This window comes from Abramis brama (genome assembly GCF_963993115.1).
Source record: "Abramis brama genome assembly, chromosome: 2".
NCBI classification, from domain to species: Eukaryota; Metazoa; Chordata; class Actinopteri; order Cypriniformes; family Leuciscidae; genus Abramis; species Abramis brama.
The window spans coordinates 66,382,038-66,454,126 of record NC_139964.1 but is presented as its reverse complement, the minus strand read 5'-3'; the positions used below and the strand labels follow the sequence as shown (position 1 = coordinate 66,454,126).

The following is a 72,089-nucleotide window of genomic DNA, read 5'->3' as shown; positions in this document are numbered from 1 at the left end:
TGTAATTATTTGTTTGCTAACAGCCTAACAAGTAGTTTAACATTATCCATTAATATTATCCATTAACATTAATATATATATATATATATATATATATATATATATATATAATATCAAATATTATAAATATACGATCTTGAAAAAAAAGATCATTCTAGAAGAACATCTCTGAGAGGCTTTTGCATCTGAATTCTTCATACCACGAATGAGAGCATATAACTGTCAATTTACTTGTAAACATTTAAGAAGTAAAGTAAAGTAAGAAGTGAAGCAAAAATTTAGATAAAACATGATAAGAACCGATTTAACAACACTTTAACCTCTTTAAAAAATGTTACATCTTCTTTTACCTTTTTAATATTAACGACAACGGACACGTAAGGGTTAACTCACTATTAATTCAGTTGGTTGTTGAATACTAAGCCATTAAAAGGTTATTAGAAGATGAATCACATGTGTGATCAAATAATCAAACATCAAATGAAACTTTACCTTCGTGAATGTGTCTGTTGTCACCATAGACTGTAAAAAATAGGTTGTCACGAACCTGAGGCGATGTATTCTCTATCACTCTGGGCACTGTGTTATGGCGGGCCGGAAGGTCCAAAAATAAGACTAATGATTTGTCGTGGGAAGTCACTATACTATAGCCCCTAGCTACTCACTTTCCCACTGATATGCCAGCGGTGGATCTGTATACGTACTCTCCTCACACAGCGAGCGACTCACCTTCCTCACACAGCGAGCGACTCACCCTCCTCACACAGCGAGCGACTCACTTAGCGACTCACTTTCCTCAGCGACCGACTCACCCTCCTCACACAGCGATCGACTCACTTTCCACAGCGAGCGACTCACTTTCCTCAGCTGGCGACTCACTCTTCACACACAGCGAGCGACTCACTTTCCTCAGCTGGCGACACACTCTCCTCCTCACACAGCGAGCGACTCACTCTCCTCACACAGCGAGCGACTCACTCTCCTCACACAGCGAGCGAATCACTCTCCTCACACAGCGAGCGACTCACTCTCCTCAGCGAGCGACTCACTTTCCTCACACAGCGAGCGACTCACTTTCCTCAGCTGGCGACTCACTCTCCTCCTCACACAGCGAGCGACTCACTCCCCAGATAGCCACTGGACGCTGTAACGGAACCCGGGCCGCAATCGCAAAACGATAGAGCCGAGCCTGGCCCGCATCCGCCTCACGGACTCGTTCCTGAGTCCAAACGCACATCGGGCCGAAGCCGTTTCTGGTCTGTTTTTAGGGGTTGTTGCGGATATGTGCCAGCGCCGATCCAGCACCGCCTGATCATCCCGTTACAGATCTGTAAAATGATATAAATACTGAACTGATGGCAGTTAGAATGTTTAAGCTGAAACCTCTATCTGGCACGGATCTGGTTCACAATCAGAAAACGTCTCTAAGATAGAAACGGAGGCAAGGGGCTTAAAACGATCCGGGCCAAATGTAATTGCTATCTGGGTCTCCTCACACAGCGAGCGAATCACTTTCCTCAGCTGGCGACTCACTCTCCTCACACAGCGAGCGACTCACTCTCCTCACACTGCGAGCGAATCACTCTCCTCACACAGCGAGCGACTCACTTTCCTCAGCGAGCGACTCACTCTCCTCAGTGAGCGACTCACTTTCCTCACACAGCGAGCAACCCACTTTCCTCAGCTGGCGACTCACTTTCCTCACGCAGCGAGCTACTCAGTCATGTACATTGGCCTAATATTATAATAAAATCTCTACCCTTTCAAGTACTGTATTGGTGCAATAACTAACTACTTCAGTAAAGTGGTCAATTTTTGTGTTGTAAAAGTCATTTATTCTAAACCAATAATCTTAAATTGATTCTCATTGCATTTTTTTTTACATTTATAAAGGCAATTTTCCCCTAACTGTCATCTTTCAACTTAGTCAAATTCTATACATTTTAAGTCACTATATTGTTTTTACCAATCAAATTGACTAGTATCAACAAAAACATTTTTATTCCACTGCAGAGAAAACAGAATCTGCATTAGAGGTGGCATTTATAAAGTTTAATATGCAAAACAAGCATAAAAAACACTGTTTAACCACTTTAAAATAAACACCTGTAAAGCTTTTGTCGATTTTATAAATTATCTTTAAAATGGAATATTCTGAAAAAGTGACAATTTCCAGTTTTGCTGATTCACATTGGTATCAAAATAGGTAAAACATATTTCAAAGTTACATACACCATTATGTTTTTGTAAAGATCACATTAGTTAACTGTAGGCCTATAAATTACTTGCATGTTGTTTTTCTCAGATTATAACAGATTATTATTTGATAACACCATTCAAAAGAATATTCAACATGAATGCCCTATTATGTTTTATGATTATTTTTTGTTTTTTTAACTCCAATTGTATTCATAAGTTTTATTGGCTTTTTTATTGGCCAGCAGCAGTCCTTAAACAAACATAAAATACACATAATATACACAAACTATTTTTTTAATTTTTGCCCATGCATTCATGTTGAATAATGTTGTTTTTTTATGCTTGTTTTGCATATTAAACTTTTTATAAATGCCACCTCTGATGCAGATTCTGTTTTCTCTGCAGTGGGAAAAAATGTTTTTGTTGATTTGATTGGTAAAAGCAATATAGTGACTTAAAATGTATAGAATTTGACTTGAAAGATGACAGTTAGGGGAAAATTGCCTTTATAAATGTAAAAAAAAAAAAAATGCAATGAGAATAAATTTAAGATTATTGGTTCAGAATAAATGACTTTTACAACACAAAAATTGAACACTTTACTGAAGTAGTTAGTTATTGCACCAATACAGTACTTGAAAGGGTAGAGATTTTATTATAATATTAGGCCAATGTACATGACTGAGTAGCTCGCTGCGTGAGGAAAGTGAGTCGCCAGCTGAGGAAAGTTAGTCGCTCGCTGTGTGAGGAGAGTGAGTCGCCAGCTGAGGAAAGTGAGTCGCTCGCTGAGGAAAGTGAGTCGCTCGCTGTGTGAGGAGAGCGAGTCGCCAGCTGAGGAAAGTGAGTCGCTAAGTGAGTCGTTCGCTGTGTGAGGAGAGTGAGTCGCTCGCTGAGGAAAGTGAGTTGCTAAGTGAGTCGTCGTTCGCTGTGTGAGGAGAGTGAGTCGCTCGCTGAGGAAAGTGGGTCGTTCGCTGTGTGAGGAGGGTGAGTCGCTCGCTGAGGAAAGTGAGTCGCCAGCTGAGGAAAGTGAGTCGCTAAGTGAGTCGTTCGCTGTGTGAGGAGAGTGAGTCGCTCGCTGAGGAAAGTGAGTCGCTCGCTGTGTGAGGAGTGTAATTTGCTCGCTGAGGAAAGTGAGTCGCTCGCTGTGTGAGGAGAGTGAGTCGCTCGCTGAGGACAGTGAGTCGCTCGCTGTGTCGCCAGCTGAGGAAAGTGAGTCGCTAAGTGAGTCGCTCGCTGTGTGAGGAGGGTGAGTCGCTCGCTGAGGAAAGTGAATCGCCAGCTGAGGAAAGTGAGTCGCTCGCTGTGTGAGGAGAGTGAGTCGCCAGCTGAGGAAAGTGAGTCGCTCGCTGAGGAAAATGAGTCGCTCGCTGTGTGAGGAGAGCGAGTCGCCAGCTGAGGAAAGTGAGTCGCTAAGTGAGTCGTTCGCTGTGTGAGGAGAGTAAGTCGCTCGCTGAGGAAAGTGAGTCGCTAAGTGAGTTGTTCGCTGTGTGAGGAGAGTGAGTCGCTCGCTGAGGAAAGTGGGTCGTTCACTGTGTGAGGAGGGTAAGTCGCTCGCTGAGGAAAGTGAGTCGCCAGCTGAGGAAAGTGAGTTGCTAAGTGAGTCGTTCGCTGTGTGAGGAGAGTGAGTCGCTCGCTGAGGAAAGTGAGTCGCTCGCTGTGTGAGGAGAGTGAGTCGCTCGCTGAGGAAAGTGAGTCGCTCGCTGTGTGAGGAGAGTGAGTCGCTCGCTGAGGACAGTGAGTCGCTCGCTGTGTCGCCAGCTTAGGGAAAGTGAGTCGCTAAGTGAGTCGCTCGCTGTGTGAGGAGGGTGAGTCGCTCGCTGAGGAAAGTGAGTCGCTCGCTGTGTGAGGAGAGAACGTATACAGATCCACTGCTGGCATATCAGTGGGAAAGTGAGTAGCTAGGGGCTATAGTATAGTGACTATATGACAAATCATTAGTCTTATTTTGGACCTTCCGGCCTGCCATACTGTGTCACGGCGAGCCAATCAGGGATGATTTCCATATGAATATTAATGAGTCTTCCGCTACCACCCTGCAAAAAAAAAATTCGCTTCCGGCCTCCCTTATATATACCACTGCCGATGGTCCCTACTAGAGTTCTCAACGGGTCGGCCCTACATACCCTGCGGGACCCGCGGGTTCGGGCCGGGTTCGGGTCGAAAATATAATCAAATGACTTGGGTCGGACCTCGGGCTTAATCTTTTCTGCTCAGTGAAAAAAACAAAACAAACATTTATTAATCATCGCTGCTGTCCACTATAAAGAAAGCCTGGCTGCTGCGTGCAACGTGCATCACGGAGAGGGGCGGGGGCAGACCTGACGCCGCTGCGTGCACGCCTTTAGCCTGGAGAGAAGATGGAGTTGGTGAAAAGTAAACTTGCCGCAGGTGAATTCACCATCGCTACTACAGCCTATTTATATATTTAAAGTTTATTGTTTCAGTTGTTTGTATTGTTTTGTATTGTTAAAAGGCGTGAACATTAAAGGTTGATTTGAATTCCCGTCTGCTGGTCATGATAATACGTGTATGAGAAAAAAATAAATAAATCTGACGCGGCGTTGGGCCGCAGGCTGGGTTCAGGCAGATAATTCATGTTGATTTGTCGGGCCCCCTGCGTCATGCAGCTGGGGCGAGTTTATGGACGAAGTCTCCCCCCAACTTCCTCCCCTCTCTGGATCCTTTACGGTGGTAAGAGAGGAGGACGATGATGACAACGAGGTCTCGTCTGTTGGAGGACGATGGTGAGCAGGATGGCGACGACGCGATCCACCCGCCGAAATCCCTCCCGGCCAGGCAGCGCGTTAAGCAAAGGTTCACCCTCCCCAGCTCAGGCGGAGCTCGACCTGCTGGAAATGTGCCAGAAGGTGGCGGCTAAACTCTCCATAGACTGGCCGTTGCAGCAAATGGGCCAGGGGGCAGAGAGAGATCTCTATGATGGCAAGAGACTGCCGTCACGTGCCCCACCAGTGAAACAACTCATTCCAGCGATCCCTGCGTGCGTTTCAGAGATGAAACGCTTCTGGGATAAGCCTTTTTCACACAGGGTTCCTGTAAAAGGATTTTCTTGGCTGGATGTGGATAACATGGAGGAGTTAGGGATGCAAAATTCCCCTCCTGTTGAGCTGTCAGTTGCACATCATCTCCACCCTAACCGCAGGGCAGCCTTTTCCTCAGACTGAGCCACAGTCTAAGCCAGCTCAGCCAAGGGGAAAACCATCCTTCGCAGCGGCTGCAGCCAGACACCGACCAGCAAACCCTCAGGGAGGGAAGAAACGGCGAGCAACCTAATGCGAATTCGCGGCTGTCTATCCATTTTTCAGAAAGGAAACAGAGTTTCATTCAGATTGTGTTTACGTTTTCTGGGGCTGATGGCCTCGACAGTTTCTGTCATTCAACTGGGTCTGTTGCGAATGAGGGAGTTTCAGAACTGGAGGGCGGCGCAGGGCTTGTGTCCAAAACGCCACCTCAACCGCAAAGTGATAGTGACGTCACTCTGCATGCTCGCTCTCCGTCAGTGGAGAGATCGTTCTTTTCTCGAGTCAGGGACTCGTCTTGCTACTAAACGCACACATAAACTTCCTGGAACTGTTAACGATGTTTCTGGCACTGAAACATTTTGTGCTGTTTCTAAGGAACCACCACATTTTGATCAGATCAGACAACACAACGGCGGTGGCATACATAAACCGCCAGGGAGGCACACGTTCCCATCTGCTTCACAGTCTGGCACGGAAACTAATCGTGTGGGGCGTGAAGCATTTTCATTCACTACGGGCAACCCATGTCCCGGGAATAATGAATGTGGAGGCGGATCTCCTGTCCAGAGGAAATCCTCTGTATGGAGAATGGACTCTCCACCCGCAGGTAGTGAGCCAGTTGTGGGAGAGGTTCGGCCGAGCTGCCGTAGATCTCTTCGCCTCGCACGAAAACACTCAGTGCCCTCTATTCTTTTCTCTGGCGAGAGACGGTGCGCCTATGGGTGTGGATGCTCTGGCACACCTGTGGCCAAACGCACTACTGTACACATTTCCTCCACTGAGTCTGATCGTTCCAGTTTTAAGAAGGGTAAGGGAGTACAGTCACTCAGTAATAATGATTGACCCGAACTGGCCAGGGAAGTTGTGGTTGACGGAGATAATTCAACTCCTTTACGACCAGCCATGGCCTCTCCCGTTGCGCAGAGACCTTCTCTCACATGCGCGCGGGGAGATTTTTCACCCAGCCCCAGACAAAGTGGCTCTTTGGGCCTGGCCCGTGACAGGTTAAACTTGAGTGTGAAGGGCTTGCCTCCGAGGCACTGCGCTGTATTACTACGTGAACTCACTCGAGGCCCAGAGAGAAGGAAATGAATAGTGGAATAAAGTTGTTATTTTGGGGGTTTTTTTGCACACAAAAAGTATTCTCGTCTGTGGCGAGCAGGACGAGGCCGAGGGCCGTGAGAGAGCGGCATGAGGCCGGTGGCGTGATTACTATGATGAGTGACACCTGCGAGACGCACCGGTCTCGAATCTCTCATGGAGGAGCGGAAGCATAAAGGAGGAGCGACGACAGTGAAGAGAGAGAGAGGACAGGCCTGAATTTATGTTGTGTTTTGTTTCTGTTTTATTATGACAGCAGTCGTCCGTGAGGGGCTGCTGTCTTTTACTTTCGTTTTGTATTTGTTTTATTTTGTTATTAAAATCTTTGAATGTTCGCCGGTTCCCGCCTCCTTCTTCCCATAAACAACATACCTCGTTACACTGGTGCCGAAACCTGGGAAGAAGGAGGAACGTGCTGTCAAAGAGCCCTCGTCGCTGTGGGGAATCCGCGGACGCTCGAGGCGGTGCGCTGGAGTGAGTTGCCGGGGGGACGGTCGAGCTCGCTGCTGGCCGCTTGGGTGCTGGAGGGACGGCTGCCGTCCGTGAGGGAGCGGAGGAGTCGCCGCCGTTTGCCGTGGGCCGGAGCCTGCTGTCGTCCACCATGATGGGGAGGAGCAGGGAGCGGGGGATTCCTGCCGTCTGCCCGTATCCGGAGGAGCCATCGGCGTCCAACAGGCGGCGGAGGAGCCTCGTGCCATCCACCGAGGGATATCCAGCGCCACCGCCAGGCACCGCGGAGAAGATCGCCCAGCTGGTGCAGGGCCAGATGGCAGCGCGTTGTGGGAACCGGACCAATTTTTCTTTTTTTTCTTCTCTCCCCTCTCTCGTCTCTGTCGCTCCTCATGCTTCCGTCTCCTTTTCTCTCGCCTCGTCTGTCCATACCCTATGGTCCACACCCCAGGTACCGCAGCTGCCGTATCCGGTCTCCCTAGAGGAGGGGGAGGGGGGGAGTAGAGCGCAGTCTCGTGAGTACCCCCCGGCCTGCGAGGGGCGATGGGGGTATGTGGCGAGCAGGACGAGGCCGAGGGCCGTGAGAGAGCGGCATGAGGCCGGTGGCGTGATTACTCTGATGAGTGACACCTGCGAGACGCACCGGTCTCAAATCTCTCACGGAGGAGCAGAAGCATAAAGGAGGAGCGACCACAGTGAAGAGAGAGAGAGGACAGGCCTGAATTTATGTTGTGTTTTGTTTCTGTTTTATTATGACAGCAGTCGTCCGTGAGGGGCTGCTGTCTTTTACTTTCGTTTTGTATTTGTTTTATTTTGTTATTAAAATCTTTGAATGTTCGCCGGTTCCCGCCTCCTTCTTCCCATAAACAACATACCTCGTTACATCGTCGCTTTATAAACTTAAGATTGAGCCACTGTAGTTCCTTGGAATATATTAACGATTTCTTTAATACATTTTCTGGGCCAGCAAGTTATAATGCCTTAGAAGCCTATGGAGAAGTGATCCAGCTCTCAGATTTAATCAAAAATATCTTAATTTGTGTTCCAAAGATGAACAAAGTTCTTACGGGGTTGGAACAGCATGAGGGAGAGTAATTACTGACAGAATTTTCATTTTTGGGTGAACTAACCCTTTAAGTTCTTACATGTTGGCTGAACCAAAAAGAAAAAAAAAACATTCTATATGAAATATCCTTTATTAGTCCAAAACCAGGAGAAAAATGTCACAAAACTGCTATCCACCTCATTATATAAAGAAAGATAATTGCTTAGAGACTATAATATCTTAAAATCAAACTTTGCCACATAGAAAATCAAAACTGTCACACATTAAAACTCAATCCACAAACAGATCTAAAGGCAGGAGACATTCTCTCCAGACGGACACTGATTTCAGTCATTTTCTCCTCTTCTCAGTGACCGTTGAAGCTTTATTTCTCTCCCGTCACCAGCCAATAATAACAGGTAAAAAATCCACAAAGTGAATAAGATGGCAGTCATGAGAACCTGTTAGTGGAAAGCATGTCCTCATGATGGAAAAATGGACCATTAAAACAGGAGAAACACATACAAACACCCGGTCTCGAATCTCTCATGAAGGAGCGGAAGCATAAAGGAGGAGCGACAACAGTGAAGAGAGAGAGAGGACAGGCCTGAATTTATGTTGTGTTTTGTTTCTGTTTTATTATGACAGCAGTCGTCCGTGAGGGGCTGCTGTCTTTTACTTTCGTTTTGTATTTGTTTTATTTTGTTATTAAAATCTTTGAATGTTCGCCGGTTCCCGCCTCCTTCTTCCCATAAACAACATACCTCGTTACACTGGTGCCGAAACCTGGGAAGAAGGAGGAACGTGCTGTCAAAGAGCCCTCGCCGCTGTGGGGAATCCGCGGACGCTCGAGGCGGTGCGCTGGAGTGAGTTGCCGGGGGGACGGTCGAGCTCGCTGCTGGCCGCTTGGGTGCTGGAGGGACGGCTGCCGTCCGTGAGGGAGCGGAGGAGTCGCCGCCGTTTGCTGTGGGCCGGAGCCTGCTGTCGTCCGCCATGATGGGGAGGAGCAGGGAGCGGGGGATTCCTGCCGTCTGCCCGTATTCGGAGGAGCCGTCGGCGTCCAACAGGCGGCGGAGGAGCCTCGTGCCATCCACCGAGGGATATCCAGCGCCACCGCCAGGCACCGCGGAGAAGATCGCCCAGCTGGTGCAGGGCCAGATGGCAGCGCGTTGTGGGAACCGGACCAATTTTTCTTTTTTTTCTTCTCTCCCCTCTCTCGTCTCTGTCGCTCCTCATGCTTCCGTCTCCTTTTCTCTCGCCTCGTCTGTCCATACCCTATGGTCCATACCCCAGGTACCGCAGCTGCCGTATCCGGTCTCCCCAGAGGAGGGGGGAGTAGAGCGCAGTCTTGTGGGTACCCCCCGGCCTGCGAGGGGCGATGGGGGTATGTGGCGAGCAGGACGAGGCCGAGGGCCGTGAGAGAGCGGCATGAGGCCGGTGGCGTGATTACTCTGATGAGTGACACCTGCGAGACGCACCGGTCTCAAATCTCTCACGGAGGAGCAGAAGCATAATGGAGGAGCGATGACAGTGAAGAGAGAGAGAGGACAGGCCTGAATTTATGTTGTGTTTTGTTTCTGTTTTATTATGACAGCAGTCGTCCGTGAGGGGCTGCTGTCTTTTACTTTCGTTTTGTATTCGTTTTATTTTGTTATTAAAATCTTTGAACGTTCGCCGGTTCCCGCCTCCTTCTTCCCATAAACAACATACCTCGTTACATCGTCGCTTTATAAACTTAAGATTGAGCCACTGTAGTCCCTTGGAATATATTAACGATTTCTTTAATACATTTTCTGGGCCAGCAAGTTATAATGCCTTAGAAGCCTATGGAGAAGTGATCCAGCTCTCAGATTTAATCAAAAATATCTTAATTTGTGTTCCAAAGATGAACAAAGTTCTTACGGGGTTGGAACAACATGAGGGAGAGTAATTACTGACAGAATTTTCATTTTTGGGTGAACTAACCCTTTAAGTTCTTACATGTTGGCTGAACCAAAAAGAAAAAAAAAACATTCTATATGAAATATCCTTTATTAGTCCAAAACCAGGAGAAAAATGTTACAAAACTGCTATCCACCTCATTATATAAAGAAAGATAATTGCTTAGAGACTATAATATCTTAAAATCAAACTTTGCCACATAGAAAATCAAAACTGTCACACATTAAAACTCAATCCACAAACAGATCTAAAGGCAGGAGACTTTCTCTCCAGACGGACACTGATTTCAGTCATTTTCTCCTCTTCTCAGTGACCGTTGAAGCTTTATTTCTCTCCCGTCACCAGCCAATAATAACAGGTAAAAAATCCACAAAGTGAATAAGATGGCAGTCATGAGAACCTGTTAGTGGAAAGCATGTCCTCATGATGGAAAAATGGACCATTAAAACAGGAGAAACACATACAAACACTGCGATTCATGTACATACAGCGCATACATAGATGTAATGTACAAAAACAACAAAAACATTCACTGTTAAGACTCTTTACTTTGGAATCTAAATTTTGCAAAATGCCTCCTCTATTCTCTGATCCAAAAGATAAAAACTAAGCAGAAAGTTTTGTAAAGAGATTCTCATTTTGTCACTTTGAAAACAATGTATTTGCATATATTACAGCAGGTTCATATATTCATAACCTGAGGATGAATGTCCAACAGTGTCAGTGCGGCCTATAGACAGAAAGGTCAAAGAGCAACAGTCAGAGGCTTTAATAAAGCTGGGATTCAGAGCCGATGACCAGGTGAATGTGTCGAGAAGATCCACATGTGGCTGTGCATTTGAAGAGTCTGGAGGTTCATGATGAGCATCAGTCATTCACTCATGCATGTCATTTCTGAGGGGAAAAATGCTCATTTTTAATGTATATTTCAGGTTGATTAGACCCATTTGATTTGTAATATTGCACATATTAATTATTTTCCACAAGGACTCAAGAAGTAAACTTACTCTGGAAGTCTTTTGTCTCCTTCAGCGAGCAGCACAAGAGCCTTAAAGAACAACAGGGACACGATCAGTCAAATACAGTCAATATGAAACCATAATCAAGCCTATTTACTCTATTAATATACACATTCCTAGTGAAAAATTAATGAGGTACACTTAGTATTTTAAAATGTACTTATCCCACCTTATTTTCCATGCAATATTTCATGCATATTTCCACTCATATTTAGATTGCAAATATGTTTTTGAAGATATTGGGCTGTATTCTGTTAGAAGTAACTTCCTAATAAAGTAATTATTCCATCTACTATCAGTGATAATAATAATAATAATAATAATAAAATAATAATAATAAATAATCCTTTAATTGCAACATCAGGTCTAAGACTCACACTCTCCTTGTTCACATTTCCTTTAAACATTAATGAGTGCATGCTGTTCTAAAAATGTTTCTCTACACAATCTTTCATCTTCCTTTTCTTTAATGTTAACCTGTAGCCTAATTTAAGCATTTTATAGTATTTTATTAATTGTTTTTAGCAAAATTAGGCTCCATTCTAGATTTTTTTTGTTAAACAATCCAATAAAATCAATGAATAAAAAAATGCTTTCTTTCTGAATATCTGATTTTGCACAGAACAATGTCATATTATTGAAGTAAAACAGGTTGCAAATGGCAAATTACCCAGTGGTTTGAATGTTTGTTTTGAGTTTAAAGCAAATGATAAGCACATATATATGTTTGAAATGTTTTAAAAGATTAAAACACAATATTCTTACCATAAAAAAGGTGGTATAAACAGGAAAAGGAGGATAAAAACCAAGCAGATCTCAACAATGGAAATCCAAATGCCAAACTCCCTGTTTAAAACTAATGCAAAAAACAAAAACAAAAAAACAAACAAAAAAACAAACATATATTAAGCTTATAAAACAAATTTAACCCTGGGAAAAACATGTAAATGATCAGAAATATTATTATTTTTTAAATAAACTGATGCAGTGTAAGAACAGAGATAACAGAGGAAGTTTGAAACCAGAAACCGCAAACAAACAGCATTAATGTGTTGGTCTTTCATAAGCAAGATTTACTGCCATCTTGTTTACGTTCATTGCAAATGTTTGATATCAATGTCTGGCCCAAGTGTGTGTCTGAGTCCAGCAAGACTATATCAGAAGAGAGCAACTGAGGGTATTAAAAATCAATTTTAAAATTTCAAAATGAATCAGCAGAACTTCTTTCTGTGAAATGTTTGTCTGGTAAAGTGTGTGTGTGCTGTCGTTCTCTCTTCTAATAGATGACACTTGCTGTGATATTTTATTATCCGATTTTAATGCATCAATCACATTCAAATATGCAGAGGTGTAAAGTCCAGGGGTCAGAAAGTAAAAGTCCTGCCATATGTTTATTCCACACATGAACTCGTCCAGCTGATTTCACTAATTAGCTCTAATTATATCCTGGCTGAAAAACTGTGCTAATAAGCAAATCCAGGTGACTGGAACAAAATACTGAGGAGGACTTTTACTTTCTGAGGACTTTACACTCACAAATAAGTATGACGTGGGCAAACACATGTTCAGTGTATATACAATTTCTGAACAGAAGGAACATCTCAGCGCCACATAAGCATTAAAAAATAATCAGACTCAGTGATTAAAGCACTGTCTCACCTTTAAACAGATCTCTCTCATAGACCCGTTCACTGGTCTTACTACTTGCTTTGTTCTCTAGTGTACAGGTGTAGAATTCTTCTGGATTTCCATTTTTTTCAACTGTAATGGTATTCTCGAATACCGAACCCTTCAGTGTTTCTCCAGCAGAATTCTTCCAGATGATTTTATCACTGTACTCACATATAAAATACACAACATCAGGGTTATCACTCGGCTCTATTTTAATCACAGGTTGGGGAACCGGCTCTGTGAAAGAAATAAACAATGAAAACATTTACACTGTTGGTATCAGATGGCATATTTACTACAATTTTAATACGAAACAATGTTAAAAAAAGAACCATTGTACTTCCATGTTTTTGGACATGTATCACGGTATTCTACTTATAAAGCACCATGGTTTCATAATCTGATATCATCAGTGTACCATAGTACTGCCAAAATACAGTGACAGTAAGTATACAGTATACCTGGTACTGAATGATTAGCACATATCATGGTATTTACTGTAGTTCAAGGTATGTCAAAGAACACTGCAGTACTGTTCAAAACACATGATGATAGTGTGGAAGGTTTTGTTTGTGTAATAACAGTTAAATTACATACAGTATATTAACATTTATATAATACATTTTATTTCACAAATAGAGATTTAAAAAATATGAAAGAATTACTAGCTATATAGTTAAGTAAAAATCATAATAACAATATGATGCTTTTACAGTAATAATATTAATATAATAATCAATATTCACTCACCCATAACAGTCAATGTGAATCTTTGTTCCTGCTCTTTACCGCTGATGTCAATGGTATAAACTCCACTATGTTCGACTGTTAGTTTCTTAATTGTGATTTTTCCAGTCTTCGTATCAAGAGCCGTGATGCCTTTGAGAAATTCAAGCCCCGAATCCGAGATTCAGTTTTCCCATTCAATCGCCTTAACAGTTTCACCATCTGTAATGTGTTTCCATGTGATGCTGGAGACAGAAGCAGGAGGAGGATTATCTGGACCAAAGGAAACTTCATCACCCAGTGCACCCACCACCTCTGTACCTAATAATTAAAATATGAGAGATTATGTTAGTCAACATTCAACAAGAACGACTCTGTCATCCACTACAGTCATTTAATATTTGACATTTATACTGTAGGTTACAATACTATAATATAATATAATTTAAAACAAGTATTCATTACTTTGATGAGCTCATTGTTTCTGCCTTAAATTATTGCATTCTTTAAATTAATACATTTTTAGCTAACTGTGATTTTGTATATGTACATTTCTGAAATACATAACTTAGACAGTTTCCTCTGATAACAGATCACTCTAAACTGTAATGTGGACTCATGCATTTTCTGTAAAGCTGCTTTGAAACGATGTGTATTGTGAAAAGCGCCATACAAATAAATGTGAATTGAATTGAAATGTGAAAAAAAACTGCAGCGTTGGGGAAAATTACTTTTAAAAGTAATGTGTTACAACAATGTTGCGTCTGCATTTCACGATTTTTATTAATTTTGAGGAATAGTTAATTTGTTTTGAACATGTGAGATGAGAAAATGCATGCTCACATTTAGTCCAGAACTACAATAAGCACCATGTTCAGTTCACACACACAGCGCACACAAAACCTCAGCACTTACTCCCGATTTCTCTCAACATGAGGACAGGAGAGCTGTCAGTCACTGGAAACATAGTAACTTTTGTTACTTATTTTAAAAAGTATTATTTATATTACAACAAAATACTTTGTTGTAAGTTTAATAGTAATGTGCTACTTTGCTAATTACTTGACAAAAGTAATCTGATTACGTAAGTCAAGTCAAGTCAAGTCATTCTGCTTGTCATGTTTTCCCTAGTAGTGATGGGAAGTTCTTTTACTTATTATTCGTGTCATTTCGTTCATTAAGTGGCTTTAAATGTTAAACTTTTAACAACCAAATTCCCTGAACACATCCACCTATGCAATGTTGATCATATTCTGAATTAAGAAATAATTGACAGGGAGCATAAATAATTACTTCACCTTCCGAGTCTTTCGTTCATTTGTCAGGATCGATATTGTCCCCCACCTCTTTTTGAAACATTATGAGTATATATTGAGTATATATATATATATATATATATATATATATATATATATATATATATATATATATATATATATATATATATATATATATATATATATATATATATATATATATATATATATATATATATATATATATATGAGTATATATTGAATAAGTACTAGTATCTAATTAGGTACTAGTATCTAATGAATAAATACTAGTATTTAGTAATAGGTACTATCTAAAAAATAAGTACTAGTACCTAATGAATAACTACTTGTCACAGTGTCTGGTTTATGTTCTTTGGGTCACCACTAGATGTCCTCCTTCCTCACGGTGTCCAGCACACTCTTGAACTACATTCCCCATGATCCTTGTCTTTTTCTGTCACAAGGCACACACGGGAAACAGGGATAGATCCAAATGCAATTTTTAATGGGTTAATCCATATCCAATATCCAGTCCAGGCAAGGGTCAAAACCATATAAGCAATCCAAAAATACAAATAAACCAAACAAAAGAACAAACAAGAAAACAGACCTTCAGAATGGTGTGATACATAACAACAAGGACTCCGTAACAAACACTAAACAGGCCGGGTATTTATACACAGGGAAATGACAATGATAATGGGAAACAGGCTGAGTGCAATGATCAGTGATAAGGGACAGCTGAGTGCAATGAAAAGACAAGGATCATGGAGAATGTAGTTCAAGAGTGTGCTGGACACCGTGAGGAAGGAGGACATCTAGTGGTGACCCAAAGAACATAAACCAGACACTGTGACACTACTAGTATCTAATAAATACGTACTAGTCACAATAGGGGTTATGCGCAACATACTTCCGGGTTATACAAAACAGATATAACTACTTCCGGTCGTCAGCTACTGAGGTAAACACAGCGTAGGAATGGCAACCTTTTATAGCCGGTGTTTACAGGAGCTACCCATTCTATCCATTTCAGATGTACATCGTATTGCCAAACGGACTTCCAGAGCCCCGAGTACTCCGTTAGATAAAGGATTTAAGTTTTTACACCTCCTCATTTATTCATGATTATGAAGGTATGTAAGTTAGTATATGTAGCTTTTGCTAATGGCACCCGATGTAGAATTAGCTAACTATCAGTAAGTTAGTTTAGACTTGTATGCTATCATAGTAGTTTAACCTTTTATATTTGCTTGCAGATGATTAAAACAATCAAATGAAGACTGCATTTTATTTTTTTATAAAAAAAAAATTCTGATACTTAAGCATTCGTGACATTTTAACTAAAACAGAAATAAGAATTGTTTTCTAAAAAAAGCGCAAAATAAGTTACCTTAGAGATAACCTACTGCTGCAGATGCGTACGGTAATGCAAACCGGAAATGTTTATACCCGTTTTCCGGTTCGAACTTTGGGCGTTCCGCATAACACCTATTGGAATACATACTAGTCAGAACTGAATAGTTGATATGTGAATCCCCATAGAAGTCCCCATAGAAATCCCCATAGAAGATCCCCATAGAAGTCAATGGCAAAAAAATAAAATAAAAAAATTGTTACTAGTAACAAAAGAATAGTTACTAGTCACTATTGAAATAAGAACTAGTATCTAATGAATAAGGACTAACTAATGAATAAGCACTAGTATCTAATAAATAAGTAGGCTACTTGTATCAATTTAATAGGCACTATAATCTAATGAATAACTACTAGTATCTTTTAAAAAAGGTACTGGTATCTAAAGAATAAGCACTAGTAGCTAATGAATAAGTACTAGCAGCATGAAAATCAAGGGCGTAGATTTGGTTTGAACATTGGGGGGGTTGAAGTTTGGGTCTGCATATTTTTCATGTGATCATGTAATCATTACTTCAATGAGCTCTGTCTCTTTGATGCTCTGGCTCTCTTCTTTTCTGGGTCCCTTTCTTGGGGGCTCTCTTCTTATTCTTGGGGCTCTCTCCTTTTGCCTCCTCTTTTCGTTGTTTCTCTCTCTCTCTCTCTCTCTCTCTCTCTCTCTCTCTCTCTCAAGTAACATTTTAAATGCTGGGTAAGATTAATGGTATAAGTTATCATCATCTCATACATCTATTTTGTAACTATTTTAAGTGTAACCATTACCATATTTTGTCATTAAACCTTTTCAATTACAACTAATGTGCTAGCTAGTTTTAAATTGGTATTGACTTTGAAGTGCTACATATTGCAATACAATATCGTCACTCTCTATAGCAACGCTCTCCCACAAATATTAAGCTCTTGTAACTGCGCTTATTTCTGTCATTGGTATAAGTGCCAGTGGGTGGAATAGACAAGAAGTGTGCAGTTTTCTACCATCTTGCTAATAACGTTTCTTTAGTCATTTGGCATTTCTTGCAGACTGAACCACTGCAGGAATCCAACCTTACACCCTGCAATGTCTCTCGTTTGATTGGATATTGTGCCTGACATGGTCTGTAATCAGATTTTGGGGCGATTACAACCGGTTCGCATCCCTTGATCAAACCCACATCGTACTTGTGTTTTGCCCACAATTTTGAAGGTATGTCTGCCAGAGAAATATCAATGTCTGAGGCAGAAATAGCTTTGCTTGGTTTTTGCTTGGTTCCGTTCTTTCCGGATCAGGGGTGTCGGGAACCATTTCAGATGTGTCATAACGTGTCTCGTGGAGATCAAGGGGAGGTGGTAGATAGGCTCAGGACTCAGACATCATCCAAAGAATGGTTTTTATTCAATGCCAGTGGAGAAGTAGGAGTGAATATTTTCACAATGAGGTGTCAAAGGACAAATATTACAAAAAAAAACAAAATAAATACACTTGACTCAGTGCAAACTTTGATGTTTCAAAAAACAAAGAAAAACAAATTGCTACAGGCAGCAAAATCTTCATGAATACACTCAGCAATATGACCCCATCCTTTTCCTCCCAAGGTTCAGTTTAAACTGTCCTATATAGCCTAGAGCAGGCTCATTAAACTCAAGACTGTACCAACTGCAGGGGCATCAATACCAAAACCTTTGCAGCCTAAACATATGACCATTTAACCATTTAACTTAAAAAATAATAATAATTAAAATAAACTCATTAAGTAACTTAAACTAAATGTAAACACCCTAAGACATTTCTCCATGCCTACATTACCAAAGGTTAAGTTCCCTTCCCCATTAATAGAAAATGGTTTAACCCAACACAAGAAAAAGGGAAGCTGTGGTCCCGCCCCTTCCTTTGAAGAGTCACAGCAACAGGAAATGGTGAGTAGACATCATGCGGGGTCACTATTTGCAATACGGAGATAAATACAGATTTGAAATAATAAATAACAAAAATGCATAACTACAACTTGTCTCTGTGTGGTTAATGAGAACAAACAAAGGAAAACTATAGTAGACATAACATGTTGTGATGACCGCTGATATGTGCACCTATCTGCAACCAACTCAAACAGCATGTCTTAAACTTATTATAAATTAATGTTATAGAATAATGAACCTAAGGGACTACACCATAGTCAAAAGAAACACAAAGCCATAAATAACAAATATAAAGAAACATAAGTCCATAAACAGTTTGTAACGACTTCGGCAGTGATGACGTCATCTTAGCACCCGTCATCACACACCCCACCCCTTAAGCCCGTCACTCATCATAGTGACGGGACAAAAAGTCTGCAACAACATTCTGAGCTCCAGCCCTGTATTTCACTTGAAATTTAAAAGGTTGCAGTGATAAGAACCAGCAGGTAATGCGAGCATTGCTGTCTTTCATCCTGTGGAGCCATTGTAATGCCCGATGATCAGTCTCTAAGGTAAAATCTTTACCAATGAGGTAATACTTCAGAGTATCTAATGCCCACTTAATGACCAGTGCCTCTTTCTCCACAGTAGAATATCTGACCTCACGGGGGAACAATTTCCGGCTAATATACTGCACCGGCCTTCGATTTTCACTGTCACCTTGCAACAGGACAGCTCCTAGACCTACTCCCGATGCATCCGTCTGCACTGTAAAAGGGAGGTCAAAGTTAGGGCTCTGCAACACCGGCCCCTGACACAAACAGCCCTTAAGATCTTGAAAGGCTGTTTCACACTCAGGTGTCCACACAACCTTTTGGGGGCTGGCCTTCTGAGTGAGATCAGTGAGCACAACTGCTTGGGTGGAAAAATTAGGAATGAAACGTCTGTACCAGCCCACCAGACCTAAAAAGGACCTCACCCGCTTTTTGGTCGTTGGAGGTGGGCAAGAATGCACTGCCTCCACTTTGTCCACTTGAGGTTTAATTACCCCACCCCCCAGCACATATCCCAAATACGACACTTCAGGCTTTGCCAAATGACATTTAGTGGCGTTAACCACCAGCCCAGCATCATGAATTCTGGAAAATACAGCTGAATGGTGCTCCAGATGGTCTTCCCATGATGAGCTGTAAACAACCACATCATCAATGTAGGCTGCTGCAAAGTCCTCAGTACCTCTCAGTACACAGTCCATAGTCCTCTGGAAAGTTGCTGCGGCCCCATGAAGGCCGAACGGCATGACCCTAAAATGATAGAGCCCACTTGGGACCCTGAAAGCAGTTAGCTCCTTGGAAGTGTCAGTCAAAGGAATCTGCCAATATCCCTTACATAAGTCCAGTGTGCTCAGATATTTGGCTTTACCCAAACGCTCTATGAGTTCATCAACCCTTGGCATGGGGTAAGGGTCAAAGGCAGAAATAGCATTCATCTTGGAAAAATCTACACAAAATCTCAATGTGTGCCATCCTTTTTCGGCACCAAGATGACTGGACTACACCACTCACTCCTGGAAGGCTCGATCACCCCCATCTCCAGCATTACCTTTACTTCATTCTTTAACTCGGGTATGAGTCTTGCAGGAACCCTACAGCAAGTCTGTCGGACTGGACCCTGTGATAGAAGTCATGCGGATGTCATGCTGCGTTATAACAACTCCAACTCTTAATAAAAGGTTGAATAATTATCTCAAAGGGAGTTGACTATTGTTTCCTTTTAATCTTATGATTTCAAAGATACTACACAGAACAGCATGATTGCAAAGACATCAAAGACCCCCAAACAACATTGTTTTGAAAATATAAAGGCAATTTAGACCATTGTAAAGCACAGGCAAACATAACATAAATCTGTTGACTCTTTGTGTAAAACTCAAACAAAATAGTCCAAATAAAGAAAGTTCAAGAGTAGTAAGTCCAAGCAAAATATAAATAACAAAAATAATACTCAACAGTCCCGTCTCAGTCCTTTCCTGCTGAGGTATGTAGGCAATTTAAAGTCCTCAGGAAAAACAGTGTCCCCAAAAAGAGCAAAAAATACAAATCCACTGGTTCAAGGCCCCACAAAAACAGGCTATCCTCCAGCTGAAAAATAATCCCCAGAGTATAGTCCACCAGGTATATCCGAGACCAGGGCGTGCACATATGAAATGGCTCCAGCATCTAAGGGACCGTTCGGTATTTATGGAAGGGGCCACCGGAGGAAAATAGGGGAGGGTCATGTCTTTTTATTCTTTGTTGAGGGGAGGATCATCCAAATTTTTTTAGTCTAGGGGGGAGGGTCACCCAACTTTTATATTCATTAAAACAGCAACATTTCAAAGTTGCTTGTTTGGTGCTATTTTTTTTCCATTTATTCCATCGATCTCGTGTTATCAGCCCCCCTTCGATATCAGATGGGTCTGACCCAACAAAAATCCAGTTTGGCGCTGTTTGACAGTGCGCGCGCACTTCAGTTCGCGCTTAGAAAAAGTGCATCATGTCAGAACAGAATGCCAAAGAAATGTTTACCCGGCAAAGCTTTAAAGCACGAGAAAATAATGAACTTTTGTTAAGTGCACAGTGTCCTTTGAGTGTAACTCTACCGCTGCATTAACATGTGATGTGAACGTACGTCGAATTTAACAGTATTGAGACTGAGGCGCCAGATCTGCAGCTGATAGAATGTGTGCTGTAGCGCGATACTACCATATTTTAGTCTCCATTCTTATTTTGTTTCCACGATGTGTAAGATGTAGGGCTTCCACATCTTTAAATTACTATTAGTATTATTTAAGTTAACATAAAATACATAGACCTACACCACAAAAACTAGTTGAGGATAAATTCGTTAAAATTGTGCAATTCCAGTGTTATGGACGTGACATTTGCAGTCAAAACTTAAAATAAAAATTCTCAGAAAATGCATTTAATACCAATATTTTGAAACGTCTGAAAGGAGTCAAGACATTAGAAAAATATCAGTCTACTACACATGCGTTTTATATTTAATATGAGTGAAATACACATGTGGCAAAATATTTTTTAGTAATTCTATAAATTACACTGTGCAAACCAAAGATATATACCCACCGGATGAATAAAGATCGGCCTCCACAGAACATAAAATATTATATTATTTTTATTTTATTTTTCGTGTTCGCATTTATGTGAAAAAAAAAAAAAAATGTTACGGACGTGACAGTTCTCCATTAAGGGCATGACTGCTCTGAAGCGACTTTAAAAATGTCACAGAGACCTCAAACAGAAAGCACAAAGCCTTTCTTTAAAGTGAATTTCGTTTTTTTTATTAATTTTATCTTACTTTTAATCAATGTTTCATCTGGATTTAATAAATAAGAAGTAGTCTAAATATAGTAGAAAATAGATAATCATGACACGGAGGCGCGGGCGAGTGAACTGGACTCTTGTCTCATAAATGAACCGAAACTCAGCGTAAGGTAGGCTATGCTACTTGCCTCACAGACCGGAGAAATATATAGAAAGCTTGAAATGTCTACTTTTAAACAGAACAATTCAAAACTAAAGAAAACAGACAGCTTTCTGCTTATGAAATGTGCATTTCTCTATGGCGCGTTATGAGAAGATCGCGACGCATCGTCAACTTCATCTTTGCAGTAGACACAGAAAACACTTGTTTATTAATAAACAATTAAAAATGTCTCCTAGCTATATTTGACATATTAATAATCATTACTTTTGCCGGTTCTTTGTGACAGCTTTTAGATGCTTTATTTGCAGCGCCACCCACATGTTGAACGAGTCACACCGCATCAGCACCAAAAACATGATTTTTTTTTTCAAATCTAAAATCAAAAATTGTTATACGAACCGAATCGTAGGTTTGGTCTATCGTTACAGCCCTAGTAAGATGAGAAAGCAAGAGTTTATGGTTTAAAAAACAAACAAACAATGGCTATCTGAACATCTTTGCCACGCGCAAACCAGTAGAATTATAGGCTTTATAATTAAAGGCTTATAGGCTAATCAATACATTATCGGGGAGGGTCATGCCTTTTTTCACAATCATTTTGGAGGGTCGTAGAAAAATTTATTGCTGGCGAAGGGAGGGTCATGTCTTTTTTGACAACAGATCTCAAAACTCCTCCGGTGGCCCCTTAAATAAATAACGAACAGTCCCTAATACAGAAAGTCTCTCTTCTCAGAGAACATTCTAGACAATTTACTCAGAGCTAGGTTAGCCGAAAAAACCATGCCACCTCACCAAACACACTTTTTCAAAATGGCCACCCCCTTTTCTCTTTTATCCCTCAGCTCATCCTAATAAGAGTCCTTAGAGCTGAACAAAAGTCCCCTCAAAAATAAGCATAGGCAAATGTTCAAAATCAACATACATGCCAAGAAATAAATAAACAATAAACATATTGGCATGGCACATACAGATATCTCACACGTTTTGTTTGTTTTGTTTTTTTACTTAAGTGAGCATATTGCAGGGCTTTACTGTGGCAGTGTCACAGCGTCACATCTATTCTGCCTGGTCTATCACTGAATAGACCCTCTGGAACCCGCGATTGGAGGTTTTCCTGCTGCATTGATGTCAGATGACTCACCTCAGGGAAGGCAGGAGAATTCACAGCTGTAGGGAAATATTGCTCTTTGGACTCTTCCTCCTCATCGACCTTCCGTGCAAACAGCTGGTCTGATAGTGGCCCTGGTCTATCCTGCCATGGTTTTAGCAAGTTGATGTGAAAGACTTGCTTCCTTTTCCGCCGGTCAGGCAGGTATAATTCGTAATTGACAGGACCCATCTTTCTCAGTATCTCATAAGGGCCCTGCCACTTGGCAAGCAATCCACTATCTGACGTTGGGAGTAGCAGTAACACTTTTTGGCCAGGGGTCAAAGTTCTTTTCCTGGATGACTGGTCATACCATGACTTCTGATGCTGCTGGGCCTTGGCCATATTGGCATGAACCTGCTCTGCCATAGAGTCCATTTTCTCTCTCATTCTCAAGACATATGAAACCACATTCACCTGTGCCCTTGATTTGTCTCCCTCCCAGGCCTCCTTCAGGATGTCCAGCGGTCCACGTAACTGGCGACCATAGAGCAATTCAAATGGAGAGTAACCTGTTGAGGCTTGGGGAACCTCTCTATAAGCAAAGAGGAGATACGGCAGCCACTGATCCCAGTCTAAGCCTGTCTCAGATACGAACTTGCGGAGCATTTCCTTTAAAGTTTGATTGAACCGTTCAACCATGCCATCAGTCTGGGGGTGATACGGAGTGGTCTTAATGGCCTGTATGCCTAACAATGAATAGACTTCTCTTATCTGTTTGGAAGTGAAATTTGTGCCCTGATCTGTAAGGATTTCTGAAGGTATCCCTACCCGTGAAAACAATTGCATAAGCGCATTCACAATTTGCCTGGTCTTAATCTTTTTAAGAGGAAAGGCTTCAGGGTACCTTGTTGCATAATCGCACACAACCAAAATGTTACGGTTCCCTGACCTACTTCTCTCCAAAGGGCCTACTATGTCCATAGCTACTCTCGTGAAAGGTATGTCAATTATGGGTAGGCTAACCAGAGGTGCTCTGTCACCTTTCTTAACAGGGGCGGATAACTGACACTCTGGGCATGACTTACAAAAGTCAATCACATCCATATACAACCGTGGCCAATAAAATCTGCTTGAAATCCTTGCCAGCGTTTTCTGTTGCCCTAGGTGCCCTGACCAAGGAATGGAATGGCCCAAATGCATAACTTTAGCCCTCATCGACTGTGGGACAACTAACTGATCACCACTATCTGTTTGTCGGTACAACATGTTATCCTTCAACACAAACAATTCTTTGTCTTGAAATCTACTTCCCGAATGAGAACTACCAGCCTTCTGAAATAGACCTGCAAGTGTAACATCCTGTTTCTGCAAATCAACTATATCAAGAGGGATGTCATAAAAGTCGTTCCCGTCAGGATCAGGGAGTTGCTCTACAATAACCGTTCCCCTGACTTTGTCCTGCCTTTTCTCCCTTCTGGACCTTTTTGCTTTGGGCTCCTCCGCAAAAGGTAACAAATTAAGAGTCTGTTTATGCTCTTCTGTCTGTCTTGCCTTTGCTCTGGTAACTGCTCTGACCTCTGCTACACCAGTCTGCCTTTGCAACAAGTCGACAAGTATTGGCACATCCCTACCCAAAATAACTGCATAAGGGGCTTGGTCCACAATGCCTACTGTCAACAGGTAGGGTTGACCCTCAACCTCCATCTTTACATCAACAGTAGCATACTCTCTCTCGTCTCCATGAACACAACGTACCCTCAGCTTACTCTGACTGGACATCTGTAGATCTCCAACACACTCCTCTCTCACCAGCGTCTGACTAGATCCAGTGTCTACCAAAGCCATAAACTGCTTACCTCCTATTTTCACAGGAACAATGGTGTCTATATTCTGACCTGCTTCAACTACTATTTGAGATGGTCTGGGAACATAACAAAGACGTGCATTACTGACTCTTTGTAACGTACATTCTGCCTTCTAGTGCCCTGCCTGGCCACATCCATGACATATAAGCACTGACTTCTCTTTGAATTGACCTTCTGACTGTGGATAACTTTTAGGGTAAGATTTAAATTGGGGAGTCTGTGAACTAAAGCCTTAGTTACGCTATAAGGTTGACCACTACCGAACCCCTTCCCAGACTTACCCGTCGTACAGTAGGCGCCGCCATGACTGTGACCCAGGTGATAAGTTGACCGCCTAGCAGCAATGAAAGTCTCAGCCAGTTCAATGTTTGTCGCTCTTGCCTCTCTCTGCACCTCCATCTGCAACTGCCCGAACTGATGTTGAAGAGTGCGCCACCTGTGTTCTTGCCGCTGTGCTTCCTTTTCCAGATGCGACTCTCTGGCATGCTGTGACTGCATGAAGCTCTCCACAGTCTTTCTGAGCTGATCCATTCTCTCCCCTGTTGAGTCTGCCATCTGTGAAGTAGTGGCCCCCGACACTATACCTTCCTGGTCAGGCCTTGACTCAGTACCATCATCTTCATCTTCCTCCACCACTCTCTGAATAGTCTGTCTCTTGGGTGGCATCTTGACGTTCTACTGAAGCATTCTACTGCACTGGAAAAAACCGCTGCCACCATTTGTCATAACGTGTCAAATTTTCATGTGGAGATCAAGGGGAGGTGGTAGATAGGCTCAGGACTCAGACATCATCCAAAGAATGGTTTTTATTCAATGCCAGTGGAGAAGTAGGAGTGAATATTTTCACAATGAGGTGTCAAAGGACAAAATTTACAAAAAAACCCCAACATAAATACACTTGACTCAGTGCAAACTTTGATGTTTCAAAAAACAAAGAAAAACAAATTGCTACAGGCAGCAAAATCTTCATGAATACACTCAGCTATATAACCCCATCCTTTTCCTCCCAAGGTTCAGTTTAAACTGTCCTATATAGCCTAGAGCAGGCTCATTACACTCAAGACTGTACCAACTGCAGGGGCATCAATACCAAAACCTTTGCAGCCTAAACATATGACCATTTAACCATTTAACTTAAAAAAAAAAAAAAAAATTAAAATAAACTCATTCAGTAACTTAAACTAAATGTAAACACCCTAAGACATTTCTCTATGCCTACATTACCAAAGGTTAAGTTCCCTTCCCCATTAATAGAAAATGGTTTAACCCAACACAAGAAAAAGGGAAGCTGTGGTCCCGCCCCTTCCTTTGAAGAGTCACAGCAACAGGAAATGGTGAGTAGACATCATGCGGGATCGCTATTTGCAATACGGAGATAAATACAGATTTGAAATAATAAATAACAAAAATGCATAACTACAACTTGTCTCTGTGTGGTTAATGAGAACAAATAAAGGAAAACTATAGTAGACATAACATGTTGTGATGACCGCTGATATGTGCACCTATCTGCAACCAACTCAAACAGCATGTCTTAAACTTATTATAAATTAATGTTATAGAATAATGAACCTAAGGGACTGCACCATAGTCAAAAGAAACACAAAGCCATAAATAACAAATATAAAGAAACATAAGTCCATAAACAGTTTGTAACGACTTCGGCAGTGATGACGTCATCTTAGCACCCGTCATCACAAGATGCATCCCCGAAAACTTCCTCTTCTTTCTCTTCCTCTTCTTCGCAGGCTGTGCCAGAGGGCGCTGATGGTTCTGCCCCCCTCCGCTGTTGTGCTTGGTCTTGTGGTTGTCTTTGTGCTTGTGGTTGTCTTGGTCTTCTAATCGGAGAGCAGTCGAGATCGTGGTCCAATTTCAGGGCTTTCAGTTCAGCCACAGGATAGTGATGATTATATGCCGGCGGTGCCGGCACGATCTCGGTTGCATGTGGGAAAACACAAACACACTGTTCATTAGTAGCATTCTGCTCTGGTGGACCCGTTTTCTCACACACATCCTCTTTCACTTCTTTGCTTTTAGCTGCTAATTCATTCTGCATTTTCTTTCGTTCTCTCCTGTCTGCTTCCTCAATCCATCAACCCACAGTCTGCTCACATTCTTTGCACACATGACGAACACAGCCGCAACAACCCTGTCTCTTTTCACTGCTCTTTTCAACTGACCCTTTTACCACATTCAATCTTATTTTGCTCAGTGTTCCCTCTTCGGGATAATCATGATATTTGATCAGCTTTTGTATGTCCAGCATACATTTATGTCCGTAATTTTTTTTCATTTGACAGAAAACTGGTGTATAAAAATGATCGAGCTTACTGTGAGACGACCCCATACTGGCTGATTTTACTTTCCCTGGATTTTTCTTAGATTTTTCTTCTTTCCATTTTTCTTTGACACGCGTCTTACTAATCTGTCAGACGTCTCAGACAGATACAATTTTTTAACCCAAAATCGGCCAGGTCTTCACTTTCCAGTGCCCTGTAATTACGGCTTACTAAAAATCTTTCCGTGAGCACTCAAAATCCAGCGTTCGATTGATTCCGGTTCACCCAATTAATCAGATGTGGCTCTTCTGTCTACATTTACGCGCTAGTTACCGGACCGCCGGTAACTTTATATGCCCGCACCAAAGAAATAGTCTCAGCCACTATGGTTCACTCACAGTCATACCAAAATTACACCACCACAAAAAATAAATTTGACTGTCTCTTACCAAAGATGCTTCTATTGCCACCGAGTTCTTTCTGATTCCAGTGGAGTTCCTCCCGGCCCTGATACCAGTTGGCTCTTCTCTCTCAATTCTGCGAGGTAAGACTAAAGCCTAGTGCTTCAGGATGATCAATCGTCAATCCGCTTTACTCAGGGCCAGAAGAAACATGGAATCCCATCTTCTGACACCAATTTTTGTGGCAAAAACAATCATTAAACAATCATCATCATTGCATAAGAGACACCAAGAATCAAATTGTATTTTAAAAGATATTTATTCTCATGCAAGAGGCTTAGTCACAAAATCACAGCAGCCACCCTGTGACGTGAGCAAGACCTGACACCCAGCCCAGGAAATTCCCTTCTTATACTCCTTCTTCAAGGTATTTTCTCTGTAGTTTTCCACTCACCCAGCATGGCTACATCTAGCTGATTTAGAATAGAATGACCCTTCTAACTCCCCTTGGCTAAATTATCTTCCATACCTACAGAGTTAAAGGTTCATAACCATTTGTCTTACTGTGTGTGTCTTGCTTACGTCATGTGTACAAACATACATACATTCCAGAAGAGAAACAATGCTTAAAACCACACAATGTCTAAGAAAGTTAATGGAAAAATATGGAATACTAGGCACTGAAAATAGCTGTAGGTCAAACTGCAGTTGCCTAACAGGTTGATGTAACTGACCTGTTGAAGGATGAGGTTGAGACTGGACTGGGCCTGCAAAAGTAGGTGGCTGGGCATAGCTGGTCCCTGTGGAATACTGAGACATATATGGTCTAGGTAGAAAGGTTGAGCACCTGACTATGCGGTATGTGGTGAGCAAACTCTACCTTCTGTGAACAGAGTATATCAGTCTCTATCTGCCCTGGGTCAAGTTCACTTCTGGTTTGTGGGAACAGCTGTTGTATTTTCAGTCTCTGATTCTCGAAGAAGTGACGCAATGAGGCACGCTTTCTCCAGCTCCATCTCCTTCTGCTTAATGCAGCGCTGGGACTTAATTCTGTATTGAGAAATAAACTCTGTATGAACGCACACAGCTTTAAAGTTTAGATGCTTATCCTGACCAAGCATGTGCGGTGTATGAAGCACATGGTCTTAAAGGGAAATGGGTATCAGTGAAGTGAAAGATATGTGCCCACTAGTGGTATTGTAAATCATGAAAAAAGAATATAATAGTTTAGTAATAATAGCTAATAGTTTGGAACAACATGAGGGTGAGTATTTGACCGATGTTCATTTTTATAAAACTTTTTCTTTAATGACACTAAACTACCATCAAAATATGGATTTTAGTCAATGAAAACCATTCTAGGAAAGTCCCATATACTATTGTTCAGTCTCATTCCATTGGTCGGTACGGCTCTTGATTCCTCTTGGTTCGGTGCTGTATGTTCCTCGGCCGAGGTAAGCAAGGCGGATCGTCCTCGTCCTGAGGCGGTGGTGGGAGGGTGGGGGGGGGGGGGGTGGTCGAGCACGGATCTGGGCTTTGGGTTGAGTCTGGGTTCAAGGCGGGGTTTGCGGAGACGGGCTGCAGGGCATGGGGTCTTCTTACAGGATGGGGGCTGCCGGTGGCTCTCTAGTGGTCTGTTTGGAGTTGTTTGTACTGGTATGACCTGGGGTAAGTTCTGCTAGCCTGAACTCCTTTTTATCTGGAAAATATCAACAGAGTGTTTAGTAATCTGGTAAGTTTGCGTGCACTGGGAATTATATTTTCTCAAATTAATACCAAGTAATGCTAAATCTACATACGGTAGACAGTGAATATGATATATTTGATGATCAGCTATTCTACTCATTTTTGAAAGTGTGGATTCTTAGAAAATGTCTCGGGTTACTTGTTTGCGCTTTGGGAACACCTTTGTGTGTGACCGGTTGTGAAGCATGTGTGCAAACATGCCAAGGAACTTGGCCTCAGATAACATCTGACAATGACGTCACTGGAATTGGCATATAGCATTAGCTCCTTAGCCTGAGCTAGGCTAGGTGGGCGTGGTTTCAGCAACCAGGCACCTCAGCTCCAACCATGTCCCAGATTTTTTACAGTCTAAGGTTGTAACCTTGCCAACACCTCGAGTAGTTCCTCCTGCGCTTTATCATCATGGGAGGAATGCTCGGAGGTGGCACCAGCAACAAGTTATGCAGAGTCCTCTGCCTGATCCGAAGAAGCCCCGGGCCGCGCTTCGGAATCAGGCAAAAGGAAATCCCGATCTGGAGAGAGAGCAAGCAAACGGAACAGACCCGTCTCTCGCTCCTCAGATCGACTCGCAAACTTTAATGGAGAAAAACACACAGTGCTCGCACTTGTCATGCTCTTTCCCCATACACTCAAAGCAGAACTCATGTATCATTAACAGCGATGGGCCGTGAACAGAGAGGCACACATCTCCTGATTGTTTGCGACATGATGTTCTCTTTTTTTCTCTCTTTCTCACACTGAGAAATTTTCTCCACACTGACAACTGGAATTCCAACTCCCAAAGTGGACAGACAGATAGTGTAGCACACACACACACACACACACACACACACACACACAATGCGGTCTCTGAAGACAAAGAAACCTGGAACATTCAGATAGGTTTAATTTTATTTAAATTACTGTATTTAAGAGTTGGCATTGAAAAACGTTGATGATTGTACCGGGAACTTTTCAAGCTCAACAAAGACAACTACAGCTTCAGTTTGATCTTTTGTTGAAAACGCAAATGCTCATTGATTTTTTTAGAGACGATGGAGACGTTGCTAACCTTGTTGGTGCTTCATACGTTGCCAACAGCTTCGATACGCACAGATGATGAGAACACAGATCAGCAGAAGCAGAGAGCTCCTCCGCCGGCTAGGATGCTTACCATGACCCAGAAATCAAAGCCAAAGAGTTTACCAAAACCTGGACCTGAACCTGTAAGACATGGACCACATGAAATCAATAACAGACAAGTGTATCATTAAACAAGTAATAAAAACTCAGTGAGTGTTTTAGCGCAATTTTCTGACGTCATGGGATCACAACACTAACGCCGCCTTCACACTGGCAGTTGAAATCAGCACCGATACGGCAGCGAAACGACCGGAAGTCATTCATTTCCTATGGAGATTCGCAGACCGCATGCGAATGGGTCCGAACCAGGTGCGAACGAGTGCGGTGCGAAAAAAATCGTGTCATTCTATGTCATTCTATATAGATTAGATCTTCCGACGCTTTTCACCGTTGTGTACGACGTCCGCTGGGGGCGTATTACAGAGCTGATTTCAACTGCCAGTGTGAAGGCGGCGTAAGAGATAGTAAATCTTTTCCTGGATTTTTTTGTGTGCGTTCCCGAGATTAGACCTTCCTTAACATAATGCCGAAAACCCGAAGTCTCTAGGTGGTCTGGTTGAGGAGTAGATAGAAGAACAAGTTTGGTGCGCACAGACAGAACAGAAATCATGAGTTAACAATCGCAATTTTGTCCGGTGGAAAATTGCGCTAAAAACATCTATTTTAAGCTGCTTAAAATCCTACAATCCGCATCATGGGTAATACTGTAAGATCCAACATTATTTCATGAATTAATTAATGATGAAAGCACATTCAAAGGCATTGTCTGGAGTCTGTTTGATTATTGCTCAGGCTAGACACTAGAGATCTCAAGTGATAGTGTTTAGTGATGCACTACCTGTTTGTTTGAACACTATCAATCGGGAATAAGGTCTCTAGTTATTCCCGAGTGATAGTGTTCAAACAAACAGGTCGAGACGTGGGCAGACTCAAACAGGTATTGAAGAAGACTTAGCAGAGTTTAAATTCATTAAGTTAAAATGTAATCTACAATATTGAAATTTACAGTACGACCCAATACAGTACCAAGTTAACCTTATCTGGGTTGTATTTTCTCTTACTTTGCATAGTCTTTTTCCTTGTAAAGATGAGGGAATGTCAAGCGTGTTGACAAAATTAAATGCCATTGAGTCTGAATGAACACAAACTTTGACATCAACATAAAGGAAACCTCTTTTTTTTTTTTTTTAATTGTATATGTTAACTTTATTTGGTGACTACATAATTCCCAGACTTGTGTCATTTCATAGTTTCCATGACTTTGATGTTGAATAAAGAACACTATTAAGCGTTTGTGCTGCCTTAATTTTAAGTTATATTCAACTTGAATTGTGAAACTGTATTAAGTGACAGCTTGGATATTTGAGTTATGGATATGGATATTGACTTGGATATTGAGCAAGTTCATTCTAGGGAAGTTATTCTAATGCTAAATTTTAAGTTGTGATAGCTAATTGTGAATAAATAAGTGTGTCCACACATTTGACTTATCTTCAGTTAGTTCACAGTTTACCACCATTTTGCGGTTAAGCACCAAAATACGGTTATTTTACTGTCATAGATTCATGATTGAAAGGTCAGCAGCAAAAACAGGAAATGGCCCAGAAACCAGTTCATATACTTCATGAGACTAAAGTGAAACCGTGAAAAGTCACACACACAGTTTACAGACATGATTATTTTTAACATCAATATTTAATTTCAGATATGTTCAAAACTCTTAAAGGTCATGATTTAGATGTTTTATCTTGTCTTTGAGACAACGCACACATTTTATTATTTTAAAAGATGAAGATTAAGTAATTATAGCATAAAATCAGAACATTAAGAATAAAAAGCATGTGAAATGAGAAATACTTACATGATACTGTAACACTCTCACTTTTGCCTTTGCTGACAGGATTGTGTGCCTCGCATGTGTACGGTTTATTCTCCTGTGCTTGAGTAGGTGACAAGAACACTTGAGGTTTATTTTCATTCTGGATAATTTTGTATTCTTTATACCAGGATAGAGTCAGATCTTCTCTTTCTCCGATGACACAGGTGAGAGTCGCATTCCCATCTTTTGTGCAGCTGATCTTCACAGTAGGTTTTGGGGCCTTTTCTGTAACAGAAAATTCCTTATTATTCCTTTTTATTTCCTAATACTGTAACTACTATAGAAATATACAGTCTGATTTTGTTATTATTATTGTGCTGGAAGGGTAGAAATATTTGTCATCTTACCATATACTTTAATTTCCTCTTCTCCTCTACCAATCTCTGTACCAGCATCATTAAATGCGTTGAATGTATATTTGCCCATGTCCTTCAGACTAACACTTGAAAATCTCAATGATCCATCTTCTTCCACAGATACACCTTCAGCTTGTTCTTTGATAGTCCCACCTTTCCAGCGAAGAACGGTGCCGTGTGTGTCATGGACCCATCTAAACTCAGGAGGTTTCTCATTGTTTTTTATTGTCAGCTTAATGATGCAGGACGTTCCCACTAGTAGATATTTTCCACATGTCTCTGTTGAGACTATAATAAATAAAATCAAAAGCATTTAATAAAACTCAACAGGGTTCAACTGCTCATGTTTGGTTATGAGAAAAAAGCATAAAAACAGAGAATGAATAATTCTCAGGGTGAGTTTCTTTTTAAAAGTCAATTTCGGTTCAGACACTAACTTTAGACAACACAGTTCAATATTATATTCTTTCATCACACTGTACGGGGTAAGTTGTTACAAATGGGGATTTGCGTAAGTGCCTAATAAATCAGAACTTAACCCTTATGCTGCATTTGACCATTTTTGGTCATTTTCAGTTTAATTTTCTTTGACAATTTTGGCTGTTTTAATGCCAATGGTATGTAATTTAGCAAAATTGTGACTTTTTGGATAAATTAAAAACATTTGATCTCATTTTGCAAAATATGTATAACACACACTGTGTAGAACAAATAGCACCATTCAGCACCATAATGACCAAAAATGGCCCATTGAAACCCATTAAAACGCCGTTTAAAGCCGGTGCCGTCATTAATACATGAATCATGATTTATGTTGAAACATCCTTTCATTTTGAAGTCAAAGCATTATATTTGCATTATATAGTGTATTCCACCAGATGACTCACTTCATAGGTATTCCCTATGGGTGGAAATGCACGTTATTTTCCTGGTTTCCACTAGGGGCACTATTGAATGTTATGAAGCATTTTAATGGCTCCAATGATCTAAAATTATGTTTCTGGGTAGCCTATGTGTGGATGTCTAAGAGCAATGTGTGTCTGAGTTGACAAAAGTGTGTGTGTGTGTGTGTAGTGCCTAAATATAAACATGGTGTTTAGGCGAGTGACAAATATCACAATATCACAATATCAAAAAGTCATATTTTACCCTTTCTGTCTATTCTCTCTCTCTCTCTCTCTCTCTCTCTCTCTCTCTCTCTCTCTCTCTCTGTGTGTGTGTGTGTGTGCCCTAACAAAAAAAGAAAAATCACCACAACCTGCTCAAAATGTGGCATTTATATCTGCAAGGAGCATACGTTGCAATTCTGCAGCTCCTGCAAATGAGAGGATAAGCCAATTTTGTTTTGAAGTTTTTGATATATGTTTTATGTTATATAATTTAGAAAAATAAAAGTTCATGTTCATGGTGATCTTGTAGTTTTCCTTTCTTTCTAGAGCAAATTTTGATGTGTAGGGAGACAGGCACAGGTTATAGTCACCTAGTAGAATTCAGGAAAAGGTTTGCAATACTGCAGATGTTTGCAGTATGTCAATTATGTAAAATGAATTACAAATTGATGGTATAGTCACCAAAACTGGAATTTAAAAGGTTAAAATCCTGAAATGAAATACATATTTGGTAGTTATGATGAGAACTGATGCTGGTTAAAATATCTAAGTTAGTAAAAGTTGAAAATAATAATAATCTATAATATTTTAGGCAGTGTTTAATATGTGACCATTTTTGGTCATTAACACGCTGAATGGTGTTTTTTTTTTTTTAATCTGAGATAACACAAAATCTTTAAACGCACCAGAAATAATGTTGCCGCTAATCATTGACATATTCAAGACGGTGATAATCCAAAGTTAAAGTTTTCTCTTTGCATTTAGTGTATGGAAAATAATTACATTTTTGTGTTTTTTCAAATTTATACAAATTGATGGTATCGCCACCAAAACTGGAATTTAAAGGGTGAAATTAAATAAATATTTGGTAGTTATGATGAGGACTGATGCTGGTTAAAAGATTTAAGTTAGTAAAAGTGGAAAATAATAATAATATATAATATTTTAGGCAGTCTTTAAAAGGTAACTTAAAAATACCAAACCATTGTTATGGCCAACAAAACTTAAATTTGTGTAAAATTACAACACACATGCCCTGACCTGACATTTATATATCTATAAAGAAACCGTTGTGATTTAAAATCTGCCTTTGTTATATAGTGACAAAAAATAATATGATACTGAAACTTCACAAATTATTATAATTTAAGACTGTTTTGAACTAGAAATCAGTGCTTGATAAAACAAGACTCAAAATAGTACCTGAAATACAGACTTTGTGCTGAAAACTATGAAAGTAAAAGGAGTTTCAGCAGCGATAGAAAAAACATTTTGGGTCTCGAAAGAACATTTCAGTCAAAAGCTCTAAAAAGAAGCATTTCTTTTCGTATTTCGAAGAACATTTTAATAATCTAAAGAACCTTTTGTCCACTTTTCATCATTTCCAAGATTCCATCGTTGTTTAAATCTTCTTCACAGAAACATAAAGTCAAATTAATAACCTTTATTGTAACTCTATAATTTGGCTACATATCTAAATGTTCGACTTTCTGTGTCTTTTATTAAAGACCGACATGAACAAACACTCATTACAGCAGTTTACATGTAAACGTCATTTAACCCTTTAAGTGTCACCCCCCTTTTTTTAAATATACATGAAAATGCACATTTCGACTTTAAATGGTTGTAATTAAAGAATGCTTTGGAGTATAGACGTAAAATTCTTGTTTTAAAGAAGACATTTGGCAGATTTTTTGTGAAGTGAAATAAATTAAGAAAGTTAAACAAAAAAAAAGTTATAGCAGTTTGAGTTTATGAAAATGTACAATGTAAAAAATTTAATTATTCATATTTTATATAAAATATATATTTTTAAAACCTGGCCGACTCTAAAACTGCTAGAAAATCAAAGCCAAAAATCTGAATAAGTTGTGTTTCAAATTTTAGGTTGATATCTCAAAAAATGAGCTTTCAGTGAGATTTTGTTTGGGCGCAGTACCAAACATTTTCACTAGGTGACAACCAGACTCCATTACTGCCCATATAAGGGCGCATCCATTTCCATATGCGTTATTAAAAACATTTTAATATCTTTTTTTCTAAAATAATTGAATGGATGATATCTTTTCAACTCTTGGCATGAAAACAAACTGAGGTTTCAACCATTCTTTCATGATTTTTCATGTTCATTGCTATTTCAAAATAAAGGTCTGAACACGCCTTAGGAATATGAAAATATTCTTGATGCAAATTGATAAATTACAGCTCCTCTCTAATTTATTTTGAAAATCATTCACCAAATATGAAAACTAGAGTTTGTAAGCTTTCAAATGATATATAGTTTGTCAAGATTAGTTTATGTTTATTATAGGATATTACTGTTTTAAATATGTAATGATTTTGGGCCCACCGGTGGGCCGGTGACACTTAAGGGGTTAAAAGTGTCCAAAAACTACAGTATAAGTGCATTTGTTGCTTCATGGACATATTTTTCTTGATCTGACACTAAAAAATGCCCTTAACAAATTTTTCTAACAATTTAGATGTTAGACGAATTTTAGAGTTATTATAAAGCAGTATGCATTAAACAAATGTTAATATGGATTACTATTCTTAATATCCTTTGATATCCTTTTACAAAATATTATATTTACAAAATATATAAGAAAAACAGCTTATTCACTTAAGTCTATTAACATATCTATACAAAATGATGTCAGAACCTACCAGAGAGTGCAGCGAAGCCACAGAGGAATAAAAACAAGAGATTGTATTGGCAGCTCATTGCTCTTCTGAACACAGCAAATGTTCCAGAACCTTTTTCACAATCAACTGGAGGAAACAGAAAGAATTTCCTGCTTTGCGTTTAGAGAGTTGGCGGTTATAAAAGTTTTTATGAAATCCAATAGTATCAGCAGAACCGCAGTTTCAGAATGAGAAGTGATGGGCGGGGCTTCATTTTCTTCTGTTAAATATAGGCTAAGCTGTTTTCACATGGATTTTGATCAGATGTCTACAATATTTAACAACAATACTTTTAAATAAAGTTCAAGTTCAAGTCCAAAACCTTTATTTGTCCCCAAGGGGCGATTAGTTTTGCTTCAGTAGCAAAGAAGTTAGCATACAATACATGACAACAAAGCAACAACATCATAAAAAATTAAATAGGCCCACAAAAAATAAAATACAAGTTCAGTCACTTTTCTGTTCATATATGTATTATGTTTCACTTGTTCAGGCTTTGTATTAAATGGTTCTTTTTATTTTACATTAAATACATCACATAGGCTAGGCTACTCGCTGTTTAAGGGACTGTTCGTTTTTATTTAAGGGGCTACCGGAGGAGTTTGAGATCTATTGTCAAAATAGACTTGACCCTCCCTTCACCAGCAATACATTTATCTATGACCGTCCAAAATGATTGTGAAAAAAAGGCATGACCCTCCCAGATAATTTATTGATTAGCCTACTTCTGTACTGGTTTGCACTTGGCAAAGATGTCAGATAGCCATTGTTCTCTTTCAAACATTTGCTCGGTATCTCACTATGGGAAACGCCTCTGGGCGTGACAGACCTGGAAGCACCAATCACACCACGTCTGTCAGTTGACAGACCAATCACGACAGTGATGCAGGAGTCCGGCCTCCCTTATATATACCACTGCCGATGGTCCCTACTCCATTCTCGTTCTCTTCCCCGTGAAGATCAAAATTGGAAGCTATTTTCAGCAGGACCTGTTTTTCAAAAGAGTTGTTTAACTGTTCTGAGACGAGCCGTCAAGGTACGTCACCGAACGCAGCTGTTTTTGTTAGCGGGTCTTTTTCACTGTAACAGTGAGTTGATTTGATTCTGGTCTACTAAGAGAATTAACGTGTTACGGTGAATTCTCTTAGATATTCCTTTATGAGTGGCACATTGTGGTGAGCTTGGATAACGTTAGCCTACTATTTTTGCTATGGCTACTAGTTCTGCAAGCGGCGGACCGAAAGCAGAAACTTCACGTCCGTGTGCGTGCGGTTCAATGATATCGGGCAAGGATAATCATCCTTTGTGCATCGCATGCCTGGGGGTGAGACATGCTCAGGCAGCCCTCGCGAACCCCGAGGGCTGTCCTCACTGTTCTCCCTTCTCGTCAAGGGTGCTAGAGAGAAGAGTGCGAGTCGCGGCCACTAACAAGGGAGATCCCTGCTTTTCTCCGCCGCCCGCGGAGGAGACTAAACAGCCCCCTGCGTCATGCAGCTGGGGCGAGTTTATGGACGAAGTCTCCCCCCAACTTCCTCCCCTCTTTGGATCCTTTACGGAGGTAAGAGAGGAGGACGATGATGATGACGAGGTCATCCCTCGTCTGTTGGAGGACGATGGTGAGGAGGATGACGACGACGCGATCCACCCGCCGAATCCCTCCGGGCCAGGCAGTGCGTTAAGCAAAGGTTCACCCTCCCCAGCTCAGGTGGAGCTCGACCTGCTGGAAATGTGCCAGAAGGCGGCGGCTAAACTCTCCATAGACTGGCCGTCGCAGCAGACGGGCCAGGGGGCAGAGAGAGATCTCTATGATGGCAGGAGACTGCCGTCACGTGCCCCACCAGTGAAACAGCTCATTCCAGCGGTCCCCGCGTGCGTTTCAGAGATGAAATGTTTCTAGGATAAGCCTTTTTCACACAGGGTTCCTGTAAAAGGATTTTCTAGGCTGGATGTGGATAACATGAAGGAGTTAGGGATGTCAAATTCCCCTCCTGTTGAGCTGTCAGTTGCACATCATCTCCACCCTAACCGCAGGGCAGCCTTTTCCTCAGCTTCAGCTTCACTGCCAGGACGCACTTAGTTTTTCAGAAGATTTATCGCTCTTCTGCACTGGCAGTGAGAGCTCTTAATGCCACCTCTCTCCTCACTGCTTATCAAGCGAAGCTTATGGAAGAGATGGGGAGGCAAATGGATGCTGGGACACCAAACCCAGCCCTCTGGGAAGAGATTTGTGTCATTGCGGATCTCAACCTGAGAACTTCCAGAGGTGAGGTTCAGAGCTGTGGCCGCAGCATGGGCCTGGCATTGGTCGGCGAGCCATCTCTCTGGCTGGGACTGTCAGGGTTGTCAGACAGAGAAAAAGTGGAATTCTTGGATGCTCCGGTTGAGCCCAAAGCCCTTTTCGGGGCATCTGTCACTGCTATGCGACAGCGATGTGATCTGAAAAAGCAGGAGGGAGAGGCTTTCCAAACTTGCCTCCCTCGCAGATCCGCTGCTAGGGTTCCTCAACTACCACGGTCCAGGTTTGAAGCCCCCCAGAGGAGTGGTCGGTCAGATTTCAGAGGCCCTAGGCCCTAGGGTTTGGTCAGGAGAGGGGGGAGCAGGCAGTGCAGGCGATCAGGGCGGAGCAGGCAGTGCAGGCGACCAGGGCGGAGCAGGCTGTGCAGGCGACCAGGGCGGAGCAGGCTGTGCAGGCGACCAGGGCGGAGCAGGCTGGTGCAGGCTGTGCAGGCAACCAGGGCGGTGCAGGCGGGTCAGGAGGCCAGGGAGGAGACGACCCCTCAGGCGGCCAGGGCGGAGATGACCCTTCAGGCGTCCAAGGAGGAGACGAACTTTCAGGCGGCCAGGGAGGAGACGACCCTTCAGGCGTCCAAGGAGGAGACGAACTTTCAGGCGGCCAGGGCGGAGACGACCCTTCAGGCGTCCAAGGAGGAGACGAACTTTCAGGCGGCCAGGGAGGAGACAACCCTTCAGGCGGCCATGGCACAGGAACAGACACTGGCTCAGGCACAGGAACAGACACCGGCTCAGGGACATGAACAGACACCGGCTCAGGGACAGGAACAGACACCCGGCTCAGGGAAAGGAACAGACACCGTGGCAGCGGCTGTCTCTGCTGAGGGCTCAGGTTCAGGCGTGTCGGCGGCCATCTCTGCTGAGGGCTCAGGCGACGTGGCAGCGGCCATCTCCTCCGGAGACACTGGCGCGGCGGCAGCCATCTTGTCCGGAGACACTGGCTCGGCGGAGACCATCTTGTCCTGAGACACTGGTTCGGCAGCGGCGGCGGCCATCTTATCCGGAGACACTGGCTCGGCGGAGACCATCTTGTCCTGAGACACTGGCTCGGCGGAGACCATCTTGTCCTGAGACACTGGTTCGGCAGCGGCGGCGGCCATCTTATCCGGAGACACTGGCTCGGCGGAGACCATCTTGTCCTGAGACACTGGCTTGGCGGCGACCATCTTGTCCGGAGACACTGGTTCGGTGGAGACCATCTTGTCCTGAGACACTGGCTCGGCGGAGACCATCTTGTCCTGAGACACTGGTTCAGCAGCGGCGGCGGCCATCTTGTCCGGAGACACTGGTTCGGTGGAGACCATCTTGTCCTGAGACACTGGCTTGGCGGCGACCATCTTGTCCGGAGACACTGGTTCGGTGGAGACCATCTTGTCCTGAGACACTGGCTCGGCGGAGACCATCTTGTCCTGAGACACTGGTTCGGCAGCGGCGGCGGCCATCTTATCCGGAGACACTGGCTCGGCGGAGACCATCTTGTCCTGAGACACTGGCTTGGCAGCGACCATCTTGTCCGGAGACACTGGTTCGGTGGAGACCATCTTGTCCTGAGACACTGGCTCGGTGGCGGCCATCTTGTCCTGAGACACTGGCTCGGTGGCTGCCATCTTGTCCTGAGACACTGGTTCGGCAGCGGCGGCGGCCATCTTATCCGGAGACACTGGCTCGGCGGAGACCATCTTGTCCTGAGACACTGGCTTGGCGGCGACCATCTTGTCCTGAGACACTGGCTCGGTGGAGACCATCTTGTCCTGAGACACTGGTTCGGCAGCGGCGGCGGCCATCTTATCCGGAGACACTGGCTCGGCGGAGACCATCTTGTCCTGAGACACTGGCTTGGCGGCGACCATCTTGTCCGGAGACACTGGTTCGGTGGAGACCATCTTGTCCTGAGACACTGGCTCGGTGGCGGCCATCTTGTCCTGAGACACTGGCTCGGTGGCGGTAATCTTGTCCAGAGACACTGGCTCGGCGGGCGTGACGAGAACAGTCTCTGGATCGGCAGACGTGACGTGAACAGTCTCTGGATCGGCAGACGTGACGTGAACAGTCTCTGGATCGGCAGAAGTGATGTGAACAGTCTCTGGATCGGCAGACGTGACGTGAACAGTCTCTGGATCGGCAGACGTGACATGAACGGTCTCTGCAGACGTGACGTGAAGCTCTGGCTCGGCAGGACCGACGTGAAGCTCTGGCTCGGCGGGACCAACGTGAAGAGACTCAAGCTTTGCAGGCATGACGTGAAGAGACTCAGGCTTTGCAGGCATGACGTGAAGAGACTCAGGCTTTGCAGGCATGACGTGAAGAGACTCAAGCTTTGCAGGCATGACGTTGCAGGCATGACGCGAAGAGACTCAGGCTTTGCAGGCATGACGCGAAGAGACTCAGGCTTTGCAGGCATGATGCGAAGAGACTCGGGCTTTGCAGGCATGACGCGAAGAGACTCAGGGCTTTGCAGGCATGACGCGAAGAGACTCAGGCTTTGCAGGCATGATGCGAAGAGACTCAGGCTTTGCAGGCATGACGCGAAGAGACTCAGGCATTGCAGGCATGACGCGAAGAGACTCAGGCTTTGCAGGCATGACGCGAAGAGACTCAGGCTTTGCACGCATGACGCGAAGAGACTCAGGGCTTTGCAGGCATGACGCGAAGAGACTCAGGCTTTGCAGGCATGACGCGAAGAGACTCAGGCTTTGCAGGCATGACGCGAAGAGACTCAGGCTTTGCAGGCATGACGTGACGAAGCTCCGGCTCAGTAACAGGAACAGGAAGAAGCTCAGGCGTGAAGGCGGCCATCCTGGGAATCAGAATTAGGTGTGGCCACCTTCTTGGCTGGAGACTCTCCAAAGCTGCTGGATTAATTTTTTTGGTCGGTCGTTCTGTTACGATGAGGCAAGGATAAAGCAGAGAGAGAGAATCCAAACTCAAGCACTAAATTTAATGAAACAAACAGGAAATCCAGGGCAAACAAGGGAACACAGAGCTCAGGACAGAAACATGGAAACAGCTACAACGACCGACAAACAACAACTGAAGCACAGAGGTTTAAATACACATGCAAACAAGCTAAACAAGCTAACAAGGGGGCGGGGCTAATTAGAAACACCTGGGAGACTAATAAACGAGAAAAACTACAAAGGACTACAAACCATGGCACAGGACAGGAAATAACAAAAATCCACACAAGACAAGGGGAACACAAGACAGGAATCATGACAAAAACAATGTTCAAAAAAACTCTTCGCCAACTGGCTAATGTTAAATAATATTAATAAAAAAATTTTTTTTAAAAATCCAACTTCTCCCTGATCCTCTGCATGGTCAATGACCCGAGTCCGACCCGAGTCCGATCTGTGAAAAAAAAAAGGCCTGATCCCCGCCCAAATGGGCTTAGCGTGTCGCAGACCTCTACCACACCCACACCCACACACAGGAAGAGTCAGTGAATTTATAAACTGTGACAATGATGTTCTAAAAAAATTTCTCTTCACAATCTTTCATCTTCCTTTTTTTAATGTTAAACTGTAGCAAAATTGGCTCCATTCTAGATGTTTTTGTTAAACAATAAACAATAAAATTAATTTGTTTTCTCTCTGAATATCTGATTTTGCACAGAACAATATCATATTATGGAATTAAAACAGGTTGCAAATGGCAAATTACCCAGTGGTTCAAATGTTTGTTTTGAGTTTAAAGCAAATGATAAGCACAGATATGTTTCAAATGTTTTAAAAGATTAAACACAATATTCTTACCATGTAAAGTTGGTATAAACAGGAAAAGGAGGATAACAACCAAGCAGATCAAAACAATGGAAATCCAAATGACAAACTTGTTTTTCAAAACCTAAGGCAAAAAAAAAAAAAAAAAAATCATATATTAAGGTTATAAACAAATTCAACCCTGAGAAACACATTTTAAATAATCATAAAAATAAACTGATGCAGTGTAAGAAAAGAGAATATACACTGTAAAAAAAGGTGTAATTTTACAGGTAATGGTCTGTATTTTTTTTTTACAGAATTTTACCGTTTTGTCATACAGCATTATACAGGCATTTGCTGTCATTTAAAGGTCCACTGTTAAATTTACAGGTAATTGCTTGTATTTTGGTTTTACATCGATTTTACGTTTTTTAAAAGGAACTTGTCTGTATTTTTTACAGAGTTATGTGTAATTTTACAGAAATTATTAAGTAATATTTTACAGATTTTTTCTGTGAAATTAGAAAACAAAGAAAAGAAGGTATAACTGCAGAAATCTGCATCTATTCAATATGTTTTCCTTACAGATTATTAAGCATGTGGGGGTTAAAGTGAGTTTTTTAAGGTTAAATAATAGTATTTGTACAGTACAGTTGAAATATTTTTTATTTCATAGGCTAGTCTTTTAATCTTGTCTTGCAGATAGATGGTCATTTTGATCATTATTTCATTGTCTTATTCTCCCATAATTTCATGTATATTTTATGAATATTTTTCCAAATCTCTGTTGCTGAACATTCAGGGCTTTGTGTGCGTGTGTGTGCGCGCGCGATGACGCAGATTCAAATTACCATTACTTTTCTGCTGTTTAGTCCCGCCCACAACGGTTAGCTGATCAGTCTAGTTTGGATCTGTATCAAGGGCAAGCGGGAGATTTGAATTCAGTCTATTACTCTCGTGAAGTGGATTGTGAGATCAACAGTGGTTCGAAGCAATCGTGTTCGTCGTGAGCAGGAGCTCAGCCAGTGTTGCCAACTATTTTCAAAGGAAAGTAGCTAACACCTCCCCTAAAAGTCGCTAAATGTCGCTAGATGACGTCATACGTCAATTAGCATATTCATGACGTCATCGCGGCGTACTTGCGTTCTGCCTGCCTAATGTTTTTTCTCGTTAAAATCATGCTCACATACTGTGTTTTTATATAACATACTATACTATTATATAATATAACATAATATAATATAGCCGAATGTCCAATAAAGCTGTTCTCATTTACTATATTTTTTTTGTCAGACAATAGAACGAGTAGCTGAATGACTATTTTTTTATATGTGTAAAATTATCTGAAGAGAGAGTTCGGGAACTTGAGTGAACTAAAGCATTGTGATAGTGAGTATTACAAGTGATAAGCACAAGTAATAAAATAAAATGGTCAAACTAAATTATTTAAATATAAAACAAAAGATAAGTGATAAGTCCGTGGAAACAACACTGCTCATTCACGTCTGTTCCGTGCTGCTGCTCCTCTCTCAGCCATTCACTGAACAGGGTAGACGCAGAGAGAGGTGTGTGGCGGCAAGGAGAACGCAAACCTCGCGCTCGCAGGACTGTGCTGGCAACATTTGGAGGTTACTGATGTTTGTCCAAAAAGTAGCTAGATTTGTCGCTAGTCGCTTTTTTGAAAAAATGTCGCTAAAGGGGTCTGTAAAGTCGCTAAAAATACTGACAAAGGCGCTAAGTTGGCAACACTGAGGAGCTCTGTTGTCAGTCAGTCCGTTCGGATTCTTCGGAAATAACGCGCCCTTTTCGTGAGCCTGGTTCGTCACAGCGGACATCATGCCAACCGATCACCGGCTGAGGTAAGAGTCTCATTATACTACATATTTTATATACTACTTTTATATAATATATTTTATATTCAATTTGTGTTAAGTTTACAGTTTTCAAGCTAACGTTAGCATTCTTAAATGATGTTCAGTCATAACTGGCGAGAGCTGGAGGGCAAAACACTGAAAATGTAGCATGCGTCTTTACATTTTCCATCTGTTTTAAGAAAGATCAGCTGAACCCACATCTCAACAGACCTAAAACAAGCTTTCGTAGACTTGTTATACATATCAATCAAAGTCCATTTAATTATGTATAAAATCTTCATTAATACGCGATATAGGCTATCTGTCAGTAACATTAAATCAATCTCTTAAATGGCGGGACATTTTGAAACACTGTCTGGAAGCTGAAAACTCTTTTAAAAAAATATCCTTGGTTTTATTATAGTATAATTATAGTAACCACGTTTTTGGCGGATTTTTATTACCATTTTTAATAACCACAGTTATACTACAAATAGGCCTACCATGGATTTGTTTGTTTGTTTGTTTTTTCTTTGTGCTTAAACCATAGTTAATTTTCATAAGGGTTAACGTGGCTATCAAGACTGTTAAGAAAACGAATTCAGTAATTACTGTACTTGATGATACAGGAAAGCACATGAGACTAGAATATGAACACAACATGATAAATTGCATATTCTGGCTGCATCTGCTTGCCAACACGTAGCTATAGAATGCATACATGTGCATAATAAGGCTTATAAAATAAAAGTTGATAGAATGTTTGTGTTCTGATGAAGAAATTAACTTATCTACATTTTGGATGGCCTGGGGTCATCATAGTAGCCTTTTTCATAGGATACTTTTGATCATTGGTTATGAAAATTGCATTGATCCAGATGAACAGACAGTTACACCCCTAGGTGTCTCAGCTCAACACTTCACTGTTAGCCTTTCCTGCTCAGCTTCCAGATCATAGTCAGTTGAGGTTTTGCATCGTCTCAGTGGAACATATTCTGACATGTAAATGTAATACTGAGTTGGTCAAAATATTACATAAATTTTTTCTGATTTCAGGTCAAGTGGAAAGCAGAATGATCATGGCAAACAAGGTATGTGAAGAAGTGATTTAAAATATTGTAATGGCCGAGTCTTCTGATTCCATATGATTGTACTAAAAGTGGCAGAAAATTTTATTTGTTTTATACTATATTTTAATATTCATTTGATCCTTGTGAGGCCACTGGAGCTGCACAAGGTTTGGTTTTGCTTCAGTAAGACCACGATTGTGTTAGATTCCACCCATCTATTTTTTATTTTTTTATTTTTTTTTGTATTGTAACTGTTCTGTCATTTAGAAACATGGCTTTTCCTACCACTTAATGACATATATCTCTACCTTTCATTCCAGCCAGAGGATCTGACGGTTGCTGCTCGCATCTCAGCCTACCTGATGGAAAATTCTTGCTGGATGAATGACCTTCACCTTCAATTCAACCTTGCCAAGACAGAACTGCTTATGGTTTCAGCCAAACCATGCGATCCTGCTGATTTGCCTTATACAACATCAGAAAGATCCGGCCCTTCCTGTCGGAGCCACACAACTCCTTGTCTAAGCTCTTGTTCTATCCAGACTGGACTATTGTAATGCTCAGCATGCTGTCAGCATGATCGTATGTTCTTGATTCAAAAGATGGCTTGATTGAAATCTGTGTAAAATGTTTCGTATTCTTATAATAGTAATAATGTCTAAACTGTGGCCTCTGTACTTTCTGCTAGAGCTTGGAGAGTAAGGAGATCACAGATAACGCCTGATTTACTATAAGAAGTGAATAGAGCCACCTCCTAAATTAAGCCAGTGTCTAATTGGTCAGATCTCTCCTAGGAGGTTGGACAAACATTTTGAGTTTAAAATCTTAGACCCGAACAAAACTTTGAGTAGAAGAGAAAATGAAAAAGTAGATTCGAAAACCATCATGGAGAAGCCATGACGGAGTGACTAGACAGACTAGTAATCATGTAGACGCGCAGAGACAAAAGAACCCAAATCAAGATCAGAAGAATGGGTTCAACAGCTTCATTCAAGCCATCTAACTACTCTCGTCTCAATTTTCTTTCTTTTCTTAGTTCTTTTATTTTCCGTTGTGAGTCTCGGTTCTAAGTTAAGTTTTGCGGCAAGATTTTGGTCCACGTTTCTTCTGCAAAGCCAGCTTCAACAAAGACTTTCATTCATCCGCCAGCACACCACGTGATTGGCCGCCCCAGACAGCATCTCAGGCAAGAGGACACGCCAACGGACTCAAAGGGAATCCCCAAAAGCAAAGATGCAAGTAGCCTCCAGACTTTTAAGCTGAACTGGTGTATTTGATATAGATTTAATAACCTAAGAAATGATAGAAGGGTTAAAGGTGCCTTATGCAACTTGGAGCCACCTATAGGCAATTAGTTGAATTACACTACTAACGGAGTTTGATTGACAGCTTTGCTTCCAAGAAGGCTGAGACGGCAGGGTAGAGACTGGTGTGCAACCTATCCGAGCAATAATATGCATTCCCCAGAGGTAAACTTTCATACTAGAATCAAAAGTTGAATGCTCTTCTCCAAATTTGGAAAACGTGACATTTTGAAATAGCGTTGTGATAATTGAATAACAAGATCGGAACGAGTTTGAATATCAAGCCAACATGAGCAAAAGCTGCCCATCTTTGACGCACAGTTTTGTGTTAGCTAACAATTTTGATTAGCTAATTAAGCTAACGCTATCACGGACTGCAATTCCTACCAGATCTGGACTAATAATTGATGCTGTCCAAGTTACAGACAGCCTTTTACTATATTTATCAGGAGAATAAAATATCAAAGTCCTACACTGACCTTGTAGAATTTATATATTTATATGCATATATATATATATATATATATATATATATATATATATATATATATATATATCTTTTATGCATATGTATATATCTATCTCTATATCTGTACTGTATATATCTATATGCATACATACACACATACATACATATATATATATATATATATATATATATATATATATATATATATATATGCATGCAAGTGTGCATATATATATGGTATTGATTGAAACATTCATTGTTTATTGTGCTAGCTCTAAGCATCTTACAAAAACAGCAGTATGAGTTTCTGAAATTAATTATTAATTACCTTTTCTTTGAATCTAATATACAGGACAGTGAGGTGGAATACAGTGAGGTGGAATACAGTGAGGTGGAAGACAGTGAGGTGGAAGACAGTGAAGTGGAAGACAGTGAAGTGGAAGACAGTGAGCCAGAGAACCTAATCCCCTCAGGCAGGGGCAGATCCTCTATGGGTAGGAGTAGAGGCAGGCAGGTTGGCCAGCAGAGAGGACGGGGAAGAGCAGCCAGAAGTGGTAGTGGAGCTGGTCGTGGTAGAGGAGCCCGGACTCGCCGTGGTAGAGGAGGTAGCAGGAGTGACAGACTTGGCCAGGTTGATGCAGCGAGGGTGGCAGAGCTCCAAGCACAGCGCCTAACTGTCACACAGGTTTGCAAGGGCCATGTTTAACTTGACCGAGTTTAATTATAAAACATCATGAAAATGAATTCAATCTCAGTATTCTTCAGCAGACTAACTATTTTTTTTGTTTAGACACTGATAGGGGCCATGTCTTTTGAGGAGGCACAAGAGCTCCTAAATGCCATTGTGGTTAGAGCACCCGGTATAATTTTTGATGTTTTGAATATACCCAATTCAAATATGACACCGGACTCTCAGATGGGACCAGTACCAGAAATTCCTTGGTGCTCATGTGGCAGATGTAGGGAGATGCCGACTGATGTCGAAAGGAAATGTTGTAGGCAGGTCCCAGAAAGGTGTGTCAGTATGCTTCCACACATGGACCAATACATTATAGAAGAGGGTGTATTGCGGCTTGCTAGAATGGCCTGGAATGATGTTTTTGCTCTCTCTGACACACAAGGCCCAGGTGATGACAACAAAGAATATCGCTATTGTGCGTACCGTCAGTTTACACTGTGGCAATATGGTTCATTGGGAAATAGAAATAGGGTTGTTATACCAAGTTGTTGTGTGTGGCGCATCCGTGACAAGTACCCAGATCCACAAGGACATTATGTTGGATTTATCCCACATGGGCTATAGCTAATGTATAAACAAACATTGTATTCAAATTGTTTCTCCTGTAATTTTGTAATATCATTTTCAGCACAAGATTTTCCATTTCTCACTGTCAATGAACAACAACTGTGTAAATACAGTTTGAATTGTCTATAAAAATCTACAGCCTTTGATGGCAATTCTGCAATTTATTTTCATTTGTACTTCACTGATTTTTTTATATGCTATACAAGTGTTTGAAAATAAAGGTAAAATATGCAAATATTTGATAAAATTAGTGTATTTGTCTTATTCTTTACAAGGCATATGTACAGAGTCAATCTTGAATCATTGTTAGTCAATGTTTGGAAATTTGTTAGCGGTTGGTAGTGACTGATTTTCTTCTATGCTTCCAGTGTCTCAGTCTCTCAGCATTCAACCTTGGCACTGTGAGATTATACGGTCTCTGAAATACACACAAAAAAACAACACAGATTAATCCATAAATGTATTGATCAGGACCCCTAAGCAATAAAAGCACTTGGGACACTAGTGGACAATATGTCAAATGGATAAAGTTTTCAAGGATGGCTTGTCTGTCTTTCCTCCCCACACACCTCATTTATGCATATCCTAGGGCAGGGGTATTCAACTCTTAGGTCAGATTTTCACCAAATGTGTTGACCCTTTTGCGTTACACATTCATTCATTGTCATTCATTGCCATTCATTGTCAATGGAGCAGTCCGAAACTCGGCGTTAGGGACTGGCGCACTGGAATGCATTGCTTTCGAAATTGCACTTGATCTGATGTGATATGTTTGATCACCTAATAAATATTTAAACTAATATCTAAAAACAAATTACAAAATTGCCATGGCCGGGGGTCCTCGAGGAGAGGTTTTAAAACCACTGCCCTACGAGGTCCAGAGCCTGCTGGTTGATATTTACACCTCATCATTAATTGTACTCTCCTGGTGTCCCAAGTCTAACTAAGTCTCAGATTAGACGGTCATAATAATAAAAAATATAGTGGAATTGGCCAATTTTGTATTAAAACCCTCTAATCCAGCATTAATTTAGACCTGGGACACCAGGTGGGTGCAACTAATGAGGTTGAACAGAAAACCACCAGGTTCTAGCCCACATAGGGTATGATTGAGTATCCCTGCCCTAGAGTGATGATAACATAGAACATTAGTGAGAAACAGTACCCCGTCCCCTGCTGACTTGAGTCTGCACCAACTGCTGGATTGAAGGAGGCGGAACATCAGTTAGATTTCCGAGCCTTCGTGGGTCTTCAGGGCGATGGCTGGCAGTTCTCTTCAGCCCTGTTCCTGAGGAAAGCCTTCTCTCCAAGATTTTTCGCTGGAGGTCAGGAATGTAGTCGTACGTCTTCTCCTTCTTCACAGCATACACACTCCAGCTCCTTGACTTCTTCTTGTAGAGTCTTCTGTACCTGTTGTATGGGTGTTCGTATTTCTTCACTGTATTATCTGTTTCATTTTCTATCATCACCCAGACTAAGAATAACCTATAATAACAAAAGTTATCTAAAGTGCTAATGTTATCCTTGTCCCCTGCAACTTTTAAGAATTTTAGAAATAAAAATTAGAAGTGCACTTACATCTTTGTGCCATCTGCACGTTCTTTGGCTGGCCGATCTCTGTGGTGGTTGTGATCTAAAGCTGCCAGAATGGTCCTCGCCTCATACACGGGGTGAGAATGCAAATCTCTTTCCAGCATACATTAAGATCTTGTTTTGAAAGGACTCCAGATCTGATGTTGATCTAGAATATTGAAAGAATAAAAAAAAAATGTGCAAAAACAACAAGGTAGGTTCTGACAAGCCAGCACAAAGTAATGTATAGTTGGTCCTTGAACCATTTGCTTTACGCTGGCTCCAGATTACATTTTTGTACTTGCCATGTCACCATACCTATATTTTTTTAACTATGGCCTGGTTAACTTACCTGAAGTTTAGATACTTGGGAATATCCTTCAGCCACCGCTTACTGTAAATGATGTCTGACAGGGCACTGTGAGCTGAGGACCGCTGTTCTATCCAGGCTTTGGACCATCCTTCCCCAAGGCAGTCGTGTTGGCATCTCCCCAAGGCCCAAACATGTTCGTTGGAGACATGATGGAGTATTCCACACCATAGTTCCTGAAAGATATTAAAAGAGTAGCACCCAAACACACTACTTTCTCTACCTCCCCAAATGTGTTCTCAATTGATTTACCTGGTTAAAATAAGGATGAAATAAAAAAAAAGGATTACTTATCTAAACATTTCAAAGTCACAAAAGAACAGAAATAAAATAGACAGAATGACCTGTCTTTCACACTTACCAGGAACTGCCTATGTGTTTCAGCTTGCTTACAGCACCACCAGAAGTGATTCACAATGTCTTTGGACCAGAGTAGTAGAATGCCGTGTCCAGGTTGTTGGCCAGCCTGAAAGACAGACAAAAATATAGAAACCCAAGTAAATTGATTAATATAATATTTTTTTTACATTGTTTGCAATGTAAGGGGTTTACTTTATATCAAATACTAGTTTCATCAATCTGATTTTTTACAGTACAACATACAGCATTGATTCTCTTGGCCAATCCTTTGGCTCCATGCCACATGTCTAGAGTGTGGCGAATCCCTGTGTCCTTGTATTTTCCTCGATCTTGGTCTGCAAAAAATATATACATACTGTATATACTGTAGCAGACATACACACACAAATACAAATGCACGTTATAAGACCACATACTCATCAGTGCGGAAATCTGCACATGTGCATCTGTGCAAATCTCTTTTAGGTTCACTTCAGTCAGGAGTTGGTCAACGGTGCGTATGAAGGCTTCTTTCTCCATTATCACTGAATTCCTCATAGTTTCTCTCTTGTCCACAGTGACGATCGAAATGATCTCTTTGGTGTCATTATCCATTGTGGTATATGTGCAGTATTGTGCACAATGACCCGGGCTGTCCATCCTACCATCAGCTGTGAATTTTACAAAAACAAAATAGCTTAGTCTGAGAAATAAATTAGATAAGTGATTAAGGAAGTTGGTTAGTGTATGATACATGGACAAAGCAATCAATAATTAATAAACTGGGTCTCACCAAGGGCAACTACCCCATCCTTGGAACTCAGTCGCTGGATTATTTTTGCTCTTTTCTCTTGCCAAAACTGTTTGATGCTGTCAATGCAGTAATGTTCTTGAATCCTAAAAAAGGTGCCCAAGGCAACCATGCCCATATTCATGTATTTAAACAAAAGAGAAATTTTGGCATAGTTGTTCCCCGAGAGCAAAATGTTCACAGCTAACATAAAGCCTCCGGCCTGCATGCCAAACTTAAATTTTGGTTGTGAGTTCCACTGCCATACTGTATGGCCAGTTGGACAAACCTGTAAATAATAATTCAGAATAAATATTTATAGTCAAAACATCCAAGGATTAATGCTTTGGCTCTTAAGACGTTAGCAACTCACCCACTCAATGATGCATGCTGTGCCTCTTCGATTGACCTTGATGTCAAAAGGGGGAAGGGCCCTACACTCCTTAGATGTCTGTGCGTTCCAATGGAGGCACCTGTCTACTGGTAGAGTCATGAAGGTGGCAAGGCTCTTGAGGCAGTCTTCATAGGCAATGTAAGCACGATGGCCAATTAGATCATCATCACAGAGTACCTGACATCGGTCAGGCATGTCATCTGTTTCTGGTTCCTCGTCCAGGCAGTCATGGACAGTCTCATCAATTCCAATGATTGGCAGTTTTTCAATATTTTGATTGCTGGGAATAGTTCCTCCCATTCTACTTAGCCATAATGGAAAATGTATAAAGCAGTGTCATCAATGATATAAAAACTATGACCAATTCACATATTATACAGGACTTGACAGAAAGTCAATTAAACTCCATATGAACTTTTTGAAACCAACCTCAAACAAATATTGGGAACATAATCTTCATCAGAGTCATCTTGACCTTCTACCTCAGATTCTGGATCCTTTTCAACAATATCTGGTGGAGTTCCATCTGCCCAATCAATTCTAGAAACAAGAAAGACTAATTACATTAAATATTCGCAGATATTTTTTTTATACCAAGTACAAGAAAAAAAAAGTCACTTACACACTGTTGATTACATCATTGAACTGGTCCTCATTCACATTGGGTTCATCTTCCACCAGGCTCATGGATGTCAAACTACAGGAACAAAATATTTATGGTAAACAATGATAGTAACCTGCAATAGCAGTGACACTCACTCCTGCTTACAGAATTTCACCTCGCGAGAACAGGATGAGTATCGCTGCTAAACGTATCAGACTTGGTAGTGATATCCGTCAATTAACTAGGCTACTCATCCAAAACTAGTCATATGTTAAACGCAATTTGGACATCGATAATAATACATCGACTAGATTACTGTGTCAAAACTAGGGTATTTTTCAATGAGCTCTTTGGTCAAATAAACCACCGATAATCATTCCTGTGCCATTCCGTATGTTTTCCGTCCTACCCCGAGCCAGTGTGTAATCCTAGTAGGCTAATGATTAGTGGCACCTGGGCTGAATTGGGTTTATAAGTTTTTTTAAGTTTTAACTTTATTGTCATTGCATGGTATACAACGAAATTTGACATCTCTCATATAAAAACACAAACTGTATTCATCCATATTAATATACCAACATACATAAAAAAACAATAAAAACATTAAAAATAGCTTAAAGTGTTTTAAAGTGTCTTGTGCATGTTTCATGAACAATATTGCATACACGTCCCTTCAAAATTGTTGAGGCAGCTGTGGGAGGATAGAGGCACGGGAGAGGGAATTCAGTTCAATAATGGCTGTTGGGTAAAAACTGTTTCTGAATCTGGAAGTGCGAGTCTTTAGTGCTCTGTAGCGTCTTCCAGATGGCAGCAGTGTGAACAAATCATGAAAAGGATGAGTGTTGTCCTTAATGATAGTAGATGCTCTGCTGCAGCAGCGATGCCTGTAAATCTCCTCAAGGGTGGGCAGTGGAAGTCCAATGATCTTTTGTGAGGTTTTAATGACCCTCTGCAGTGCAGCTCGTTCAGCCATTGAACAGTTTCCATACCAGACTGTAATGCAGTATGTTAATATGCTTTCTACCGTGCAATGGTAGAAGGACTTCAGCAGTCTGGCAGAAAGATGGGCCTTCCTCAAAGTTCTGAGGAAGTAAAGTCTCTGTTGGGCTTTTTTAACCAGGGCAACAGTGTTAACATTCCACTTAAGGTCCTCACTGACATGGAGGCCCAGGAATTTAAAGCTGTGAACTCTCTCCACCTCCTCACCCCGTATTTCCAGTGGCAGAAGCTCCTCCCTGTGTCGCCTGAAGTCTATTATTAGCTCCTTTGTCTTTTTGATGTTGTGATGTCAAGTCACGAGGATCCACCTGAGAGCGGCATTTCATTCACTTCACCCATACCTCAAACTCGCCGACAACGCAGAAAGGGCCATAATAAGAAGCCTGTACCCAATACTGCTGCAGATGCAATTCTTGGTCTTTTAGAACACATGACTGTTCAATGATAATTGTATTGTATGAAAAGTTTTTCTGTCCATCGCTGCTACTCTCAAAGTCACATGAGAGAGCAGTGACAAGGGTCTTTGTCCACACATACAGAGAAGCTATTGTATCTTCTGGGGGATTTCCGTTGACTGGACAGTCACGCGGCCACTGATAGGAGTATCAAGACATTTGCTGGGATCAGCATCTGTACATGTGATTTGCCTTACAGTAAATATGATGAAAGGTATTCGAATCTGGACTATAAAAAGGACCTGGACGAAAAATCAATTGCTCTTCCTTGCAATCTCCAGCCCAGGACGCCAGCAGTTCCTGGGTGCAAGAAGCTGTAAAACCTAGCTAATATTACTCTGTTAGTCCAAGTACTCTATTATATTCTGTAACAAGTATTCTTTTCATTTTTGATTCTTTTAATAAATATTGTTAAACATTTATTCTAAATCATCTGACTGCAACTTGGAATTTTTGAGTACGTTTTCACCTTCCTTTCCTGGACCAGGACGGTCCCAACTGGGGGAAAACTACAGAGGGTGAGCATGATTTTCTGATACAAGTAAATCAGAGTGAATTTTGATTGATTGATAGGCCTGGCTAAAGAAACAACTTATAACAAGGTTATTGTTGTATAGCAAACACGGTTGAAGAGTACCTAAAAAGGTAGATTTATACTACGAAGGGGAGATTTATTATATTTATAATTCTTATTATCTTTATAATAAAATACGAGTTTGTAGAGACTATTCACCTAACTCTTAAAAGTACGACTAAAGGATAGGCTCTTTAGTTACCGCGGGATTATTTATATGTCCTGATAGGATGTAAAATAATTTGGAACGGTATTTAATCGTATAAACTTTTACAATGTTAAGAGACAAGTTGTTATTTGCACACCACTCAAGTAATCTACATACCTCATCTCTGTAGTCAGCCTCACTGCCATTTGAGATGAGCCCCACCACTGTTGTACCGTCGGCAAATTTTATGATTGTGTTAGTAGGGTGAACTGGTGTACAGTCATGTGTATAGACGGAGTAAAGGAGGGGGCTCAGCACACATCCTTGCGGTGCTCCAGTGCTAAGGGTCAGGGTTGAGGAAATGTGCATGCCCAGTCTCACAGTCTGTGAGCGTTCTCTGAGAAAGTCCATAATCCACAAACACAGTTGGTTGCTGAGGCCCAGGTCCAGCATCTTTGTGAATAATATGCTAGGGACGATGGTATTAAAAGCAGAACTAAAATCAACAAAGAGTATCCTTGCATATGTTTCCTTCTGCTCCAGGTGTTTCAGTGCAGTATAAAGAGTAGAATTTATTGCATCCTCTACAGATCTATTTGATCTGTATGCATATTGATGGGGGTCCATTTTGGGAGGTAGCACAGATTTAATGTGTCCCAGAATGAGTCGTTCGAAGCACTTAGATATGATAGGTGTAAGTGCTATTGGTCTATAGTCATTCAGGGAAGTGATGTTGGACTGCTTTGGCACTGGAATGATGGTAGCAGTTTTCAGGCAGTTTGGTACGACAGAATGTGCAAGTGAGAGATTAAAAATGTCTGTGAAAACCTCTGCAAGGTGATGAAGATGAACTAATGATAACAGAGAAGACAAGTCCGATGAAAAAAAAAAAAAAACTAAACAGAACACAACAGTGACACATATAACCCAGGTTTTCTTGGTAGCTTTTCAACTAAATGTCCAGCTATAGAAGTAAAAAAGGAGTTAAATTTATCCGCAACCTTTAATTGATTAGAAGAGAGCTCCCCATTGATGTAAGGCACATATTATTTGCCTTTGTCTTAAGTCTATTACTGTACCCAATTTGTTTCAATGACTGCCAGAGTTTCTTTGGGTTACCTTTATGCTCAGTTAATTTATCACAAAAAAGTCCCCTTTACACGTTTTAATCATCTTTTGCACTATATTTCTTAGCTTCTTATAATTATCCAAGTCATCCTGCTCTTTACTCTTCCTAAATACAGAAAAGGCTTTATTTCTCTTACTAATTGCTTCTAAAATATCACCATTCATCCATGGCTCTGACCTCAGTTTTACTCTAATAGTTTTTAAAGGAGCAACTTTATCTACTGCCTCTAAAAACATATTTTTAAACTGCTCCCATGCTTTATCAACATCCAAAAATAACACTAAAGGCCAATTCAGTGAATTTAAACACTTAAAGGACAAGTTCGGTATTTTACACTTAAAGCCCTGTTTACAGATCGTTTCTGATGAAATAGAACGGTTAAGATAAAATTTTGGACACATGCTGCTGGCCTGAGAATTTTAGGTTTATTTCGCTTTCCCAAACACCTACAGAATGGTTGCATAGGTGCACTGGAACAATCCTTCCTAAAACGCATTAAACTTTCGTTTACAAAGACGTGAAACTCACCGAGTGGTCAGGGGTGTTCAAATCAAAAAAATCAAATCAAAATTTATTTATATAGCACAATTCATACATCAAAGCAATTCAATGTGCTTTACAAAGAAAAATAATAAAGAAACAAAAAAAACATAATAATAGTACAAGATACACAAGATACAAAAAGATGGGATAAAAACGCATGTAAAAGATGGAATAAAAACGCATAAGAAACTGTAAGGCTGAACAGTATAGCTAGGTTTAAGAGCTCAGTCATAAGCACGTGAAAAAAGAAATGTTTTTAATTTAGATTTAAAAATCAACACATTTGGGGCGCATCTAACATCTTCTGGTAATTTGTTCCAGTCATGTACAGCAGAGACGCTAAACGCAGCTTCTCCATGTTTTGTTCTAACTCTTTGCTCCACTAGCTGACCTGAGTTCATTGATCTAAGAGTCCTGGTTGGTTTATATTTTTCAAACATTTCCGAAATGTATTCAGGTCCTAAGCAATTCAGCGCTTTATAGACTACAAGCATTACTTTAAAAACTATTCTATAACTGATTGGGAGCCAATGTAAAGTTTTAAGAACCGGAGTGATATGCTCTATTTTCTTAGTCCCGGTTCACTGATATGCTCACACAAAAATCGCTGCAAAAGATGCTTTCCAACAGGTTTTATCGTAGTTTTTGCGAAAGAAACCTAAAATTCTCGGGCCAGCAGCATTTGTCCAAATTTTAATCTTAACCGTTCTATTTCATCAGAAACGATCTGTAAACAGGGCTTTAAGTGTAAAATACTGAACTTGTCCTTTAATAAAGACCTCACAACTATATTTTTTTAATGACCTGATCTTAAGTGTGTTTTGTTTCTTCAATGCAACTTTATACTTTTTCCTTGTACAATAAATTAATGAGTGGTCACTCATAGTACAATTTACAACCCCACTCTGAGAAATCATAGATTGCTCAGATACCAAAATGAGATCAATGACCGTTTGACCTTTTAGCCACTCGTGTGGGCTCTTGAATTAATTGCTGTAAATCTAAAACCTGGCAAAACCCATTAAAGGCTTTGTACATCCTATGATCCTTGTTAGAAACATCAGTATTAAAAACACCTATCATTATAACCTCATCTTTAAAATCACTACAGGGGACAGAAAATTCTTCCAACAACTGATAAAAATTATTCTGATCTGGAGGTCTATACAGAGCCCCAATTAATATACCCTAGTGAAAAAAAGTATACTTTATTGTATTTGTAATATATTCCCTGTTTTAATAGTACATTGCAAATATACTAATAAAAAATGTACTATTTTTAAATATACAAAAAGTATATTAGCAGCATACTTTTGACTATTTTCACAATACAATTTTTAACACACTTTAAAATAATTGTAATTTAGTATATTTTCTAAAAAATATATTTTACAAAAATATACGTGAAGTGAAAGTTCTGTTTATTTTTTATAAGTATATTTATTTGCACTTTTCTTAAATATATTTTATGAATATTTTTTAACTATGTGCTGAAAATGATCATTGTAACAATGCATTGAAAGTATACTTTCAAAGTAGCCTACATTATTAAATAACATGAAGTTGTAGTATACTTTGTTAAATTATGGAATTTTTTAAGTGTATTTCTTCATGCTTGCAATTGACCTATGGCTAAGCCACGCCCCCAAACGCGATGAGCCAATCACAGTGCGCATAGCTAACCCAATAGAGAGCCTAAGTCCCGCCCCTCCGCTTCCGGCTCATGGGACCTTATTTCGGAAAAAATATGTATGGAAGTCAATGGCGAGAGATGACTTATCTTTTTATTCCGTCTGAACTGTGCCCTGAACTACACATATGATGTTTGTCAATTTAAAAGGTAATTATGAAAGTCAAGAAAGTCGCAGTTTGTCATAAAACAGAAGAGTAACGTTTAGTTTTATGTGAAAATCGCTCAATGAACTACATCTCTCGTCTCGCACTATGTACGTCACAAGATCCGTTGCTCGTATGTGTGTATTCTGGCTCAAAACACTCGGGCATGACGGCGTAACGTTACGATTATAATGTAAGACTATAGAAAAAATGACAGACGTTAGCTTCAGTAAAGTTACCTTCATTCATTGAGAGAAAAGGTATGACGTCGCATGTGCGCCTTCGGGGTTTGTAGTCTTTGTAATTACGTATTTTCACAGTCTTATACCTCAGCAGGTTTACATCAAGCTGCGACTTTCTTGACTTTAAAATGTATCTTTTAAATTGACAAACATCATATGTGTAAATCAGGGCACAATTCAAACGAGATCAAAATATTTGTTGTCTCTCGCCATTGACTACCATACAATATTTTTCCGAAATAAGGTCCCATGGTGGTCGACCGGAAGGGGAGGGACTTAGGCTCTCTATGCACTCGGACATTCTCTGCTTCCACGTCCATTGAAATCCATTGCAGTTAGTCAGTTTTCATTCGTTTTTATCTGTTTTTTCTTGTCATTTTAAGTTTAAAATGGTCAAACGGTGTGCATGGGGTACATTCAACTCCAACACTAGGTATCTTGAGAGGCTGGGTGACGGTGTGTATTTTTAGCGCAATTTTCCATCCGGACAAAATTGCGATTGTTAACTCATGATTTCTGTTCTGTCTGTGCGCACCAATCTTGCACTTCTATCTACTCCTCAACCAGACCACCTAGAGACTTCGGGTTTTCGGCATTATGTTAAGGAAGGTCTAATCTCGTGAACGCACAAAAAAAATCCAGGAAAAGATTTACTATCTCTTAGTGTTGTGATCCCATGACGTCAGAAAATTGCGCTAAAACACTCACTGAGTTTTTATTACTTGTTTACCCTTTCCCAAGCCACATCTCAACCGAGATAAGTGTCTGCTCTGGATTAATTTATGCGGTAACTTAGACCACAACACCAACTAAACGTGGATACATTAAACAAGGATGTCTACATCTGTTTTAAGGTAAGTTAACAACGTATTTGAACGTTATCTTTAACATCTCTAATGTAACGTTAGCCTAACGTTAGCTTCTAGCTGCGTTGCAGTTTGACAAGAGTACAGTTTGACAAAAGCACAATGTTGTGTTTTACACAAATATAAGTAGGCTAAACACTTTGCAGTTTTAATGATGTCCTGTATGAACAAAATGGAGTAACTTATGTTTTTATGTTTCCACTGTTCGATCGCGCCCGCGCCTCTCTCTCTCTGACACACACACTCCAGCATTGCAATCTTGACATCGCAGCCTGTTCATTATGCTGCGTTCACACCAAACGCAAATAGAGCGTCAAATTCGCGCGTATCGCGTCTACTTCGACGCTTGAACATTTTGGATCCATTTGCGCCTCCAAAGAGAATAGGACGCGCATATAAAGCGAGCGTTTGTAGCGAAATAGCACCAAACTATAACGTTTACACACTGACCTGTAACGTTAAATCTTTGTCTGGAGCTGAAGCTTTTCATCGACTTTCTCAAAATAAAATGATTAATATAACCCTCCAATGCATAGTTAAGGCCCTTTTGGTGACTTTGAGATGATATATAATCTTTCTGACCCACAAAAATCATCAATTGCCTCCTGTGAAATGTCTCCTACTGTGACAGCTGCCATAGCGCCTGTTACCGAATGTTGACTGTTTGTCCGAGTGAGTGGAGGGGGCGTGGCTTAGCCATAGGTCAATTCACTTAATTGCTACTTTCAGAAAGTAATAAAACATATGATAAATGCGTTGAAAGGCCACACACAACTCCGTCGGAAGTGCGAGCGGCCATCCAGCCTGGTCTCATTGTTAGGTATTAATACGTAATTTTCAAAGATAGAAAACTTACTTTTTTGTACGTTTGGATAGATGTTGAAACGTATTATATAATATGGACGTATCTGCAACATTTAAACGTAACATTATTACGTTTTTACAGCTAAAAAACGTACTCGGTTACTAACGAAACCTCGGTTCTCTCTAGAAGAGGGAACGAGTACTGCGTAAGTAGCTTACGCTAGGGGAAAACCTCTTTTCCACGAGACATTGAAGCCAAAAAATTATCCTATCATTTTGTATTATTGCAAAACGTGTTGCAGCAGCATGCAGACATGGGCGAGACAGCTCGCGCGCCCATTGGCTGCTCTGCGGCAACTGCATCAGCCTACCGAGCGAGGCCTATAGTGATGTCAGGCCAATGAGGGCGCTTCGCGCCCACTGCGTCATGTCCCGCCGAAACGGGCGTGGCTTAGGCCTATAAAAGGAAGGCTCGGGGCAGCTGATCCCTGGTTTTTCATCGCCGATGCGAACCAGAGTGTGTTGCATGCACGGCAAGATACGCAGTACTCGTTCCCTCTTCTAGAAAGGTCTCTCGTACTGCGTAAGTCGCTTACGCTAGGGGACCCAATGCAAAACGCCGTGCATGCTGGGATCTAACACCAATAAACCTGAAGGCGAAGCCCAGGATTTACAGTGCATAATCACCAGGGGAACTCACAGAGATTCCTGGAAAGAGGAGGGGGAACCACTCTATCCATATACAGCAGCGTTCATAGACGCAAGTGTTTATTGTGACATCACACAGACAGGGCGGGATCCGGCCTGAACTGATGTGGGAAGATGCGGGTCTTACGCAATACTGCCCATAGCATATACAGTCGGCAGCGCGCAGCGCTCAGCGACCTCAGTGTCCTGAATCAGCGAAACAGACAGCACTGATTCGTCTACACCGACAACAGCTTGGCCTGTAAGGCGGGAACCTCCAGGTTATAAAACCTTATAAATGTAGACGGTGAGGCCCAGCCCGCCGCCATACATATGTCTTGCAAGGAAATCCCGCTAGACCAAGCCCACGAAGAGACCACGCCTCTCGTGGAGTGCGCTCTGACACACAACGGGCACTGTAAGCCCTTGGCAGTGTATGCCAGCGCTATGGCGTCAACTATCCATCTGGATAGGCTCTGTTTCGAAGCAGCCAGTCCCTTGGAACGTCCGCTGAACGAAACAAACAGCTGCTCTGTCTGTCTAAAAGCAGATGAGCAAGACACATAAGCTCTTAGCGCCCTAACTGGACAAAGAAAGCTTGCATCCCCTTCCTCGTCAGAGACCGGTAGGGCGGACAGGGAAATGACCTGAGCCCGAAACGGCGTGTTGAGGGATTTTGGAACGTAACCATGCCTAGGTTTGAGTATGACTCTTGAGTCATTTGGCCCAAACTCTAAACACGCCACGCTCACCGAGAGAGCCAGTAAGAACACTGTTTTGAAAGACAAGTGTTTGAAGTTAATCGTTTGGATAGGCTTGAATGGGTCACCTTTCATGGCTTCCAACACCGTAGAAAGGTCCCACACAGGGACTGAGGGAGGTCTGGGAGGATTCAGCCTCCTAGCTCCCCTGAGGAAGCGGATGACTAAATCGTTCCTTCCTATTGACTGACCGAGCGTTGATTTAGAAAACGCTGCTATGGCCGCCACATAGACTTTGAGCGTGGAGGGGGCCCTGCCCTTATCCAGCAGCTCTTGTAGGAAGGAGAGAACCTCCGTCACCCCACAGTTTAAGGGTGAAAAGCCCTGAGCTGTGCACCAGCCGGAAAATACCGACTACTTTGAGGAATAGAGCTGTCTGGTAGACTGAGCTCTAGCCTGAGTGATAGTATTCAGCACTCCCTCTGGGAGGTCAGCGGGTACCCGTTGAGCGCCCATACATGAAGGGACCACAGCTCCGGGTGAGGATGCCAAATCAAACCCCTGGCCTGAGAGAGGAGGTCCCTCCTCAATGGCACTGGCCATGGGGCAGTGTCCGCTAGCTGCATCAGAACTGGGAACCACGGTTGGTTCTTCCAGAGCGGCGCTACGAGCAGCACTGAGCATCTCACTTCCCTGATCCGTTCTATCACCTGAGGCAGGAGAGAGACGGGGGGAAAAGCATAGAGCGGGCAGCGCGGCCACGTTTGGGCCAGCGCGCTCTTGCTCTTGGAGAAGAATACCGGGCAGTGAGCATTTTCGTGAGACGCGAACAGGTCCACTTTCGCTCTGCCGAATCTCTCCCACAACAGTTCGACTGTATGTGGGTGTAGAGACCATTCGCTCGCCGGAAGGTTGTACCTGGACAGTCTGTCTGGCCCCAAATTCTGTAGCCCAGGCACGTGCACTGCTCTCAGCGAGCGCAGGTTGCGCTGAGCCCGTAACAGGAGGCGTTCCACCAGCCTGTATAAGTTTCGGGATCTGAGACCGCCCTGGCGATTTATGTAGGACACCACCGACATGTTGTCCGAGCGGACTAAGACATGGTGGCCCTTTATCTGAGGACAGAAGCGCGTCAGCGCGTTGTCCACTGCCAGCATTTCTAGGCAGTTGATATGTTGAAGATTTTCCCGTTCTGACCACTGGCCAAAGAACGGTCTGCCCTCGAGCAGCGCTCCCCATCCCGAGGTGGAGGCGTCCGTCGACACCACTTTCACCCTCGAGGAAGTCCCCAGGCTTACACCTGATTGGTACCAGTCGTTCGCTTTCCAAGGTTTCAGAGCTAAAACGCAAGTCTGATCGACCTTGAGACGAAGCTGACCGGATGCCCGCGCTTTTAACCAGAACTGCAGGGGGCGCATGCGGAGCAAGCCCAGCTGAAGAACTGATGATGCTGAGGCCATGAGACCCAGCATCCTCTGAAATTTCCTGAGCGGGACGGTCGCGCCACAGCGGAAAAAGCTCGCTGCGCGCTGAATGTCTAGTACGCTCTGTGATGACAGCCACGCTATCATAGACTGCGAGTCCAGAACTGTGCCCAGAAAAGATATCATCTGACTGGGGTTCAGAGATCTCTTCGCCAAATTGAGTCTTAGACCTAGATTCTCGAGGTGATCGAGTAAAATGGTCCTGTGCTCTACAAGCTCCAAGTGAGATTGAGCTAGAATCAGCCAATCGTCCAAATAGTTCAACACTCGCATGCCCCGGAGTCTGAGGGGCGCGAGCGCTGCGTCCATGCACTTCGTAAATGTACGGGGTGCTAGGGACAAGCCGAACGGTAGGACTGTGTACTGATATGCCTGGCCCTCGAAGGCGAATCTCAAGTATCGCCTGTGACGTGACGCTATCTGTATTTGAAAATACGCGTCCTTCAGATCTATCGACATAAACCAGTCTCCTCGGCGAATTTGCGCAAGGATTTTTCTGGTCGTGAGCATTTTGAATCGGCGTTTCGCCAATGCTTTGTTCAACTGTCTTAGATCCAATATAGGTCTGAGACCCCCGTCTTTTTTCGGTACCAGGAAGTATCTGCTGTACAGCCCCCCTTCGCTTTGAGCTTGAGATAAAGGCTCTATAGCCCCTTTGCTCAATAGTTTTGATATTTCGGCTCGAAGTAGGTGTGCTACTTCTGTATTCACCGTGGTTTCGATGCGCGCCGTCACACGGCGAGGGCGTCGACAGAACTGTAGCGAATAGCCTCCTTTTATAATATTTAGCACCCACTCCGAAACCCCAGGAAGCGCTGCCCACACATCTGCATGGGTAGCTAGTGGTTGGAATGCGAAGCGCGCTCTGCTCGCTTGGCGGCAGAGGCACTTCGGTGTGCTGTAACATAGGCGTTATGCCTGTGACATTTGAGGCGGGGAGCGCGCTGATCACAGCGGGCAGAATGCCCATGCTCGACCCCGCTACGGTGTTTAACCGAGTGAGGGAGGGCTGGGCGAGTCCCGTAGGACTTGTAATGTCTGTGAGTAAGTGTGGGCGCGGGGGAGCAGGCACATTTACTGCTTTGAACGCGCTGTCTGCCTGAGCAGAGTGAACATGCACAGGTTTAGTTTTTACAGAAACCGTGAGACAATGCAGAACATAGTGTTTGTGGGCACTGGGCAGTGGGCACGTTTACTATGTTGAGTGCGCGATCGACCCGAGTCGATTTTATGAGCGCGGGCCCTGTGTGAAGGGCTGTGCTTGTGTGTAGGGATGGGCACTGGGCAGTGAGCATCTTCTCTACACTTATAGCACCATCGGCCGTGGCCAGGACACCAGAAAATACACTCTTTATGGGATTTATCTGGGTAGCCGTAAAAACGGCTTTTGTGTACAGGCAAGCGGGCAGCTGTTCCGGCTTGTACACTGCAGAATACGCTGGAACAGTCACATTTCCTGGAACTGAATGAGTGACGCGCTTCGGTGAAAGTCCGGCCACGGCGGGACTCGAACACCGACGCTTTCCTAGGCGTGCTAGGATGGCTTCGGGCTTCACCGCAATCCTTGGCCGTGGCCCACGCGGAGCGGGGCGGCGGCTAGTCGAGCGAGAGCGAGGCCTCGAGCTACGGAGCGAGAAGTTGCCATCGAAGCGGCCTTTGGGTGCAGGCGAGCGGGTTGTACCACGTGCTCGTTGGTTGCAAAATACACATCTGCAGTCGCCTTTTCAGGGAACTGACAGAGCGAGCATTGACGGCATAAAATAGTTTTTTTTTCTTTGCCGGTAGACCCGGGATTCGAACACGGGTCTCTCGCGCGAAAGCCTGAGAATTTGCCACAGGGCCACAGGGGAAGACACATTGGCATTTAGTAGCGCGAGTATTATGAGAGAGCGTCAACACGCTGGCGTTTGTTTGCAGGCGTGCGAGTAGTACAACAGGCTCGCTCACTGCAATATTGACATTTCCAGTCGCCTGAACTTCGGAGGGGAATGAGAAATGTGCGAGAAGTGGATGTCGGCCTGGCCGCAGCGGGACTGAGAACACTCTTCTCTCCTTTCGCCAGTGATGCACGGGAACCATAGAAACGGTGTTTGGGTGCAGGTGAGCGGGTTTTACTACGCGCTCGTTGGCTGCAAAATGCACATCTGCAGTCGCCTTTCAGGGAACTGACAGAGCGAAGCATTGGCGGTATAAATAACTGCCGTTAGACCGGGATTCGAACACCGGTCTCTCGTGCGAAAAACCTAAGATTCCGCCACTGAGCCACAGGGGGGGGAACACACAGGCTTTCAGATGCACGAGCATATAAGAGAGCGGCAACATGTTATCTTCGGCGTTTGCTGGCAGACGTGCGTGTTATATAACATGCTCGTTTGCTGCAATATTGATATTTCCAGTCGCCTGATCAGGGAACTGAGAAATGTGTGAGAGATTGAGGTCAGTCCGGCCTACCGAGTACGTTCTCTTACGAGAGGTCTCTCGTACTGCGTAAGTAGCTTACGCTAGGGGACCCAATGCAAAACGCTGTGCATTCTGGGATCTTAACACTAATAAACCTGAAAGCGAAGCCCAGGAGTTACAGTGCACAATCACCAGGGGAACTCACAGAGAGTCCTGGAAAGAGAAGGGAACCACTCCATCCATATACAGCAGCGTCCATAGACGCAAACGTTTAACGTGACATCACACAGACAGGGCGGAACAGGCCTGAACTGATGCGGGAATGCGGGTCTTACGCAATACTGCCCACTGATTCGTCTATACCGACAGTAGCTTAGCCTGTAAGGCGGGAACCTCCAGGTTATAGATCCTTATAAATGTAGACGGTGAGGCCCATCCCGCCGCCATACATATGTCTTGCAAGGAAATCCCGCTAGACCAAGCCCACGAAGAGGCCACGCCTCTCGTGGAGTGCGCTCTGACACCCAACGGGCACTGTAAGCCCTTGGCAGTGTATGCCAGCGCTATGGCGTCAACTATCCATCTGGATAGGCTCTGTTTCGAAACAGCCAGTCCCTTGGAACGTCCGCTGAACGAAACAAATAGCTGCTCTGTCTGTCTGAAAACAGACGAGCGGGACACATAAGCTCTTAGCGTCCTAACTGGGCAAAGAAAGCTTGCGTCCCCTTCCTCGTCAGAGACCGGTAGGGCGGACAGGGAAATGACCTGAGCCCGAAACGGCGTGTTGAGGGATTTTGGAACGTAACCATGCCTAGGTTTGAGTATGACTCTTGAGTCATTCGGCCCAAATTCTAAGCACGCCGTGCTCACCGAGAGCGCGTGTAGGTCACCTATGTTCTTCACTGAAGCGAGAGCCAGTAAAAACACTGTTTTGAAAGACAAGTGTTTGAGGCTAATCGTTTGGATAGGCTCGAATGGGTCACCTTTCATGGCTTCCAACACCGTAGAAAGGTCCCACATAGGGACTGAGGGAGGTCTGGGAGGATTCAGCCTCCTAGCTCCCCTGAGGAAGCAGATGACTAAATCGTTCCTTCCTAATGACTGACCGAGCGTTGACTTAGAAAACTCTGTTATGGCCGCCACATAGACTTTGAGCGTGGAGGGGGCCCTGCCCTTATCCAGCAGCTCTTGTAGGAAGGAGAGAACCTCTGTCACCCCACAGTTGAAGGGTGAAAAGCCCAGAGCTGTGCACCAGCCGGAGAATACCGACCACTTCGAGGAATAGAGCCGTCTGGTAGACGGAGCTCTAGCCTGAGTGATAGTATTTAGCACTCCCTCTGGGAGCTCAGCGGGTACCCGTTGAGCGCCCAAACATGAAGGGACCACGACTCCGGGTGAGGATGCCAAATCGAACCCTTGGCCTGAGAGAGGAGGTCCCTCCTCAATGGCACTGGCCATGGGGCAGTGTCCGCTAGCTGCATCAGAACTGGGAACCATGGTTGGTTCTTCCAGAGCGGCGCTACGAGCAGCACTGAGCATCTCACTTCCCTGATCCGTTCTATCACCTGAGGCAGGAGAGAGACGGGGGGAAAAGCATAGAGCGGGCAGCGCGGCCACGCTTGGGCCAGCGCCCCTTGGCCTGAGAGAGGAGGTCCCTCCTCAATGGCACTGGCCATGGGGCAGTGTCCGCTAGCTGCATCAGAACTGGGAACCATGGTTGGTTCTTCCAGAGCGGCGCTACGAGCAGCACTGAGCATCTCACTTCCCTGATCCGTTCTATTACCTGAGGCAGGAGAGAGACGGGGGGAAAAGCATAGAGCGGGCAGCGCGGCCACGCTTGGGCCAGCGCGCTCTTGCTCTTGGAGAAGAACACAGGGCAGTGAGCGTTTTCGTGAGACGCGAACAGGTCCACTTCCGCTCTGCCGAATCTCTCCCACAACAGTTCGACTGTTTGCGGGTGTAGAGACCATTCGCTTGCCGGAATGTTGTTCCTGGACAGTCTGTCTGGCCCCAAATTCTGTAGCCCAGGCACGTGCACTGCTCTCAGCGAGCGCAGGTTGCGCTGAGCCCATACCAGGAGGCGTTCCGCCAGCCTGTATAAGTTTCGGGATCTGAGACCGCCTTGGCGATTTATGTAGGACACCACTGACATGTTGTCCGAGCGGACTAAGACGTGGTGGCCCTTTATCTGAGGACAAAAACGCGTCAGCGTGTTGTCCACTGCCAACATTTCCAGGCAGTTGATATGTTGAAGCTTTTCCCGTTCTGACCACTGGCCGAAGAACGGTCTGCCCTCGAGCAGCGCTCCCCATCCCAAGGTGGAGGCATCCGTCGACACCACTTTCTCCCTCGAGGAAATCCCCAGGCTTACACCTGATTGGTACCAGTCGTTTGTTTTCCAAGGTTTCAGAGCTGAAACGCAAATCTGATCGACCTTGAGACGCAGCTGACCGGATGCCCACGCTCTGCGCGGTACCCGCGCTTTCAACCAGAACTGCAGAGGGCGCATGCGGAGCAAGCCCAGCTGAAGAACTGATGATGCTGAGGCCATGAGACCGAGCATCCTCTGAAATTTTCTGAGCGGGACGGTCGCGCCACAGTGGAAAAAGCTCGCTGCGCGCTGAATGTCTAGTACGCGCTGTGATGACAGCCGCGCTATCATAGACTGCGAGTCCAGAACTGTGCCCAGAAAAGATATCGTCTGACTGGGGTTCAGAGAACTCTTCGCCCAATTGACACTGAGACCTAGATTCTCGAGGTGATCGAGTAAAATGGTCCTGTGCTCCACGAGCTCTGAGCGTGATTGAGCTAGAATCAGCCAATCGTCCAAATAGTTCAGCACTCGCATGCCTCGGAGTCTGAGGGGTGCGAGCGCTGCGTCCATGCACCTCGTAAATGTACGGGGTGCTAGGGACAAACCGAACGGTAGGACTGTGTACTGATAAGCCTGGCCCTCGAAGGCGAATCTCAAGTATCGCCTGTGACGTGACGCTATCTGTATTTGAAAATACGCGTCCTTCAGATCTATTGACATAAACCAGTCTCCTCGGCGAATCTGCACAAGGATTTTTCTGGTCGTGAGCATTTTGAAACTGCGTTTCGCCAATGCTTTGTTCAACTGTCTTAGACCCAGTATGGGTCTGAGACCCCCATCTTTTTTCGGTACCAGGAAGTATCTGCTGTACAGCCCCCCTTCGCTCTGAGCTTGAGATAAAGGCTCTATAGCCCCTTTGCTCAACAGTTTTGATATTTCGGCTCGAAGTAGGTGTGCTACTTCTGTATTCACCGTGGTTTCGACGCGCGCTGTAAAGCGGCGAGGGCGCCGACAAAACTGTAGCGAATAGCCTCCTTTTATAATGCCTAGCACCCACTCCGAAACCCCGGGAAGCACTGCCCACGCATCTGCATGGGTGGCTAGGGGTTGGATGCGAAGCGCGCTTTGCTCGCTGGGCGGCAGAGGCGCTTCGGTGTGCTGTAATACAGGTGTTATGCCTGTGACATTCGAGGCGGGGAACGCGCTGATCACAGCGGGCAGAATGCTCGCGCTCGACCCCGTGTTTAACCGAGTGAGGGAGGGCTGGGCGAGTCTCATAGGACTTATGATGTCTGTGAGTAAGCGTGGGCGCTGGGAAGCGGGCACATTTACTGCTTTGAACGCACTGTCTGCCTGAGCAGCGTGAATGCGCACAGGTTTTGTTTTTACAGAAACCGTGAGACATGCAGAACATAGTGTTTGTGGGCACTGGGAAGTGGGCACGTTTACTATGTTGGGTGCGCGATCGATCTGAGTCGATTTTATGAGCGCGGGCCCTGTGTGAAGGGCTGTGCTTGTGTGTAGGATGGGCACTGGGCAGTGGGCATCTGCTCTACACTTATAGCACCATCGGCGGTGGCTGGGACACCAGAAAATACACTCTTTAAAGGATTTATCTGGGTAGCCGTAAAAACGGCTTTTGTGTGCAGGCAAGCGGGCAGCTGTTCTGGCTCGCACACTGCAGGATATGCTGGAACAGTTACAATTCTTGGAACTGAATGAGCGGTGCGTTTCGGTGAGAGTTCGGCCGCGGCGGGACTCGGACACCGACGCTTTCCTAGGATTTTGCTAGGATTGCTTCGGGGCTTCAGGCTTCACCGCAATCCTTGGCCGTGGCCCACGCGGAGCAGGGCGGCGGCTAGTCGAGCGAGAGCGAGGCCTCGAGCTGCGGTCCTGTCGGCGCTGCGATGAAGCAGCAGAGGGTGGAGGCTGTGGCTGAGAGCTTCGAGCATGCGGCTTCGCACGACCCGCTGTGGAGCTGGAGCGCTTCGGTAGGAAGTGCTTAAAGGCTCGTGACGCTTTCTGCACCTCGGCGAATCTCTCTACGAACTCGTTGACAGAGGATCCGAAGAGGCCAGCAGAAGAAAGCGGGGCGTCGAGGAACGCGGTGCGCTCAGACTCAGACATATCCAAGAGCATCAGCCATAGATGTCTCCTAGCAACGGTGACAGAAGCCATGCTCCGTCCTATGGCCTGTGCAGCAGACTTAGTAGCGTGGAGAGCGAGATCCGAAGCGCTTCTTAAGTCCGCTAAGCAGATTGCATCTGGTCCCATCTCGTCCAGTTTTCGGAGGAGATCGGCCTGGAAAATCTGCAGCGTGGCCATCGTGTGCAGCGCTGACGCAGCCTGCCCAGCAGCGGAGAAAGTACGACTGAGCAGCGTTGACGTCATGCGGCAGGCTTTAGACGGCAGCACCGGTTTCGCACGCCGTCCAGCAGAGGGCGGGCAAAGGTGGGCTGCTATCGCTTCTTCGACCGGCGGAAGTGAATGGTAGCCTCTGTTCCTAGCACCATCGAGAGTAGAGAATGCTGGAGACACAGACGAACGCATTCGGGCTGAGAGGGGAGTGCTCCAAGCTTTGGCAACTTCTTCGTGAAGCTCATGAAGAAAGGGTGCCGGTTTGGACTCAGGTGAAGCACGCTCCCCAGGAAGAAAGAAACCATCCAGCCGGGTGTGAGAAGGAAGTTCAGGTGTAGACCACTCGAGGCCGAGGCTCGCTGCGGCCAGCGAGAGTACACGCATCAGTTCCATCTCGATGCTAGCTCTCTTATTTGGTTTACGAGCAGAAGGCGCGAGATCCACAGAGCTCGCCCAATCCTCGCTGCCCGAAGCCAGCAGAGAGCAGGTGTCATCCTCTCCAGACGCGGCTTTTGAGTCAGCATCCTCGATGGAAACGGCGGCGGACCGCGGCCGCTGCGCATCAGGAAGTGATTCAACGGAAGCCGGTGAAGCAAGCGGGCGAACCGGCGAGCTTTGGCGGGTTGGAGAAGGTTCCGGAACCCGCTGAGCGCGACGCTTCTTACGGCGCGACAACACAGCTGGAGGTGCAGGCTCGGAGAAAGCTGCCAGGCGAGTCCTCAGAGTCACCATCGGCAGTAGCTCGCAGTGAGGGCAGCCGCCGTCGGCGAGCGCGAGCGCTGCATGATCTTCACCCAGACAGGAAACGCAGATAACATGGCAGTCTCCTTCGCTGAGTGGGGCTCGTCACGAGCCGCAGGAAGGCATCTTTAGAAAGACGCAAGCTCTTTTAGAGTGTGTGTCGCGGAGCGAGCACACACACACAAAGAACAGTTTGAGGTAAAGGATATAGGCGCCGGATAGCGCAGCGGGAGCGGCAGTAGAAGGCGGCGTGGCCAGCGGCTTCAGGTGATGGCTCGTCCCGCTGAAAGGCTTCTTCAGACGGCGCGGCTTCTCTCGGGATCCAACGATGCGTGAGCTTCGCTGAAGAGATGAAAAATCAGGGATCAGCTGCCCCGAGCCTTCCTTTTATAGGACTAAGCCACGCCCGTTTCGGCGGGACGTGACGCAGAGGGCGCGAAGCGCCCTCATTGGCCTGACGTCACCCCAGGCCTCGCTCGGTAGGCTGATGCAGTTGCCGCAGAGCAGCCAATGGGCGCGCGAGCTGTCTCGCCCATGACTGCATGCTGCCGCAACGCGTTTTGCAATTATACAAAATTATAAGGATAATTTTTTGGCTTCAATATCTCGTGGAAAAGAGGTTTTGTTGGAGAATTTTCCTTGATTCATGTCTAAGTATGATGTAATGAAAATGACAAGCATGACAAAATGGGTCTGAGAAAGGATGAGAGAATGGAAAATAACCAGCTTGCATCAGCAATGCAAAGTGTCAAAAATACTGTATGAAACAGAGCACCATTGTGTGAGGTTTGACCAATGGAGAAGACATGTCTAACTGTGCCAAGGTCACCAGGCGTGACAGAGGGGAAGAGATAGATTTGAGGGTGCCCATTGGGCACCTAGCGATAAGAAAAAGTATAAGACATGAACACTGGCCATTGTAACTTTAGATGTCCGGATGGCCAGCCGGCTTCTCACTTTGTTGCTTGTCAATAAAGTTAATTCTTCTGACCTGGAACCTCGACTCTGAGAAACTACTTTGAGACCTGAACCAAAAAGAACTATGAATTTGCCACAACAGTTTTCCCCTAGCGTAAGCTACTTACGCAGTACGAGAGACCTCTCGTAAGAGAACTAGCCCCGTGACCGTCCGCTCCTGACATCCTCTGTGAACGGCGCGGTTTGCGCAGCTCGAACAGAGGGAGAGCAGGCATCATCCCCCAAGCAGGCAAGGCAAGCGGGCGGACCGACGAGCTTTGCGGGTTGGGGGGGGGCGGAGGAGCAGCCTCGGAAGGATGCCAGGTGAGTCCTCAGAGTCACCATAGGCAATAATTGGCTCGCAGTGAGGGCAGTCGCCATCAGCGAGCGCGAGAGCTGCGTGATCCTCTTAGGAAAGGCTCTTTTAGTGCAATGAGAGTGTGTGTCGCGGCGGCGAGCACACACACATACACAAAACACAGTAGCAGAGAAAGGATATAGGCGCCGGATAGCGCAGCAGGAGCGGCAGTAGAAGGCGGCGTGGCCAGCGGCTTCAGGTGATGGCTCGTCCCGCTGAAAGGCTTCTTCAGATGGCGCGACTTCTCTCTCGGGATCCAATGATACGTGAGCTTCGCTGAAGAGATGAAAAATCAGGGATCAGCTGCCCCGAGCCTTCCTTTTATAGGCCTAAACCACGCCCGTTTCGGCGGGACATGACGCAGTGGGCGCGAAGCGCCCTCATTGGCCTGACGTCACTATAGGCCTCGCTCGGTAGGCTGATGC

General features: G+C 43.3%; 2 protein-coding genes and 2 long non-coding RNA genes across 4 annotated transcripts; 1 reads left to right on the top strand and 3 right to left on the bottom strand.

The window, feature by feature from the left end:
- Positions 1 to 25,212: 25,212 nt before the first annotated feature.
- LOC311075271 lies at positions 25,213 to 28,664 on the bottom strand. Its single transcript, XR_014604455.1, has 2 exons — positions 27,839 to 28,664; positions 25,213 to 27,330 (listed from the first exon to the last, which is right to left on the bottom strand). It is a non-coding gene; the product is annotated as an uncharacterized lncRNA (long non-coding RNA).
- A 3-nt stretch (positions 28,665 to 28,667) lies between these two features.
- LOC311075248 (T-lymphocyte surface antigen Ly-9-like) lies at positions 28,668 to 36,179 on the bottom strand. The gene is made up of 5 exons (XM_084102506.1): positions 35,984 to 36,179; positions 32,199 to 32,495; positions 31,834 to 32,076; positions 29,902 to 30,053; positions 28,668 to 28,803 (listed from the first exon to the last, which is right to left on the bottom strand). Exons 1-4 carry the CDS (start codon positions 36,039 to 36,041, stop codon positions 29,962 to 29,964), a joined length of 690 nt encoding a protein of 229 aa, XP_083958632.1. The 5' UTR covers positions 36,042 to 36,179; the 3' UTR covers positions 28,668 to 28,803; positions 29,902 to 29,961.
- Positions 36,180 to 43,823: 7,644 nt separating this feature from the next.
- Positions 43,824 to 45,346, top strand: LOC311078259. Its single transcript, XR_014605100.1, has 3 exons — positions 43,824 to 43,856; positions 44,907 to 44,941; positions 45,241 to 45,346. It is a non-coding gene; the product is annotated as an uncharacterized lncRNA (long non-coding RNA).
- A 2,797-nt stretch (positions 45,347 to 48,143) lies between these two features.
- On the bottom strand, positions 48,144 to 54,505 carry LOC311075136 (uncharacterized protein). Its single transcript, XM_084102304.1, has 12 exons — positions 54,422 to 54,505; positions 52,087 to 52,161; positions 51,894 to 52,004; positions 51,444 to 51,765; positions 51,074 to 51,359; positions 50,718 to 50,951; positions 50,545 to 50,636; positions 50,303 to 50,407; positions 49,924 to 50,117; positions 49,578 to 49,740; positions 49,165 to 49,409; positions 48,144 to 48,417 (listed from the first exon to the last, which is right to left on the bottom strand). Exons 1-10 carry the CDS (start codon positions 54,448 to 54,450, stop codon positions 49,659 to 49,661), a joined length of 1,530 nt encoding a protein of 509 aa, XP_083958430.1. The 5' UTR covers positions 54,451 to 54,505; the 3' UTR covers positions 48,144 to 48,417; positions 49,165 to 49,409; positions 49,578 to 49,658.
- Between the last annotated feature and the right edge of the window lie 17,584 nt (positions 54,506 to 72,089).

Bases quoted from the DNA above. Each gene is read 5' to 3' on its own strand.
- LOC311075248 (XM_084102506.1), bottom strand. From the start codon at position 36,041: ATGAGCTGCCAATACAATCTCTTGTTTTTATTCCTCTGTGGCTTCGCT. The intron at 32,496-35,983 runs GTAGGTTCTGAC...TATTTATTATAG, and splicing joins TGGCTTCGCTGCACTCTCTG to TCTCAACAGAGACATGTGGA. The intron at 32,077-32,198 runs GTAAGATGACAA...TTTCTGTTACAG, and splicing joins AGAGGAAATTAAAGTATATG to AAAAGGCCCCAAAACCTACT.
- LOC311075136 (XM_084102304.1), bottom strand. From the start codon at position 54,450: ATGGCAGTGAGGCTGACTACAGAGATGAG. The intron at 52,005-52,086 runs GTAAGTGACTTT...TCTTGTTTCTAG, and splicing joins AATGATGTAATCAACAGTGT to AATTGATTGGGCAGATGGAA. The intron at 50,952-51,073 runs GTGAGACCCAGT...TAAAATTCACAG, and splicing joins GGATGGGGTAGTTGCCCTTG to CTGATGGTAGGATGGACAGC.